Consider the following 70,257-nt stretch of genomic DNA (forward strand, 5'->3'; position numbering starts at 1 on the left):
TAGTTCAATGTTTGTTTTGTTCTGTTTTTATATTTTTTACATGATCGGTGAATACAAGTAAGAACAGCACAAAGTGTTTCAGGGATTTGTTTTGTTTTCTGAGAATGGTTTCTCCCAGGGAAGTATAGAGAGTCCACATTCTGATCTATCATTATTACTGGTAAGTTTGAACATTTGGAGAATGGATTGGGCTTTTCTGATGATGGCATAATCTGGAAGATTGGTAAAATGTAATGTTTGCTTTTAAAAAGATAAAAGAAGAATTTAATAATAATGAGGATCATCCATGTCAAGAGATTTTAAAACTACGTTGGGGAAAGGAAAAAGGATGCAATCAAGTCATTTTGGCTGCACAGTAGACAAGATTACAGGGGATTAATGTTAAGGGTCTGAACGGGATGATGGGAAGGGCCAAATGTACCACTGTCCAGTTGACTGTCTGTCCTTTGCCAATAATTTCAATAATTTTATACTCGTTTTGATGCTGCAGATTTTAAAGAAAGGACAATGGACTGTGATGGCTGACGTAGCCCAGAGCACTACAATTCATCTGTCTGAGGAAATGGTTGGCAAATGTTTGTCTATGATTGAGCCATATAAAGCATTTTGAAAGCTTGTTAAGCACAGTTGAAGGGGAACTTAGGATCTTGATCAAACTGTTTTGGTTTGTATTAAATACTTGAATAGTTCCTAGAATACGGAAGACTAGTGTAATTAAGAAATAATTAAGAAATAATTAAGCCACTTCTCAACAGGCCGGGTTCCAAAGCCCTTAGTGAGTTTCGTCCAGTGGCCCTGACCCCTGTGCTTAATGGATGGAGCAAGTGGTTAATAAATAGCTCACCTCTTCAAAAGTGGATCAGTGGGAAAAAGTCACAAAGGGCACAGGAGGTGCAATGTTGTTGATTTGACTTCTGCCTTCAATGCAATGAGGAAATACATTTTACTTCAGCGAGTATTTAACGTGTGTGTGTGTGGGGGGGGGGGGGGGGGGAATAATAACCTCATTTGTTGATTTATCTTTGCAAAAGAGAAAAGCTTGTCCCAAATGCACAGGCAAGAATGCACATCAAAAGAATCCATATAAAGAATCCTGCAATCCATGTTGCAGGAAAATGAACTTTTTTTTTCAAGAAGAGGCAGTATAACATTATTGTTCTTTACGAAATATGAGAGAACTGTTACATAATTTACAAAACAACAAATTGCAGCTGGACATAAAGATCTTTTGGACAAATTTCTAGTTCAGATGTTCTTTTTTGTTGAGTTAATAGAGAGAATATAGTTTATAATTTTATTATTATATATATTATAAATATATGGCTTGATGTATACTCAATCATCCAGGAAAGGAAATCCCAAAGGGTTGATTCTGTGTATCTGGATGGAGCATTTTCAGTGGGAAAAACGTTTCATCACTCATCCAAGTGACTTCAGTCTCAGCTGACTGCAGGTTTCCCTATAACCGTATCAACAGCACATTTACACATTGACTGAAACTACCACTGGCAAACAATAGGGTGTGAGGTCAGTCCTAGATATATATGTAGAAAGTTAGTATACCATTCACACTTCACTCCAGTTGGTGGAGGTACTGCACCAAAACGTTGCTTGCTAACCGCCAATAAGAAGCCGAAGAAGTCCGCTCCAGTGTATATTAAAAACTCAGTGTTCAGTTCTTTTTTTAATCAATTTAATCAAGGGACTCTGACACAGATAGTTGAGCATTGCTGAATTACTCTGAATTTATTTATTTTTTTAATCTGGCATTCGCAGAATCAGTTACAGATGTCATTCCCTCTTCACTCTTAAAAAATGGACAACCTATCTGTCTGGACCCTATAATGACATCAGTGTCCTCTTCATTAAAACAAAAATAATTGCAACATACAGTCTGTATCACCATATTTTCCAAAACAGAGGACACTTGACCCAGTTTTTAACATATTTAAACGATGCCTTCGTTTAAATATGTTAATTAAAAATGAAATTAAAAAATGGAATTAAATAATGGTACAGAAATAAGGCCTCATCTGTATAAGAAAAATACGACGGTACGAGGGAATTTTTTTTGCAGTTCGTCTGAAAAGCTGCAGTTGTGCTTTGGCATTTTTTAAACATCAATAGGCACTGATGCACGCAGTCTGTCCCGTCTGTGAGCGCAGAACAACCACAAAGCTGCTGCTCAGGGATGAAGTCACACATATGAGTCCTCTGTGGGAAAATCCGGACATTTTCATTAGTCTCGAAAATCCCCCCGGTTTTTTGCTGTTTCACCATTACACTGACATTTCCCAGTGCTGATATGTAAAACCATTAAAATACAAAATCTTAAAATACAAAAATACAAAATCACCAGACCTGGCATGTGTGCAAAATTTCATGAGTTTTTGAGCATGTTTAGGCCCTCAAAAAGGCCCTTGTTTTTCCTGAATAATAATAATAAGAAGAAGAAACGGAGCAGACACAATAGGGCCTTCGCACTCTCAGACACTCTCAGTGCTCGGGCCCTAATAATAATAATAATAATAATAATAATAATAATAATAATAATAATTATTATTATTATTATTATTATTATTATTATTATTATTATAAGAATCATCAGGGCGGACGCTACTCGACACGTCTGCACTAGGGGGCGGACCATCCCGCAGCTGCCCTGTTGTGATTGGTTGAGACACTCCAAACCGGGATATTTTGAAAACAGGGTGGCTGCTGCTAGTTTTGTGATTGTTTTCCGAAGAGACGTTAGTGGCTTTCAGCCTAAACGTGCAGAAGAAAAGATTTTACAAGTTCTTTATGGAGCAGGATTCGCGGGATGCTGCGTGTCCGGGGAACGACGCGTCAGACGTGGTCGTGGTTAATCTGGACTTGGGTAACGGAGACACGGACAACGGCCCGGCCGATAAAGGCTACGGCGGGGCGGATATAAATCGAGGTGAGGTCAACAGCAGTGATCGTCCACGTCCGCGTTGTAATCTTTTAAAACAGGAACCAGCTTGTAGGTTTCCTGCCGTGCATTTGACTGCTCTAGCACTGCTTAACTGACCCATGTGTGCTAATGACAGCGCATATGTGTTTGTAGCAGGCCTGTCACGTTAACGCTGTTAGCTTTCATGTTTCGCTCACGCGACGCGTCTACGCAGACGGTTCTGCAACAGTGATGCAGATAAACGTGCACACATCGTGCTGTAGGCTGAACCTTCAACACTACTGTGGCACTAAGCTATGCTTACATTTTGAATGGCTCTTTCAGCCCTCTGTGCAAATGTACCACATGCTAGTATACGCTCCAGCTGTTAGGTGTCGCAGATTAAGTGGTAACGCTCAAACAGATGTGTGGTAGACTTGCTTTTCAGGAGTCCCTACAAACCAGGAAATAAACGCTGAATATTTCATTTATGAGGTTAATTTAAACACAGTCCGTCAGTCTTATTGCTTTTGACCAGTAAAATAGTCCATGTGAACAAAGATTTTCCTCCATGGTGTTTCCGTCTTTAACAGCCTTGTTTAAAAACGAGGAGGAGAAGAAAGATGAAGATGGCAGTGATGACGACAGTGGAACATACTACTATAACACTGAAGCGTCGGGGACTGGGCTGCAGAGACGTGAGCCACCTTCGGGAGGAAGTTCAAGTCTTCCTGACACGTTCCAGACCAGCCACCTGTTGTTCTACGAGAGGTTCAAGGCCTACCAGGACTACATGCTCGGTAACCGACGCCTGCTAATATTAATAATCGTAACCCTGAGAAATTAGACTGCTGATCTCAGTCCTTGTGTTCTTGTGTGTGTAGGAGACTGTAAGCCTTCAGAGGTGAAGGACTTCACAGCAGACTACCTGGAGAAAACGGTGGAGCCATGTGACTGGTTGGCTCTTTGGTCTACTGATATCTTTGATGTTCTGGTGGAGGTAACGTAATGCTTTCATTAACCTGTGATCACACAGTCTAGTCATAACGACGCTGTAAGGACTGCTTTCCATCCCTCTCTGATGACACGTGTGAAAGCGGAGTCTGCAGGGTGATGGCTGTAGCTGTGTACTCCACTCTGCATCATGTTTAGCTGCGTGCAGCAGTGCAACAAGTGCAAACAAAAACCATCTCAGCTTTGTCAGCTTTATCAAACACCGATTGCATCTTGAACTTGTGACAGGAATGATGTTTGTGGCTCACACTGACTTGATGTCATTCATGACAGAATGTAGGCCAGCAAGTCCTTTACAGCAATTTAAATGCCTACAAACGATGCTGGCTGCCGTTCAGCTGTAGTGGTTGTAGGCTGTCAGTGCGCCGTCTACCTCAGCTGTCAAAATGTCTGTTGTCCACATCATTTACTCTGGAGGGAACTGTAAGTGTGAAAGGAGTCGAGATGCGTGGATCAGTCACTTTTGGCTCATGACAGAGATGTTGAGGATATTCTGAACTTTTCTGTCACTAAGTCTTGCCTGTTTTATTTTTGTGCAGTCTCTGTTAGGAGAAAAGTTGCTTAAAGTGGATCTAACGTTGCCAGACTCTGACATTTAGTGAAAAAACTTTTATATTGTTTAAGAATGTAATCTAAGTGTTTATCAGAGGGAAAGTGTGATTTGTAGGACACTAGAGCCTGACATGCTGGCATGATGTTAGCTTATGACCAGCTGGTCTTTATCTGGCTTGTAGTCAGCTGTCCTGAGACAGAAGGGCCAGATGTGTAATCTGCTGTGACAATTTCAGGAATAAACAAGCATGTTCATACATTGTCAAAGGAGCTTGCAAAGAAAAGCGTCTGGACTTGTTTAAGTTGCTTGAAGACGTTTCACCTCTCATCCGAGAAGCTTCTTCAGTTCTAAGGTCAAATGGTGGAGAGTCCCAGATTTAAACCCAGTGGGAGTTTCCCCCCACAGAGGGACAAAAGGACCCCTGATGATCCTCTAATCGCCTGAGCCAAGGTGTGAAACTGGGTGTGGGTCCCAATCAGCCAGAGTTTCGGGTGAGCTCATTGTGAAACCTGGCCCCACCCTATCATGTGATGTCCTGAGGTCAGATGGCCCTCACACCCACTCAGGGTGGGTCCTTGGTCCCTTTTTGGGGAGATACTCCCACTAGGTTTATATCTGGGACTCTCCACCATTTGACCTTAGAACTGAAGAAGCTTCTCGGATGAGAGGTGAAACGTCTTCAAGTAACTTAAAGAAGTCCAGACGCTTTCCTTTGCAAGCTCCTGAGGCTACGATGACCTGGATGACTGAGAACCTTCACAGACACGTGTTTATGCAAGTTTTTCTGTGTTGGAGCCCTGACTTCAGTTCAGGAGACAAGGCATGAGGTGAGGAGGAGGGGCAGAAGACAGAGGCCAGTGGTGAAGTCATGTAGGTTGAGAGTTAGGCATTTGTCATCTTTAAATTTAAAAAGTACGTATCTGGCGAGTCTCCAGTGACATACAGAGGTCCAACCTGAGCGCTGGATTCGAGGTGGCGGGCCAACATAGCCTGTGCTCCAACATTGCTCCTGTGAACTCTTAATGGATAAACGTTTTTAAGAACACATCAATTTGTTAGGAAATGTTATTGCACACTAATCAATGTATATTTATGAGTGCAGCAATCTTTTTTACTAAAAACATTACTTTCTCTACCTTTTTAAAATTTCTTTAGTTTTTCTGAAAGTGCTCAGTGGTTATTTTATAGTTTGGAAACACCACCCACAGTGCTATAGTGTTAGCTACACTATGTCACAACTATAGTGCACTGTAACGCTGTTGATGCCATCAGTGACTGTAGCTCACTGGAAAAGGACCAAAGAGGGGGCTGCACAGTGTCTGCTGCCTTTACAGAATGTAAATGCACATAATCAAAGGCGCAGCAAACAAACGTGCGTGCTAATGTAGAGCTTGGAGGACGTTGGTTTGTAATCCTTGGGTTGTGGCTGCTGGTGGTTTCAGGTGCGAGACGTGGAAGTGAAGGACCTGAAGGCACGTGTGAGGCTGGTGCTGCCTCTGCAGTGTGATACCAGAGGCGTTGAGCTCCATGAAGAGGCCATGACGTCTCTCCTGGAGGCCACTCAGCACAAAGTGCCCCTGCAGGAGCTGCAGGTGGTCTACGAGGAGTCTGGGGACATTGATCAGACTGCCCTTGCCCTTGAGCATGTAAGGTAGGACTTGGAGGCCACGGGGAGATTACATGTTGTTGTTTTGCCCTGACGTATATGTGACATCCTTTCCTTTCATCTGCAGGTTTTTCTATAAACACATCTGGAGGGAGTGGGATGAGGAAGAGGAGGATGATGACTTTGACTACTTTGTCCGCTGTGTGGAACCCCGGATACGACTGTGAGCACTCTAGGATGATCCTATATTAAGAAGTGTTGGTTTGTGCCCGTAGCCCTGACTAAAACATGTCTTATCGTAGCTACTACGACATGTTGGAGGACAGAGTCCCAGCAGGCCTGGTGGCAGAGTACCAGTCCTTACTGGAGAAGTGTTCCAAGTGCTTCCAGCAGTTCTCCGCGTTGCGCAGTGGCCTCAGTGCCGACTCGGACTCGGAGCTCGACAACGTGTCCATGGTAGAGGGCCTGAAGCTCTGTGACCAGCTGGAGACCTTCAAACGCAAGCTGCGCATCATTGAGAACCCCCTGCTGAGGTAGTGTGCATCAGGGCTGGGCATCGTCACTGATTTCTAGAATCGATTCGATTCAGTTCGATTTGAATCTGGGAAAATTGCCTCAGACAGTCAGAAATATTATAATTCAGATCAGTACATTTCCATATTTCTGTATCAATAAAAAGGAAACTGACACACGCAAGACTTTATCAAAGGTGTGAGCATCACAGCAGAGGCCTTTGTGTCAAAGTAGCTGAGCATAAAACACAGAAAAACATGAAGGAGATTTTCCTGGCCTGGATTTTATAAAAACATTCTGCAGTACATCAAAAACAAAAGAAAACCATTAATCAACATATGAACGTTAGCTCTGACGTTACAGCGGTTTTATTAGAGATACGGCTAACAGGCATTTTGTATAATTTTAAAGAGTTTAAATTTGTTCAGTAAGTAAGTTATTATTAATCCTTTATTTATCCAGGTAAAAAATCTCATTGAGATTAAAAATCTCATTTCCAAGAGAGTAAAGGGGGAAAAAAACAGCGTCCGACAGGCTGTAAACAACGGTAGACTTGTGTGTAACAAGCAAGCGAATAATGCAGAAAAGGTGAAGAGGTGAAGCGTAGTTTGGAGAGAGATCAAACTAACAGCGCAAAAAGGGCGTGAACACAAAGCGCCGACCCGCCGACGGATCAGAAACGGCGAGCTGTCCGCTTTCAGCCCCGACCGTGTCCGTGCTGTCGGGTGAGAAAGTCACATCTCACTGATTCTGATCCGTCGGCGGGTCGGCGCTGTGTGTTCACGTCTCTGTGCAGAAGCCGTGTTCCTGCTCTCAGTTACTGTCTTAGCTGTTTGGTGGTTGTTGAAATTTTGAGGTTTAACCTGAGATTCTGGCATTTCGGGCAAAATAAATTTATATTAAAAAATCGATTCAGGATTTTAATGAATCGATTTCACATTATCCAAGCCAGAATCGATTTTAATCGATTATTAAAACCCTCGTGTGCATGTCCTTCATTGTTCCTTCTCACGCCCAGTGTTCTACACCCCTCCTCTCATGTAGATACGTGCTGGCCTATAAAGGAAATACGAGGCAGCAGTGTGTGCAGAGCAGAGGACCTCGAGCATCAGGCGCAAAGGTGGTTCATGTGGTTACTGCGTCCTGCAGCACCGTCCAGCTGCAGTCTCTGCTTAGTGCCAGACTCATTCCTCTATGCTCATCTGAAGACACTGAAATTCAGGTTAGTTGCATCACGTCAGCGAATCGGCTAATCGAGACGCATACATTTGGAGTTTGGACCGGATTGTTTCTTCTTCTTTTCTACTCTACCTGAACTCAAAGCGCTTTTTACAACATGCCTCACACCCACAAGCACTTCTTTCTATCCTTTCTTTCCTTCTTTTTAACGTTCACACTCCGATTGATGCATCAGAGAACAACTTGGGGTTAGTACCTTGCTTAAAGGTATTTGGCATGCAGACTGGAGCAGACGGGGATTGAACCACCAACCTTCCAGTTAGCAGATGACATGCTCAAACCCCTGAGCTACAGCCACCCAAACCTTCACCTTAACCCCTCGCACTGACAGCATTCATGCTCTAATATACACCAAATTTTAATGTTGTTGTCTTGTAACCATAGTGAGGCGACTGTAAGCTGCTAATGGTGACTGTGTCATGTACGTAGTTCCACAGAGAGCCGGTATCAGCTGTGGATTCGTGCTATCAGGGCGACTTGGTGATTGTTCTCCCAGGAATGTACAGTGTCAGCAGCTCCATCTTCATACCAGACTCCATCACCATAGAAGGTAGGACACTCACGCCATGCTTGTGTAGAAGTGATGCTAATACATGGAAACCAAAGATGTCAATTCAGATGTTTTATGCATGATGTGCCGTTCCTCTTGAAGAGCCCTGTTTGTGTGTCCATCAAATTAAGAAGTACATGCAAGCTCGCCATGGTTGAAATGAAGGGGCCACTATGTTTTACGCAAACGTTGGTTATAAGTTATTAACCTGGGAGCTTCACAGTGCACTTCATAGTTGTATGTACAGGTAGACTGATCTGTGATGGTCACATGCAGCTACACTTCAGGACCCCTCGAACATTGACACCATCAGCGGAGCTCCTGAGCTGCAGCTGAGCCCAAACGTTCGCAGGTTGATATATTACAAAAAAAGACAGCACATACGCTGGTGCTGTGATATCATATCACCTGTGATAGCACTCGTACATTAATACAAACATTATTATTGCTATAGCAACACCATTCAGGGAGACGAGATGGACATCAGTTATGAAGGTGCTGACGTGGAGCTGGGTGTAAATGCCTGCACCTGCTGACACGTCTGAGGGTGGATCGCACACATTTCCATCTTTGTCACATTTTCTTCATCCTGAATGCCGCGGTCTGTTTGCCAACTCAGCTGAGATCTCCTCTGATCATGGTTACAGTTACATGCAGCCACCATTGAATGGAAAGTGTGTGAAATGCAGAGCCCCTTTGTGTGGTTTCAGGGGCTTCTTTAACTGTGTGTGTGTGTGTGTGTGTGTGTGTGTGTGTGTGTGTGTGTGTGTGTGTGTCAGGCTTTGGGTTTCCTGATGAAGTGGTGATTGAGAAGAAAAGCAAAGGTGACTCATTTGTGGAGTCTACAGGCGCTGATGTCAGACTCTCCAACATCAAGTTCATCCAGCATGATGCCATTGAAGGCATTCTGTGTGAGTATTACGTGCTCTGAGCTGCCATCACACTAACGCATTGTGTCATATTCAAACAGGCAGGGACACAGGAGCTAACCTTTACTCTTTAAAAACCCAGCCGCAAACACTAAGACAAGTGCAGACGTAGGCTGATTACTTCATTTTGGGTGTTGTAGCTTTCCTGAACAAAGTGTCAGATCAGAAGAACAGTAAATGGTAAATGGCCTGTATTTGTATAGCGCTTTTCTAGTCCCTAAGGACCCCAAAGCGCTTCACACTACATTCAGTCATTCACACACTGGTGATGGCAGCTACATTGTAGCCACAGCCACCCTGGGGCGCACTGACAGAGGCGAGGCTGCCGGACACTGGCGCCATCGGGCCCTCTGACCACCACCAGTAGGCAACGGGTGAAGTGTCTTGCCCAAGGACACAACGACCGGGACTGTCGGAGCCGGGGCTCGAACCGGCAACCATCCGATTACAAGACGAACGCCCAACTCTTGAGCCACGCCCAGTATTCTGTATAACTTTCAAAGGCACACCTTAAACAGATAATTCTGAGGAAATGATATCTCGCTAATTTAGAAGATCATCATTTAGCCCGGAAAGCCAGTTTGCTGCGTTATAAAAAAAGCTCTCCTTAAAGCTACAACATCTGACTGATTTTCATGACTAATTGAAGAAAATATAAGCAGCCCTAGGTTTGTCTCTAGCACTGTAGCCAGGCTGACAAAAAGTCTGTACCACAGGCCTTCAGGCTGGCAGTAGTTAAACCGTTACTTCACTCAAGCCATCACCTGACCCGGCGGTCTTAGCTAATTATAGGCCAATCTCCAACCTTCCTTTCATATCAAACATCCTTGAAAGAGTAGTTGTCAAACAGCTAACAGATCATCTGCAGAGGCTTATTGAAGAGTTTCAGTCAGGTTTCAGAGCTCATCACAGCACAGAAACAGCTTTAGTGAAGGTTACAAATGATCTTCTTATGGCCTCTGACAGTGGGCTCATCTCTGTGCTTGTCCTGCTAGACCTCAGTGCAGCGTTCGATACTGCCGTGTGTGTGTATATATGTATAAAAGCTGCTGCTGGTAATCAGAAGTATAAGAATATTTTGTAGATATTTCTGTATATTTTTGAATTGTGGTGTAGGACGAAGAAGAAAATAATCCTATAAAAGTAACAACAACTTAAAACAAAAACTATCATTACTCTTCAATGTTCCTTTTAGCTTGTTAATTTTCACAAATACTGTAAAGGTGTTTAAAAATAAGCAACTTTTGATGTTTTCAGTTTAGTGAGGAAAAATCCAGTCTGTCTTCAGCTTGAACAAGTGTATTGAAATCTGGCTGAATGTCTAAGGTGGCTATTCAAAGTACAGCTAAGAGGTGATCATCAGTGATAGAGGATCTGGATTTGTTGAACTTCATCACTGAGAATGTGTGTTCACATACGTAGGTAGATCCTAAGTGGAGTAGAATCCTCTGGGCTTGTGTGGAAAGTCTTTGAGTGGAGAGTGAAACTCGGGCAGTGGGACTGACCTAAACTGCTCTGCCAGTAGTGTGTCAGACTAGGGAGAAGAAACTGTGTGCATTTCACTCTTGGCTGTGTTGAAGTCTTGAAATTGGCTTGAAAACTCACCATGCAATGCTTCCAACATGGATGAGTACCTGTGGAGGTGATCAGCTGGTGGTGTGGCTTCCTTGAGTGTTGGCACGTGAGTGAGAATATTGTCCCACATTTGGCTTAAGAGAAGCTGCAACTTTCTCTTGAAAGCCCTCACTGCTCTGTACGTTGCATGCACAAAAAGGCCCTTGCTTTGCAGTTTTCCCACACCGAGCCTCCTGACAGCTGTGTGGTAGCTTACGTTTTCCTCCAAAAGTGCAACAAACTGTCTGTGATTCAGTGCTCTGCTCTGATGAAGTCCAACATTTTTAGCTGTCAGACTTGGTCAACCATCTGTTCTCACACCTATCGCTTTGTCCCATTTCACGCCCAGCTTCTCCAAGCATGCATTTAACTTTGTGAAGAAATGACTCCCTGTCCCTTTCATTGACTGCATGGCTGCCAGCTCCTCCGTGATTTTGAAGTCTGCAGTGATCCCACGTAAAAAGACGCATAGCTGGGCAGTGTCACGTACACCGCAGCTCTCATCCACAGCCTGGGAAAAGTAGTCAAAGTCAAACATGACCGAGGGGGCCAGGGGTAGCTGGCATCACCTGACGCTGTGCAGACAGAAGCAGATAATACGTCGAGGGTTTTCAAAATAAAAGCAACACAGTTGTATTGCATGCACAGCATAAACACTTGTTAATTTGTGCTTACAACATACCGTATGTGGCCCGTGTAAAATGCCCAGGTCTGTTTTAGGTCGTGTGGTCAGTTGGACTGGAGGTTGTGTTTATCTTAGGTGCGTGGTGTTGTGTTGAGGTGTGTAGTAATGATGCCTTTCTTCTCGTTCCGGTTTGACTGCCAGGTGTGCGTCAGGGGACTCTGAATATGGAGAACTGTGTGCTACAGTGTGACACCACTGGAGTCATCGTGAGAACATCTGCCCGTCTCACCATGAACATGTGCGACCTGTATGGCTCCAAGGTGAGACCTGAACTCCACCCATCACATGGTTTTCTGGAAACAAAAGATATGGCCAGTTCCTCCATGCTGTGAAGTAGGGCTGCCACGATTAGTCGACTAGTCACGATTACGTCGACTATCAAAATCGTCGACGACTGATTTAATAGTCGACGCGTCGTTTGAAGCTTTGTTAGATCCCAAAAGACGCAGGAATAAGTAGCAGGATTTAAGAGTGTAATAACGGACTGAAACAGAAGATGGCAGCACTGCATGTACAAGGATGCCAGCTGCCGTTAAACCCCGAAGAAGAAGAAGAAGCTGTGACCCAGAATTCATAGCGCGGCCCAGCTCAGTTTCCAACAATGGCGGCAGCTAGTTAGTTTTAATATTACTCTTATTATTCTTTCTGGGTCACAAAATAAACGTTTAACATATTTTCAGGCGAGAATGTAGCCGTGTAAACCTCAAATATCTGCTCAGTTTATCAAGACACCACATATTTTCAAAAGCGCTCCGACGTTTTCGGAGACGTCTGTTACCCACTAGCTCGATAGCTAGCCGGGGGCTAGGTCACTAGAGCCGTGAGAACACCGGACTCCCGGCAGATCATTTTCAAACCCACCGCCGTCTTTCGCTACTCAGGTTAAACATGATATATGAGTCACTTAGATAACTTAAAAATGTTATTGTTTGGCTTTTTTCAGTATTTTATTTGTTCCTGAGTAAATCGGTTTGGCTGAGATTAAAGTTTTTACACAGCTGAATAAACGTCAAGCAGACAGCTGATCATCAGAAGTGTGAGATGCTCGAGAATTTACTCCGGTGTCCTGTTATATTTTAGATAGCAAGGAGTTTATTAAACTTCACCGAAACAATCTGCAAATTTCATTAAAATTTAATAAACTATCATCTTGTCTTTATTGTTAGTTAGCACAGACCTTAAACACTTAAAGCTGTAAGCTAATGATAGTTATATAAGAGCAGATGCTGCTGGTGCAATAAGCTGTACGTTTTACGTCCAATGGATGATGCTCTAAGTAGTCGACTAATCGCAGAAATAATCGGTGACTAGTCGACTATCAAAATAATTATTTGTGGCGGCCCTACTGTGAAGTATGTGTTACACTGGAAACTATGCTGACCTGCCAGCTAATGACCTGACACAAGATCAGTAAAGCTTTGTGTAAAAAAACAAAACAACCCTATGTCCCAGTGTTCTTGTTGTGTGTGACGGTTCTCTGATCAGCTGACTGGTTATGCTGCTCCTTGTCTGTGTGCAGGGGGCAGGTGTGGAGATTTACCCCGGCAGCGTTTGCAGTCTTGTTGGTAACGGCATCCATCATTGTAAGGATGGGATCCTCATCAAGGTGAGATGAGATTCATCTTGCCAATATTCATATTTCTGCCAACTCCATCGTCCTGACTTTGTAAAGCTGTTATCACTGATGCTGTATTGTTAGTAGGCCTTTTACCCCCATTGTGGACACAGTAGTGCTTGTGCTTTGAGTGGCAGTGATGCAGTGGTTAGCACTGCTGCATTGCAACAAACAGGCTGCAGGTGTGATGCCCAGCATGTGCGTGTGCGTGTAGGACTTTGCTGATCAGATGGATGCAATGCCTTCCATCACCATGGAGAACAATGTGATCCACAACAATGAAGGCTATGGGGTGATTCTGGTGAAACCCAACAGTGGGGAAGAGCCCAGCATCCCTGTGGGCAGAAGTGAAGGTGGGTAAGGTGGTAATGTGAGGCAGCTTTGATAGCCCAGTGCACAATCTATAATCAGCTGCCCCTTTCCTCGCAGAGCACCCTGATGCACACACACAAGAGGAAAAGCAGGGAGGATCTTTAGACCATCACTTGATCTCCACCTCATTTTCAACACCACCTGTCAGCACCACGTCCAGCAGCAGCCCCTCGCTACCTCTTTTGGCTGGGTCTGCTAAGAACAGCTCAGACGGTGATGCGGCTGCGTCTACAGGCAGGAAGTGGCAGTTTAGCCGTCAGCTAAGCAGGAACGTGGAGATGTCCAGCCAAGCTGTTGAGGATCTGAAAGACCACCAAATCTTTGTGTCCTTTCAAGGAAACCAGTTCAAGCGCAACGGCATGGGCGATTTTGGCACCTTCTGCTACTAACACTGTGACCTAACATTGCCACGCACCCCTCGGCATTTCTGCCCAGTGTGTATGATGACACTAATCTTTTTGCCATAAAATAAATGTTGCAGGAATGTGTTGTTCTGATTCACGTGTGTGGAGCTGTGCACAGGCAGGTCTAAATATCAGCTCTGATGTTAACGTCCAGTGGCTGTGGATCAACCCTTCCTGTGGAATTTGCACAAATTCTTTTATCCGTTTTATTCCTCTGAGCTTTTTAAAAAAGAATTTAAATCCACGTTTGGTTTCTGTTTTATTCTGAGGTGGTGGCTTGCAGAGTGCTGAGGTTCACACAGATGCTTTTTAGAACAATGAGTTCAGATTTTTCAGACGTGTATGACAAAGTTAACAGTTTAGAAAAGTTTTATTTGCCATGTTCTGAAAACAGAATAAAAATTAACTCTACAGTTTAATATTTAGAAAGAACCAAGTGTGGTTGATGATGCATTTTGTGAAATGGATGAATAAAATACATTTTAAAGTCATATTTCCATCCTCTTCTGTCTGGATGTGCACCTCACCTGGGACAAAGAACACATGTCGGACGGGTCTTTGCTGGCAAACTTGTGTGGCCGTCCTTGACCAGTTCTGTGCAATTCCATTAATGAAGAACAAAAACAAAACGTACAACTCCTTTTTAAATGCCATGGTTTATGTAGTTAGGTCCTTATATATGTTTAGACACTGACAGGGGGGGGGGGTTAACCTCTTTACTGAAACACTCCAAATATAGTTACATAATTATAGTTACATAACAGACATGTTTTTGAGTCTCAGCTTTCAGTGTATTCTTTCAGGATATGTTCTGTCATCAATGTCATAAAAGAGCTGGAGCTGATGTGAGGTGTGGTGCTTTCATGTGACAAATTTTGCTGTGAACAGGCAACAAGAGGTCAAAGTAGATCTCCATGCAGGTGAAACAAGCCATCTGTTATGTTGTGGGTAAGATTGACCCAGAACAGAAGTGATGTCACATGTCATCTGCATCACTACAGAAAACGGAAAAAAAATCAAAATTATAAAAGAAAATAGTAAAATAATCAATGCCAGTGTTTCTGACACTTTTAAATGAGTAAACATGCCCAGGGAACATAATTGGTGTTCCTTGAAACCAACATAACAGAGAAAGTCAGAGTGCTGGTGAACATCCACAGGAGACAGCAGTGGTAGATGATCATTTCCATGGTCAAGAGAAACCCCTTGACAACAACCAAGTGAACAAAACTCTCCAGGAGGAATAACAATATCCAAGTGTACCATAAAGACGAGACTTCCAGCTCTGGAAAAACATCCTTTGGCAGATGAAGACAAGATCAATCTACCCGAGTGATGGTGTGGAAAACCTCATGATCCAGAACATGCCACAGCCCCTTTAAACACAGTTCAGGCAGTGTGATGGCTTGGGCATGCATGGTAGTGAGTGGCACTGGCACACTGGTGTTTATTGATAATGTGACAGAATTCTGAGGCGTCAATTGCCTGATCTTCACTTATTGAAAGGAAAGGCCCACAAAAGAGCAACTGGAACTGCAGTAAAGGCCTGGCAGAGCACAAAAGAGGACACCCAGCATCTGCTGATGTCCATGAATCAAAAACTTCAAGGGTTTTCTACCAAGTATTAGAAATTTCCATTTTCTGTCATATAATTTGTCCGATTACTTTTGAGCGCCTAAAACGAAGCGATTGGGTTACAAAGAAATGTTTTAGCTCCACAATTTAAAATTCATCATGTACAGAACCCAAATTAGAAAAATGTCCGTCTAAATATTTCTGGACCCAACTGTATTTACAGCATCTAGACAGCTGACACTTTGACTTCACAGCCTCACCTGAAGTGGCTGTAGTTGCCAATGTCACTGAAACGTGCTTATTTCAAAGTGTAATCGTCTCCAGGGATGCGTCTCCTGCTACAGTGACTGTAGCACCACTACTCCCAGCACTTACTGTGTCGCAGGCCTTTTAGAAGAAAATCCCGCCACGTCGCTTCATGACATTTTTCAGGCAGTTACTTTGAAAAACAGATTGAAGTAGAGGTGGGGGGCAGGATAAACTTCAACCCTGACCAGTGGGACATGAAACTGGTCAGCCACCTGTCAGATCTGATAAAAACCAACTAAATGTGCTTTTCCCTGCAGGTCTACTTACAGCACCATGAGTGTTTGCACAGATTTCAGTGTAGAAGTATGTCTGGTTTATAAAAATGCTATAAGGCACTGTTAGGCAGAGGGCAGGCCTCAGGTTGCTCCACACCAGATGCTGCTGGACTGCACCACAGATGACTGTTCAGACCTGCACGGGGATGGATTCCTGACTCGGCATGTGCCCAGGCTGAGAAGCACTGCGTCATCCTCGGGTGATTTCAGAGTCCACATGATAACGTTTTCATGGCTTGGGATGAGCTAGAAAAGCTTTGCGCATTAGTGACGCCTGAAGTTGTCCACAACATTTGTGTCACTTAAGAGTCCAACTGCTCACATTGTACAGAAACCATGTAAAGTGTATTTTCACGTCCATGAGACAAACAAACAAACAGCTGCACATGTGACAAAGACACTGGACAAAAACGTCATTTTATCTTAAGGAGTTATACAAACATTTCATGAATCCTTCTGTTCATCTTGCTATTAACATGACACCAGTTTACTGCTGGTGGTGTTAACTTTATCCTCCGTCCCAAACAGGCGTGAACACAGTCCAGGCAGTACAAGTGACACAGAATCATTCCACATAAGGCAGAGTGTTAGATGTTTTTAAGCAAAGCGCAGTGCAAAAGTCCCATTTGTGTCCAGGTCTTCTTTAATCAAAATATTGCTTCATGTGTTCAATAAAAAATAATCTCAGGTTACGTGCTGGTTAGCTGTTGAACTCCACAGAAAATCTGCCAGCGTCCTGTGAAACCTGCTCAGAAAGACCCGAGCTGTGGATGCCAGCTCACTGGTAGTCTTCAGAGTCCTGGTTACTGCTCATCTCCAGCTCCTCAGCGCTCACCATGGCAGGGTTTATAGCAGCGTACCTTGTCCCGTGAAACTGGCGCATATGAATCTGTAGACAAGTTAAAACAACGTCAGCTGACAGCGTACGACACACAACGACATGATCAGTGAGCGAGCACAGCTCATCCAACATGAAAATCATCCTCCGTCATCTAAAGCTGCAACAGACTATCCTGCCTGCAGAAGACGAGTTCGGCTAGAATGTGTTTGTGGAGAAGTGCTACACAGGAAACAGACCTGGAAGAAACAGCCTACCTGTATGTAGAGGTTGACCTCAGCGCTCCTGCACAGGTACGGGAAGTTTCCTCCCGTTTTCAGGTGCGCTCTTCTGGCGTTAGGATACAGCTTATACATCTCCTCTTTGGCTTCCAGTGACAGAGCGCTCTGATCAAACACCTCAACATCCAGAGGAAACACCACATCAGGTGACAGGAGCAGCTGAATGGGTTCTGCTATACTTCATGACAACTCTGCTTTAACACTTACATCTATGATGGTCACAGCAACGTCCTTTATCTTGTGTGGCTCCACATACGAGTTCTGACAGTTGAGCGTTAGTCGCGATGCTAACTCACTTTGGTTCAAACTCTCCAGCTGCGGGACCAGGAGGGGAGACAGGAGAGAGGTGCACAAGGTTACACTGCTGTGTTCACAGTGGGCAGTCGGAGGGTCACCCACCCACCTCTGGCTCTATTCAGACACGGCTGATGGAGCACAAGGATGTCACTGCACTGGTTTAAAGAAAGCTGTCGGCAGCAGTTCAGGCTGTGTCGATAAATAAAAGGTGTTCAAATCAAATATTGAGGTTTAAGAATTGTATACACTGAGTTTCAGCCTCATATACTGGGTTTCCGTATATATTTGTATAATTGTTGCACCCATTTTCCAATTTCTTAATTAAATGGTCCTGTTCTTCAGCCTGAAAGAACACCGTGTTTAGCAAAGTGAAATATCTCTGCCTTGGAAAAGCTGATCGAGCAGTAAGGTATTCTGTGGTAACAACACTGTACAAGTAACAGACGCGCACACACTTACCCTGTCTACCATGAAATCAATTGCATCTGCCATTTTAGGGTCCACAGGTCCTTTTGCAAAGTTTCCCAGAACAATCTTCTTCAGCAGGAACGCTGGCATCAACCAGAAACTGAGGGACAACACAACACACATGAAATTGACCAAACACTTTGATCCATCCACCATCCATCCATCCATCAAAAGCACCTGTTTGCAGTCCATGTCTGGTTAAAGATGGAGGTGTCGCTGAATGAGTTGCAGAGGATGAGCGAGTGCACTCGGGGAGACTTGTGTGTATACTCAGCAAACTTCTGAGCCAAGAATCCTCCTAGAGATGCTCCAAACAGATGTACCTGAAGAGTCACAGCAACACCGTCACACACTCGAGGCACACCTCGAACCGGCCATGAGCTCTGCACCTTAATACACGTTCAGTTAAAAACAACATGTGAACGGTAACCAGCAGGAGTGAGTGAAAGTTGTCCTAGTTTTGGGTAAACATCTGTTCATACTGTGGCCATGATGGCGAGTGCCAGCGGTGTCCAACAGCAGGTTTCACGAGGTCGCAGTTCCAGCCATTCAGATGTAGCTCTGCATCCATATTCATGTCATGATTACATCCACACGCCTGCCACTGTCAGCAGTTCTGCTCTGGTGTGAATGGACTCCGCTACACACACTTTCTATCACAGTATCTGCAGAGTGCAGGAACTGCTTTCCCCACAAGGGGGCACTGTGGTGGTTCCTGAAGCACACTGCTCATTAGCCTAACCTGTGTTTTAGACCCTGGCAGAGTTCTGCATGACCTCCGTTTCTGCTCTCAGCTCACGGTCAGGGTGGTCGCACTCATAAGCTGCGGTTCTAGTGCTTTGGCCAAATCCACTGAGCGGGATCAAAGCCGACTGAAGCCTGACTGACACCAGCATGTAGGGATTTCAAAACCCGACAGCCTTCCATAATATTGTTTGTGTGTAGGCATTTATGAGTTCTTACTGAGATAAGGTGACAGCGCAGTTTAAAAACAATGATTATTACAGAGCCCAGTGCAGTCAGAGCCCTCTCTTTCTTGACCACGGTTGAGGTAAAGTTGTCAGCAGGAGGTGGGAGGACTGTTTGATCACAACTAGGGCTGCCACGATTAGTCGACCAGTCACGATCACGTTGACTATCAAAATCGTCGACGACTAATTTAATAGTCGCTAACTTGAAGCTTTGTAAGATCCTGAAAGACGCAGGAATAAGTAGCAGGATTTAAGAGTGTAATAACGGACTGAAACAGGAGATGGCAGCACTGCATGTACAAGGATGCCAGCTGTCGTCTAATGCCAAAGAAGAAGAAGCTGTATTGTAGCTGTGTCCAAATTTAAGGGCCGCATCTTTTGGAGGCCGTTACGTTACAGCAGGGGTCTCCAATCCCAGTCCACGAGGGCCGATGTCCCTGCAGGTTTTAGATGTGTCCTTGATCCACCACAGCTGATTTAAATGGCTAAATTAGCTCCTCAACATGTCTTGAAGTTCTCCAGAGGCCTGGTAATGAACTAATCATGTGATTCAGGTGTGCTGACCCAGGGTGAGATCCAAAACCTGCAGGGACACCGGCCCTCGCGGACTGGGATTGGGGACCCCTGCGTTACAGTGACGTGACAAAGGCCATCCAAGTTCAAAGACTCATCCAAATGCGTCCTCCTTTCCCCCAGATTGGAAGGATGGCTCAGGTGTGTCCTTTGTGGCCCAACCTATCCCACAATTCATAGCACGGCCCAGCCAATTCCAGTTTCCCACAATGGTGGCAGCTACTTAGTTTTAATATTACTCTTTCTGGGTCATGAAATAAACTTAAGATATTTTGCAATATCTTAAATATCTTTCTAACATCTTAAATATGTAGCAGTGTAAAATTAAAATATCTACCCGGTTTATCAAGACATCACATGTTTGCAAAAGCGCTCCGATGTTTTCGGAGACGTCTGTTACCCACCAGCTCGATAGTGAGCCGGGGTTCAAGGCTCCTTAGAGCCGGCAAGAACAGTGAACTCCCAGCACATCGTTTTCAGACTGTGCGCAGTCTTTAGCTACTCAGATTAAACTTGATATAGAAGTCATTTAGATAACTTAAAATGTTATTGTTTGGCTTTTTCAGTGTTTTATTTGTTCCTGAATAACTCTGTTTGGCTGAGATTAAAGTTTAAACACAGCTGAATAAACGTCAAACAGAAAACTGATTAAACTGAAGTGTGAGATGGTCGAGAGTTTACTTCAGTGTCCTGTTATATTTTAGATAGCAAGGAGCAGACGGCCGAGTTTATTAACCTCCAGAGAGACAATCTGCAAATTTCATTAAAGTTTAATAAACTATCATCTTGTCTTTATTGTTAGTTAGCACACACCTTACACACTTAAAGCTGTAAGCTAAGGATAGTTATATAAGAGCAGATGCTGCTGGCGCAATAAGCTGTACGTCCAATGGATGATGATCTGATTAGTCGATTCATCGCAAAAATAATCATTGACTAGTTGACTGTCAAAATAACCGTTTGTAGCATAATCACAACTCTGGTCTACATACAGATCAGTCACCGTCAACACAAAGTACGGCCTTACTTTATCCAGTTGCAGATGATCCAGAAGCTTCCTGAAGCCATCGCAGAACTCCATGAGATCCCAGTAGACGGGATACTGCAGCTGCAAATCACAGCACCAAAACAACGCCATCACATTCAGTTAGTGGTGTCAGGCATATTCCATTATCTGGTTAGTAAGTTTGTACTTGGAACAAACTGTGTGGGGTTAGCAATGAACATTTCAAGCAGGTCCATCATGTCCCCGACTCAGCGGCAGACACTCCCACAGTTTCACAACTTCCTGACTCGGGCTGGGTATCGTCACTGATTTCTAGAATTGATTTGATCCCGATTCACAAGGTCCCGATTCGATCCACGACTCAATTAGATCCAATTTTAACTCAGACATTCAGAAATATGATGATTCTGATCATTTATCAGTACTGACACTTGTGAGACTTCATCAGAGGTGTGAGCATCACAGCAGAGGCCTTGTGTCAAAGTAACTGAGGATAAAACAGAAAAACATGAAGGAGATTTTCCTGGCCTGGCTTTTTATAACAGATAACCTTAAAAACATTCTGCAGTAGAACAAAAATGAAAGAAAACCATGAATCAACATCTGAATATTACCTGATGCTGCTGAAGTGAAGCAGAGCAAAGTTACAGAGGTTTGATTAGAAACACAGCTGAGCGTTTTGCAATTTGGCATAATTTTAAAAAGTTTGTATTTCTTCAGTATGACACAGCAGAAATGAGGCTTTGTTGTTGGAAGTCATTAAAAAAAACAAAAAAAACAGCGGTGGACAGCGATGTTTGACTGGTGGGTAATTAGCAAGTAAATAATGCAGAAAACAGGAAACTGAGCTGTTCAGGGATTTTACCGTGGTGGCAGCAAAGCAGCAGAAGTCAGAGGGAATTCATGACGATGTTATCAAACATGAAGTGTAGTTTGAATCTTTTGGTTTCGTGAATGTTGGTCGGAAAGTGAGAAAACCTGCAGCATCAGAATCTGTGAGCTGTCGGCTCACAGATGCACCTGATGCGTCAGGTCCACGCTTTGTGTTTGTGCTGAATCCGCTCACCTGCTCTCATTTACTGTTTTAGCGGTTTGCTGGTTGATGAAATGGTTTTGTGAGGTTTAACCTAGGGCTGGGCGATAGGACCTAAAATCCATTTCACGTTATAATTTGAAGCATGTGCGGTAACGACTTACATCGTGATATATTCTGTTCTTCTGTATAACGTGTTTTCCACACTACAAGGGGCAAAAGCCTTTAATTTTCTCAAAGATCGACAGTGCGCCTCATGTATGAATTCTGGTTGTGCTCACTGACCTCGAACCGATTTTATGCGGTACCCGCTAGCTTCCACCTAAACATGACATAGCATGTTCTGACTGAGAGATTTCTGAAGCATTCAAACGTTCGGCTCTGCTATCACTTCCAACATAAATGAAGACAGGAAACTAAACAGCAGTGGCGTTTGCAGGGTTACTGAAGTTGGGCTAGCTGCTATATAATGATGTGCTACGTGATCGCTAGCTACACAGCTATGTTAGCATAATATAAACAGTGAAGCTGGAGGATGAACGCTAACTTTTTTTCCCCCACTCGATAAAATTTAACGTGGGGGTCTGATGGTCAGGGACAAATGTAATCGCATGGCAGGATGCTGTAAACGGACCAAACTTCAGTCAGGAGAACAACTGAGATGATCCATCCACAATACGAGGTTAGTCATTAATATACTGCAACAACATGGGAATAGAGAGGAGAATTCAGCATTAATGAATCGATGGTACGGAACTGGAGGAAGCGCAGTTTTTGGCTTTCCCCATATTTCAAAAGTACTTCATCTCTTTGCTATGACTGTCGCCCGGCATAATTTGCAGATGATACTGCTTGCAGCCGCTCCCATGCTTTCGTCCAAAACAGGCACAGCTTAATGACACCATCAACATGCGTTATCGCGGTAGAGCGGTATAGTCAAAATCCGTGGGCCAGATTTATATAGTTTCTGCCGCCCACCTGTAGTTTAACCTGAGATTCTGGTGTTTCTGGCAAAATACATTTATATTTAAAAATCGATTCAGGATTGAATGAATCGATATTGCTTTATCCAAGGTAAAATTGATTTTAATCGGAAAATCAATTATCAAAACCCACTCCTAATCCCGACTGAGGCTTTGTGCTACTGTGGCAGAGCGTCTCATCTTCCAGTAGCAACTGGACTTAATATGTTATTCAAAGAACTGCCAAAGAAATTTGAGGCAGACTATCCTGTGCAGAGTTACTGCACACAATAGTCCACCGGGATCGCTCACCGAGATGACTCTGTAGCCCCAGCCCGTCAGAGCCAGCACCTGCTGGAAGAACACCTCCGCTGTGCCGCTGACTGGAGGGAGGAAGATGATGGGACAGCGGACACTCTTTGGCCCAGCGTCGTACAGTGACCACACCTTACTGTCATCGTCATCAACAATAATCTGAGGAGAGAAACACATGACAGAGACCAGCTGCCTATTTAAAACAACATGTCAACAGAAAGACTGCAGCTCTTAAAGGTTGTGATGGAGACTAGGGCTGGGCGATATGACCCAAAATTCATATCTCGATTTTTTTTTTTTAAGTTTTAAGTTAAGAACAAAAAGAGAGTTCTAGTCACACTGTGTCCCAGATGTCACACGGGCACTTTTATTTACATACAGCGTAGATGTACATGAAGAAATTACTCAAAAATAAATTATCAGCATTTATTAAATAATCATGGTCCATAAATAAAAGAAAACAATGTTGTTTTTGTGCATAACAAAAAGCTCACAATTATGCAGTCAAAATGTAAACTAATAGACGCTGAGCGTAATAACAAAGAGACAGATTTCACAGCTGCACCACGTCTCTGAACAGGTGCCATTTGTGGTCCTTATACACACACAGTACGGTAATATTACGTTGAAGCACAGAACGTATCACTCCGCGAGGCTCCTCCTCGGTAGCTGTAATCCTCCGACAATCCATCAAGCGGTGCAGCTCCATAGCTTAGCAAAGTCATATTAAAACATTTTTTGACAGATTGCTGAGCGCTGTGTACCACATAAAATCGGTTCGCGGTCAGTAAGCACAACCAGAATTCATACATAAAGCGCGCTGTCGATTTGAGAAAATGAAAGGATTTTAGGCCGTGCAGCCCCTCCGGGCTGCATGTCGTTAGCGCGGTTAGCTCGCTAACACGTTGACGCCGTCCAGCCCCACGCACGGGGCGATCCGCGGTAACTCGCTAACGGAGATTTTCCTCTTTCATCTTGTCATTGCCTGCAGGTGAAGCTATGGGGGAGGGGGAGTTGTGTTCAGTGAAGGAGAGGCGAGGCCGAGTAACGTTGCGTAGAGACAAAAGTGGATGAAAGAGGCAAACCTGCGGCTCCACAAGTATAATTATAACGTAACATAGACTATATCGATATAAACGATATTATCACATCTTATATCTCGTATGAAAATATATCGATATTTTTAAAAAAAACTCGATATATCGCCTAGCCCTAATGGAGACCAAACATTTTACAGTTGCCGTTTCCTGAGCCCATTCAGTCACATCTCTGTTTTTCAAAAGCATTCATTATATGTTCTGATTTTTGTACATTTTATATTCATTTCATCATTCAGCGTGAATGTGATGCCAGGTTCTTTGTTGGCCATTCTACGTGCCGCCCATCTGTGACTAAATGCTCACTACATGTATCCATGTTGGAGTTTTATTACAGCGTTCACTAAATACAGAATGATGAGTGCTGCAGGCCTGGCTCATGTTACATATATGCTGCGGTAAACGGACTGCTTCTACTCTACCCAAACATTTTTCTATGCATGTGCTTTCTATCCAGCATTCATTCTGTTGGATGCCTCAGTATATGCTGTTATTTTTGGGCCTCTATTCTGAGTGCGCCTACATAATTTTTGCAAATACAAATGTTGCATTTTGAGGAGAAAATTATTTTGAGTGAAGAAAATTCATTGCTGCTTGCAAGAAATGTATTTCAGTGTTTGCTATTATCCACACACACACACACACACACACACACACACAAATTCTGATTGGCTGTTTTGGTGTCCAATCAGCTCGCTAGCTACTGCATTCCAGAAACACTGTCCAAAGTGTAGCTGAATCCAGTGGAGTGGTTTGGTTTAAACTAGATTAAAACCCATTTTTGGGTAGTGTCTTTAATTATTTTAATTTAAAATATATAATTTTTAAGACCATTGTTGGTTTTATTCTAGTTTAAACCAAACCACTCCACTGGATTTGGCTAGTAGCTAAATCTTTATCTAATATCTTTTATCCTGTCTTTCTCTTCTCACCCCAACCAATCACAGCAGATGGCCCCGCCCCTCCCTGAGCCTGGTTCTACAGGAGGTTTCCTCCTGTTAAGAGGGAGTTTTTCCTTCCCACTGTCGCCAAAGTGATTGCAATAAGTTTCTTAATTATTTTGTGGAAAAGGTTGCTAGTTTGAGACCTCCGACTCTACCTATTGCTGACCCAGCCATGCATGGTTCTTGCTCAAGTCTGTTCTCTGCTTTTCTACCAATTGTTTTATCTGATTTAGAGAAACTTGTGTTGAATGCTAAACCGTGTGGCTCTCCAAATGACGTTGTTCCTCCCCGTTTTCTTAAAAAGGTATTTCCTATCATCGGACCACATATTCTGAACATTATTAATACTAGTCTTTTGTCTGGTCAAGTACCTAGGGAATTTAAGCATGCAGTCATACATCCTTTACTTAAGAAACCAGGATTAGACAGTTCAGTCATATCAAATTTTAGACCCATCTCTAAGCTTCCCTTTCTTAGTAAGATTCTGGAAAGGATTGTTTATACTCAGTTGATGGACTACTTGAATGACTCTAAATTGTCAGAAATCTTTCCGTGCTGTGGAATGGCTTAAAGCCGGACTGAGACAGCCCTCGTAAAAGTTATGAATGACATCCTGATAGCGACAGACCGTGGTAAATATGCAGTGCTGGTCTTGTTGGACATGACAGCTGCATTTGACACTGTGGATCACGATTTGCTGATCTCCCGCTTACAGCACTGTGTGGGAATTACTGGTTCGGCACTTTTGTGGTTAAAGTCCTATCTTTTAAATAGGACATTTTGTGTTAAGTTGGGGTCGGCCTCATCCTCTGTGGCCCCTCTGCTTTGGGGTGTTCCACAGGGATCTATTCTTGGGCCGTTATTGTTTTCATTGTACCTCTTGCCTCTTGGCGCGATTTTCCGAAAGCATAAAGTGCCATTCCATCTATACACAGATGACTGCCAGCTCTACTTACCTTTTAGTCATTCTGATAGTCTCCCAACTGGACCTCTGCTTGACTGCCTTACTGATGTCAAAGCATGGATGGCAAAAAACTTTTTAAATTTTAATGATCGGAAGACAGAAGCAATTTTATTTGGCCCAAATCGTTCTTCTCATACTCTGGATGTTGATCTTGCAGCTTTGACTTCCCAACTAAAGAGTTCGATCACAAATCTCGGAGTTAAAATTGATTCTGCACTCACCTTTGATGACCATGTAAACGGGGTGGTAAAATCAGCATTTTATCACCTCAGACGTTTATCAAAGGTTAAGCCCTTTCTTTCCAAGCGTGACTTGGAAAGCGTTATTCATGCCTTTATTACCTCACGTTTAGATTATTGTAATTCTCTTTTAACAGGGGTTGGGCAGGGCACTTTGTCACGCTTGCAATTAGTGCAAAATGCTGCGGCACGATTTTTAACTGGTAGAAGAAAATTTGATCACATCACTCCGATTTTGGCCTCTTTACACTGGCTTCCAATTGAATTCAGGATCCGTTTTAAAGTCCTTTTATTGGCTTTTAAATCCCTAATGGTCTGGCACCTGTTTATTTGTCTGATTTGTTGAAGCCCCACGTCCCCACTCGTTCCCTTCGGTCAGCTGAGCAGTTGCTGCTTTCAGTCCCAAAGTCACGGCTGAAACTTAGAGGAGACCGAGCGTTCTCTGTTGCCGCGCCGATGCTTTGGAATAACCTTCCTCTCCATATTAGACAGGCTGCATCAGTGCCAGTTTTTAAGTCTTTATTAAAAACCTATTTTTATTCCCTGGCTTTTAACTCTGTGGGTAACTGACATTTTTATTTTATTTTTTTTATTTTTTATTGTTTTTTAACTTTATTGCTATGTCTGGTTTTATTACTATGTGCATATTAGTATTGTACAGCACTTTGGTCTACCAGGTGTGTTTTTAAAGTGCTATATAAATAAATAAATAAATAAATAAATAAATAAATAAATGATGATGATGATGATGATGGCTTATGGGGGAGGTCATATGATTTTTGGGGTTTTCTCTGCATGTACTATTGTAGGGTCTACCTTATAATATAAAGCACCTTGAGGCGACTGTTGCTGTGATTTGGCACTGTGCAAATAAAATTGAATTGAAATTGAACACTTTTTACTCTCTACTGCACAAATATGGGCACTGCACAGCTGTGGATTAAATGAAGCTTGGAAACAAAAGATTTTTTATCGTCCATGCCGCCCTAGTTTAGCTGTCCGAGCACGTGATGCTGAAAGCAGCGGCCCTGTGACTACTGCACACAACATCAGTATAAATGTGACCATGTGACAGATGGCTGACTGACCAACATGTGTTAAGGACAGAAGCCTTCAGTGCTCACATGACAACAAAGCAGGAAGTCTGCAGTGGCAGAAAGCCTCATGCACACCAGATCTGAGGACAGCCAGGCATTCAGTAGCTCACAGACTAACCACTTGGAGCCTAACTATTTCCTGGCACGGCGACAGAGTGAACCCATGTTCAGACAGCACCACCAACAGCAGTGTGTTAGTGTGAGCAGAACTAAGCTGCTGTGACTCTCCCTGGAGGAGTGTCACTGGAACTAAAGAGAAGATATCGTGATGAAGAGCAGCTCTAACACATGGACGGGGGAAACGTGGTACATACTAGCACATAGTAGTACTAATGTACTAAAGTACTAATGTAGTAAAACTAGTTTGTGGTGCAACTCAAATGCGGCTGCACCAAAATCCTGTGGATCATATGAGATGTTGTCATGTTCAGTGCCAAAGGTCACACCGAGCACACGACTGGTGAGAATGCTTGTGCATCCACGTGTAACCCTCCATGTATTCATGTGCACTGTCACAATCACTATGACATTTCAAAATGAAATACACTGCCATGTCAGAAACACACGTATAACAACATAAACAACTCCAAACAACGTTTTTAGAGCGTTTCCTGCTCAGTCATCTCTGAAAACTCAGACATGGATGATGATGATTCTGAAATTATACCTTCATATATCACATACATTAACTTTTAAAGTCCTATCCACCCACCTTTCCCCACTTTAAAGTCCGAGGCCAAATTTGAACATGAGCATTTAAAAACTATTAAAGAAAAAAGTCTAAATTGTCTTACATCAAAATCAGGGTCTGTAATTTAGAACAGACGTTAAAAAAACCTCAAAGTTGTGTTTCTAATGCCACTTCCTGTAAACTCTCCCCGACTCCTCCAGGGTATGCTCGCAAAAATATTTAACAATCATTTTGTAATTAGTCGAACTACATGTGCAAACTCTAGACTGCCTACTGACATTTTTGTTTTCATACTGCTCAATCCAGCACGAAAGTTAAATAAAAATGGCTTTTTCTTCATGTTGTGGTTCAGTGGAGCAGAAGGCCTCGGTGAGCTCGGATCATAGTTTCGGTTCCAGCCCGCCTCCGCCATGCACCTGTACTAAACAGTAACCTGGCTTCTAACCGCAAGCGAGTTTGTTTTTCCTCGCAGGCACAGAGAGGACATAACAAGTGTGTACTTCCTTAATGACGCAGTGGGCCGAGCAGCTCTGTGTACTCACTCTCTTCAGTGGCACCGTGCTTCTGAACCAGTTGTAGTCCGGAGACACTTTAATCTCGTCCATCTGTGGACACACAAAGTAGCAGTCACAGGATGGCGGCGTGCTTCGGCCGGGGGAGGTTCGGGGAGAAAACACCACCCGCCGCGGCTACCTGCTGTTAGCTCCGCGGCTAACTGCACGAGAGCACCGGCTAAATGACTTACCACAGATGTTCACCGCGGCCCGAGACGCCGTGACGCTGCTGTTCCCGTGCTACCCGTGGACGTCAGTCACCGTATTCGAGACTCCAGGTCCATGTCGGGGTACCGTTTCTTAAGCGGCCGCCTGCTCATGTGACTCTGCTTTCACACACTTCCGTAAAAGCTCCTGGCTGCCGCGTTCACCTCCGTGCCACTTCTTCTATTGGTTTAATGAAGAATGAATCGAAAGCTTCCAGCGCAGCGCCCCCTGCTGTTTCCTTTCAAGCTAATAATCTAATTTATCTAACGCAAATATGGCGTAACTGCTCCAGGTTTGTATTATCTGCAGTGATGAGGATAAAACACAGAAAAACATGAAGGAGATTGTCTTGGCCTGTTTTTATAGCAGCCAACCGCCTTAAAAGTATTCTGCAGTAGAGCGATAAGTAAGCAAATCATGCAGAAAACAGATTTTTGATGGTAAACTGTTCTTGGAGCACAACGAGAGAGAGAGAGAGAGAGAGAGAGAGCTGTGCAGGAAGCGTGATATTATTGCGGTGGAAGCAAAACAGCAAGAGTGAATCTGTGACGATGTTTTTCAAACATGAAGTGTAGTGTCGTCTCCCAATTCAGGGGGTGAATCTTTCGGACCGATTTGAAAGCTGATTATGTCACAACGAAGGCTGCTGCAGAAGCAGATGAAGAATATCGAAAAACTAAATGTTAACCCTTTGCACATTTCATGTAATTTTGCTTGGCAGTTTACTTATTTTTACTGTTTGTCCTTTTTTGTGCTCCTTTATTTCATCTGCACTTGTCTGTTTGTGACGTCTGCACTGTGCCGTGTTTTTGTTATTCAATAAATGCATTGCAAAAAACAACAACAACAAAAACAAATGCGTCCTCCGGATTTGAAGATGGGTCGGGGGTATCCTTCGTTGTCCACGCTATCCCAGGATTCATAGCATGGCAGAAGAGTAAGCTTTTAATAGTAAGTACTCAGTTTTATGTCACTCATTTATGCGGCGAAACAAACGTTTTAAGAAGCCTTGCACTTCCGGCCTGCGAAGGCCATGTACGTCGAAGGATGCCCCAAGAGCACCTGGCTGCAGCCACTGTGGAGCTCCACAGTACAGTGTACCTTCTCAAGGATGCGGCCCCTGAGTGGCTGAGTTCCACATTTCCGCCTGTAGGTGGCGATGATGCAGCCGCAAGTTGGTTACTACACAAACATCAAGAACTAAAGAAGAAAGTCGCCGCGTACTGTTCTGTTTCAGCGGTGTGGTTCCGAGTTTTCTTCAAGGATACGGTGACTGTTACCAGGCCATGGATAGCTCGTACCGCTCAGACACTTCGGGCTATAACAGCAGCTATGTGCACTCGCAGTACAGTCACCCCGGGCTTCACGAAGCGCGGGAGCCGGACCTCACGGCTCCACAGTGGACGCCTCCGCCGGCTTACGACGCTCGTCCCTTCGGTGTGGGTTTCACGGGGCCACCTTTTGCCCAGCCTTATGGATTTGACCCCTCTGTGCCCCCGCCTGGTTTCGGCTGCCCACCCCCCGGACACCTCCTGAACGTGCCACTCCCAAGCATCCCCGGAGCCCCCCAGCAACTCCAAACACGGCCTCACGCTCCTCGCTGTGACCGTGAGCTAGCGTCAAACCGCAGCCACACGGAGCACCGCGGCCCGGTAGCGACACGGGATCCGGACGATGATGTGACCCGGCAGAGGAAGCAGGACACGAAATGGGTCAGACAGTTCTTACAGGCCACAGGGAAGAAGAGCTGCGGGAGGCTACAGAGCCAGCACTCGCCGCAACTGAGCTCCATCTCCTCCCTCAGACAGGCTCTGTACGGGGCAGCTCAGCTCATTTCACGGCTGGAAGACCTTTGTCACACTCTGACTCACTCTCTGCACGGTGACGGTGAGTGGACGCACTCATACTTAAGGGCTTTAGGCATCAAGGCAGAGCTGGCGGACAAAGCCAGACTTCTCGCCGACACCTCACGGTTAGGTGAGCTGAAGGCTCAAGTGTCCCGGGCTGCTTGCAGGAGGCTCCGCAGACTCAGAGCCAGGAGAGAAGCAAAGACGGAGGAGAAAGACGCGGAAGAGCGCAGGTCTCTCAAAGAGACCGCTGTAGACAAATGGAGGATGAAACTGATGCAGGAAGTGGAGGAGAAGAAAAAGGTATGAACGATTTTGTCAGCCACGTGTTTAAAGAGTTAACTGTTACACTTCCCGTGGCTGTAATCATGGCCAGGGTTTCATATTATGAAGCCAACTGCATGTTTGGGACAGTTTGTTCCACTTTTGGCTCAGATCATAGTGCTGCAAAGACTGTGTTTATGAGCGGCAGCCAATCAGACTGCAGCAAGCTTAAAGAGCGGTTGGTACTGAAACAAGAGGTGCTCCAACGCGCTTGTGTCAGGGCTGCATCAAGTATGGAGAATGAAACGCTCTGAAGAGGGCTCATTATGGCCACAGCTTGTTCCGGTCATAGCGCCTGTCGTCCTGTGTGGTGTTGTTCCAAATGCTAACATCAGTGTTTGTGTTGCAGGAGAAGGAACTGAAGATGGCTGCAGACTCTGTCCTTTGTGAAGTTAGGAAGAAGCAGGCGGATGTGAAGAGGATGCAGGACATCCTGAGATCCCTGGAGAAGCTGCGTAGGCTGAGGAGAGAAGCGGTATCCAAGAAAGGTGGGAGTAGGTGTTGTATCGAGCTGGATGCACTCTCAGAGTGGACTCTCCCCCTGTCTATCAGGTTGCAGCAAACCTGAATCTTTCTTATTAATTTATGCTGGAGTCTTTAATGCTTTAGTATTGAATGGGCTTTGCAGACTTCACCATGGTTACAGTTGGACAATTTTTCCGAGCCTTAAAAACATTTGACAGACCCCCAAAAGTCGTTGGTGGCGTTTGAATGTGTTCTTACTTAAAGACATGTTATTTGCTATAATGATTAGGGGTGACATACATTTTTTTTCTGAGATGACACAAAAATGGGTGTCTGGTGGGATGCTACGAAAGAATATTTGAGGACGAGGATTATTTCCTTAGCTTCCTTTTATGAAGAAGACAGCTAATGAAAATATCACCACACAGGAATCTCAGCTAAAAGGAGGCTTTACATTCTTATACTAAGAACAAGGCTATGTTAGATAGCCTTTGATTGTGCTGAATGGGATTATTTGTTTAAGACATTAGAAAAAGTTGGCTTTGGCCTTCGTTTTGACACATGGGTTTATATTGGACGCATTTGATTCACAAAGGTCCATGAGACAAGGTTCCCCCCTCAGCCCTGGGTTGTTCACAACTGCCATAGAACATTTGGCACAAAAGTTGAGAAACAACATGAAAGTTGCTGTGGACAGCAATCATCATAAACGTATTTTATATGCAAATTCATAACATGACATGGGCAGAATAATGCCCATGTTAGGACAGTCCCCTTATACTTTATTCAAACAGTGGCAATTTTGGTGGTCCTCAAATGGTCTCAGATACTCCTGTATACAAATTGCCTCCGACTATACTGATATGGTCAAAGCAAACATGAGACCAATGCTGGAAAAAATTGGTAGATTGTTTAGAATAAACCTTACACAATGATGACTGCACATGTGATTTATTATATAATATCTAGTATCCCACTTATATATTCAAGATTCTTACTTTAAAGAACTGGATAGTTTGATTCAGCAGTTTCTCTCGGGCAGGTCAAGTCAAGTGGCCTTGTTGTCAGAAAGTTCCTCCGAGACCTGGTGCTACATATTACATATAACAGGCAATCAACAAAAGACTATATAAAGTACAAGTGTGCCAAAATTGCAAAACAAACAGTGCAACACCAGAACTATACAGACACAGGACAGTGCAGTCACAACACTGCAACAATGACAGAGGGTTGTGCAAAAAGTGTGTGTATGAGGAAAAAAAAGTGCTTGTGGTAGGTGTGTGTCAGTCCACTCATTGAGTGTTCAGGAGTTTGATGGCTTGGGGTTTGGTTCCCAAACTTTTTTTGCTGGCCCCCCTTTGTTTTGCAAGAAAAATGTTCGCCGCGCGCGCACACACACACACACACGCACGCACACACACGCACACGCACGCACACGCACGCACGCACGCACGCACGCACGCACGCACACACACACACACACACACACACACGCACACACACACACACACACACACACACACACACACGCCCATATTTTGGTTTATTTCACACCTCAAACATTTAGTAAACAGTTAAGCAAATACAAGTAAACAGCAATAAATTACAGGTAGTAATAAAATAAACTACTAACTCTTTCACGCTGCGTCCGCACCTACACGGGTGATTTTGAACACGCAGCTGTTTCGTCCACGTAAACGACGTTTCGAATCAAAACTGAAATTTTTTTTAAACTCTTTTGCTGTAACTGCTGTCCTGTTGTAACTTTACTGTATAAAGAGCAAACATCTCCAACATGTCAGGAGTATTTAGTCATTATGAGAAGTGTTTGTGAACTAAAAATCAAGAATGTGGGATCCTGTTTGTCTGTGATTTAAACAGCTCAGCGCTGCTCCTGACGCAGGGAAAAGCAACCCTGCAGGGAGACCTACCTCAGCACCTGTGCAGGTGAAGCCAAAGGGAAGATTTGCTTCACCATATTTTCTAGTCTTTGGCTTAGAATGAAGTTGGTTTGGAAACATATTCAGTGACGCTTCATCTCCTGCTTTGCGTTTGTGTGGTGCCCCGTGCTAGCAGTGTCCAAGCGTTTTGTTTTTGTTTTTTTTCCCCTTTTCATACTGCACCCCCCTGCAATGGCTTTAAACTCGCACATAGATTCAGACATGAGACATGTGACTCCATTTATGCCAGGTGTCGTGGAAGTTTAACACTGAAAAGTACAGCACTTCTTTAAATACAGGTCATCCTTGACCCCTCAGAGAAAGAGAGAGTGTCACCTAAAGACTGTTTCCTGCCTCATCCCACCACTTCCTGAGAGATATTAGAACAAAAATCTCCACCTGTCGAATCCCCCCACACGGCCCCTGGGTGTCTCCAATGTCCTCACGAAGCCTAGTTGAGCGTGCAATAAAGTTGAAACTAAATGCTGTCCCGCATGAATTCAACTGAGTGACACAGAAGCGAAACGTGTGATAAATAATAAAATACATTTCCATCACACAGGCATTGTGACTGAGTTGCAAAACGATGAGGTGTTCAGCAGCACCCTGGAGCAGCTGAGACTGGTGATAAAGAGGAGGACTGTAGTTTACTCGGCAGAGGAGAAGGCCCTGATGGTGATGCTGGAAGGAGAGCAAGAGGAGGAGAGGAGGAGAGAGTGGGAGCGCCGAGTGAGGAAGGAGAGAGAGCGACAACTGCAGAGGAAGCACAGAGTAGACTCCATGCTGTTTGGGGGTATGGCTGTGCACGTGTGTGTGTGCGTGTGTGTGCGTGCACAGGATATGACTGTGTTGTCATCCACTCCTGTTGTGTTTGTTTGATAGTGGAGTTCCCAGGCAGCTGTGCCCTGCAGCCCTTCAGAGACTATTACAGCCAGGCGGAGCACTCGCTGCCTGCGCTCATCCACGTCAGGTCAGTCTGCTCGTCACACATCTTTGTACACTTTGCTTTCTCTGTTGGGCTCTTTGTGAGGAAAGTGTAGAAAATATGAATAATAATATAATAATAAATTTTATTTATAGGCGCCTTTCAGACCCTCAAGGTCACCTCACAGTAGCACGTAAACAATACCATAAAAAACATAAGAAAAATGTACATATAGCAAACATGGTAGATAAAATTTAGACATAAACAGTCATAAAAGTATAAAAGCAAATATAAAAACTGAGCAGGTAAAAATGGCCTAAGACAGATCAGGTGTATGCAGTTCCAAACAGATGGGTTTTGAGACGTGATTTAAAAGTGGTGAGACAGTGTGTGGTCCGGAGAGCAAGTGGGAGTGCATCCAAAGTCTCGGGGCAGAACAACTAAAGGCTCTGAGTCCAATGGTAGTCAGGCGAGCAGGTGGAACTGACAGAAGGGAAGCTGAGGAAGAGCGGAGTGTACGGAGGGGTGAGTATGGAGAAGATCGGATAGATATGGAGGAGCGAGGTTATGAAGCCCTTTGAAAGTGAGAAGCAGGATCTTGACACGGAGGTGAACTGGGAGCCAATGGAGCTGTTTAAGAACAGCTGTTATATGTTCAGTGGATCTAGTTCTGGAAATAATACGAGCAGCTGTATTTTGAAACAACTGCAATTTATGGATGATTTATGAGGTAAACCATAGAGAAGAGAATCACAATAATCCTGACGAGATGTGAAAAGAGCATTGACAAGTATGGCGGTACTGTGTGGTGTGAGTGAGGGACGAAGACGGTTAATATTACGGAGATGAAAGTAGGAAGACCGAGTGATATTATTTATATGTGCTGTGAAGGACAGAGTGCTGTCGAGGATGACACCAAGACTCTTAACCTGAGGGGAGGGTGTGACATCAGAGTTATCAATGGATAACGAAAGACTGGTTGGAACTGGAGTCAGTTTTGATCTGGAGCCTATTAAAATTCTGTTTTATTGCCATTAAGTTTAAGAAAGTTGTGAGTAAACCAGAACTTGATTTCACTTAAACAGTCAGAAATGGATGTGGGTGGGAGAGTAGCTCTGGGTTTGGAGGACAGGTAGAGCTGGGTGTCATCTGCATAGCAGTGAAACTGGATGTTATGCTTCCTAAAAATATTACCTCGGGGTAGGAGGTAGATGATAAAAAGTAAAGGACTCAGGACAGAGCCTTGGGGTTCACCGGAATTAACTGGAGTAGATACTGATCTGTGACGGAGTAATTGAACAAACTGTGAGCGGCCAGAGAGATAAGAGGTAAACCAGGCGAGTGCTGAACCATTGATGCCAATAGATGCTAATCTGTGAAGGAGGATGCGGTGGGAGATGAGTCCAGAGTCAGCTGCAAGCAGAAGATCATTGGAGATTTTTACCAGAGATGTTTCTGTGCTGTGACATGAACTGAAGCCAGACTGAAACTGTTCGTACCGGTTATTGACAGTGGTTAAACTGGCATCTTATGAAAACATGGCTCGTGATCTATTAGATAAATATTATCAGTATAACTGTATTTGGTCTTCTTTCACCAGTTGGCTCTTTGCCACTTGATGTACATGTAGGTAAGTGAGTAGTGGTTGGTGTGTGCAGAACAGAGTACAACAGTGTCCCAGCCTGAGTTGGCTGGGACGTCCACTCTGGGGAAGCGTGGCAGCGGTGTTGAATGTGGATGATCCTTCTCGCTGCAGAATGAAGGGCTTGGGAATGACAGCAGCTGCTGACATCCTCTTCCTCGGCACTGTGTTCAACATACCTGAGTGCTGCAGACCTTCAAACTTCTGCTTTCCTCGAGGTGTTCACACTGATGATGATGAGCTAACTAAGTGTGTGTTACTCCCACTCTTCATTCCAGTGGCAGCAGCAAGGCTCGTGTGGGGACGTAACAGCTGCAGTTGCGTCTGGTGTTTGCATTTATCATAGTTTTGAATGTTCCCACATGTATAATGTTAGAAGTGACAGAGAGAGGACTCGTATGGCAAAAACAGCTGTTCAGTAAGAGAACGAGCTATGATTCGTATACCAGCAGTTTGACTAATAACATGAGTTCTGCCACCCACGTATTTGTGTTTCAGAAAAGAATGGGACACATGTTTGGTGGCAGTAGATCATCCTGGTAGTTCATCCGTTCCTCAGAGCTGGGTCCTGCCGAACCCCCCATCAGACCAGGCCTGGGCCTCCGCCCTGCAGACGAGTGACACGGACTGTGAGAACCTCTGACTGGTCCTCGGCTGCACAGTGCAACAACCAGGTGACGGTGACAAAGATGGCCGCAGCTTACCTGGAGCTTTCAACGCGCTTCCATCGACGCTTAGACGAGAGGAGCAGCAGTCTCTGCATTTGAAACGGATGTAAGCCTTCTTGGGACAACAGGAAGTGTTTTATCTGTGAGGTGCAGCGTGGAACAGCCCACAGTATGGACTTATGCCTGTTTTCTTTACTCAGTAACAGTTTGTATTTTACTCTGATGAATTTTCTAAAGACAAAATAAAATGAACAATATGAAGTTGTCACGCAGTTTATTATCCACAGCAACATATTACTCATGGTTCAGTGCCCATGTGTTTAGGAGAAAGTGTCACCTGTAGCCCGACTCACATGAGAGGGGTAAACGCTGCTCGATCACAGAGGAGTGGGCACAGCAGGACGGTGTCTGCGTCCTCTGATCGTGGCTTTTCTCAGCTCTGTGGTGTGCAGCAGCTTCATTTCTATTCAAAGACTTTACACTATATTGTTAGCTACAAATACTACAGCCCCCCTTTAAGACGTCTGGTCTTCTGATTAGCTGCCCTGTATAAACATCGGAGCCAAGAGCTGAAAAGGTGTTGATCTCACAGGGATCACGTGTACTTTCTTTGACCTCTTCGGTCATGTTGCCATGTTTAATGATTGTCCTCCACTGTGAAAACACGTAATGCACTTAATAAAGTGACCGGGAGGTAAGTGTGGCCACTATGTTGTTAGGTATAATTAGTGTGTGTTAAGTCCTTATTGACTTCAGAACAGCCTTAGTTGTCACGCTCAAGAACTCAGTCTGACATTATTTGGGCTTTACCTCACAACGGCTTATCCTAAAGAAGATGCCTGCGCATCAGCAACAATACTTGGGTAGACTGGCGTTCAACAGTGCTGAGGAGGCACTAAGGAGCTCTTCTGCAGACAGTTTAAAGCAGTCTGGTCGTTCTCCCCTTATTGCTGCCGCAGCTGCTGCCACCAAGCTGCTCAGTGTGTGTGTGTTAAAGATGCCATCAGATCATCAGTTTCTGAAATACTCGGGTCAGCCTGGCACCAAGTCCCTTCAATCACCTTTTTTCTTTGTGCATTCTGATATTTAAACTTCAGTAGTGCGTCTTGATTGGGTCTAGATAGCTAAAGGGATTAAGTTGCTGCCGTGTCATTGGCTGATTATATACTTGAACACCTAATAAAATGGTCTGTGTATATACACATATACGTTCAGACTCAGACAGGTGCCCTGGAGTCTAACATTTGTGTGACTTCACACAAATATTAGGGACATGTGGGTGTCCTCGCGACTGCAGGCACCATCTGATGTCCTTACTTGCTTCTCTTGAGCTGTCAACTGTGTACACAGTAAGTCAGCTGATGAGGGTTACTGGAGATCAGTGGATTAGTGTCCCAGGTGGTTCTCTAAGTGATGAATGATACATCACAAACTAAGTGACTGCAGCTCTGACCACACAAAGACACAAGGGTAAGCTTGTTTTCTATTTTAAACAGTGTATTTCATTAGATCTCTCCCTGTGTGTATATACGTGTGTGTGTGTGTGTGTGTGTGTGTGTGTGTGTGTGTGTGTGTGTAGGGAGAGTGGGGGATTTAGAGCACATTTTATTGTATTTATGAAAGGCACATAGTCTGCTATGTGACTTAAAGAGTAGTGAGTGTGCAGCATCAGATAATTATACTTGTCTTAACAAGTCTTGCACAGCTTTTGAACTTAGAAATAGTCATATACACATTTGTTCTTATTCAGCAGCAGAAAGCGTCAGAGGTGACACACAAAGCCTTCAGCATCTGTGGTCTTTGGTGTTGCGAGTCCTCGGCCATCTGTCTGCTGGCTGTGTCTTCATGCTGCACAAACCTGATTAGTGCTGAGTGCACAGTTGTGTGTACCATCTCTCTCACACACACACACATTAACACCTAGAGACAAACTGTAGGTTTGTTTGTTTGTGAAAGAGGCCGTCCATTCTCTAATCTGAGCTCGAGATGACAGAAAGGAAAAGCTCATGATGACGGTTTTCTAGGAAAATCCTTTGTCGTGGTACCTGTGTGCTGATGACTGAGAAATGGATTGAGCGTTGTTGGCAGTCTGACATCTTTATTCAAGCCTGACTGAGCATGGAGAACACAACCGTACCTTACAACAAAAATTGTACTGTTTGACAAAAAGAGTAGTTGAGAGAAGATTTATGGATTGATTGTGCTGATGAGGACAACCTGTACTCACTGAACCGCTTCGACGTCTGATGTGCATCACCTTTATGAAGATGAAAATCGCCTGCTGAAGTTGAGTGGAATCCCTTCTGAGGAAGACCGGTGGAAGACTGGACTTGGACTTTGTAGCACAGACTTATTACTGTAGAATCTAAACATTCGACAGTTGTTGATCCAAAGTAACACTCAAAGCAGTGATGCTCTTACCTTTCTTCACATGCTGGAAAAAGTAAATACAAAAAGCATTAAAAGAAATTATAATAACCCTGTTATCACATAATGTTAATTGTTTTTATAACTTTATTGAATATATTAGCAATAACAATAATGTTTGACAGATTACAGAGAGAAAAAAGAGACGGTGTTCTATTTGGCCTAATGGAAATCTTCAGGCTTCTCGTGGGAGGAATCATCAGGGACTCTAATATAAAAGCAGAAAATATTGAAAGGCCAGCAGAAGTGGAGTGCACACTTCTGCAGTTAGAGCGGAGGGGTTAGAACAGGGCCACTGCCTGAACGCTGCAGCTCTCAGCTTGTGGAAATACAGATTGTTGTGTTTCCTTTCAGGGAGCACGGCGGTCCACATTACAGATCCACAACTGGAGGGATTGTGTGAGTTGTTCTATGGCTGACTTATCTTTGTTTTCTCAGTGGACTGAGCAGTATGGATGGTGTACCTCTGAGGGTGCCTCAGAGTGCTTCCTTTCAGGAACTAAAATATTCTGTCAGTACGACTGTCCCTGACTACTTCAACATCCTGCAGGAGACAGAGGTGAGTGTGTTTCTCTCTCTTGTGTTTCCCTGTTTGTTCCTCCTCCTTGCTGTTCTGTCTGTTGTGCAGTGTACCTTCTTTGCTGCACTGCTTTGAGCTGTCACCATTATTTCACTCCTTTAAAGGGTTAAAAACACCAAAACAAACAAACCCTATCACACTGACAGGTGATAAGTTACAGGAAGAACCATGGCTCAATATCTGACTTTTTATGTTTTTTGTATGTATGTGATTAGTACACACTTACTAGCACTGCCAAATAAAAGACAACATTGCTCTTTACAGCTTTATGAGTATATGAAAGATGAAGGTCGATCTCGGACAAGAATGTTACAGCTGATCAGATTCCATACACAACATCACAGGTCTCTGTGCAGAAGAGTGCAGTCCTAGGATCAGCTGAGATACTGCACAGAACCCTCAAACTCGCAGGTAGAGGGCCTTGCACATACCACTAAAGGATGTACGCTTTAACAGGTAGCACTGGTATGGATCTGTCTTAGATTCAACCAGGTGCTGGAAACATTTCGTAGATTTTGGTCCATATTGACATGACGTCAGAACCCTGCACAGGAGGGTAAGCCACAGAAGATCACAGAAAAGGCTGGATGCTTGCTGAGTGCTACATCTAATCACTTTAATAGAAAGTAGATTAAATGGGAATGGGATAGAAAAGGTGGTCGTGACAATACAGAACATAGTCTGTCTGTTATTTTTATTTATTTATTTTTTTCATTTATTTGTATACCACTTTGGTCTACCAGGTGTGTTTTTAAAGTGCTGTACAATACAAATTTAAATATAATAGTAAAATAGCAAAAACCAGACATTGCAAAAAAAAAAGAAGTCAGTCACCCACAGAGTTAAAGGCCAGGATGGAAGATAAGAAACATCTGACCCCAAAATAAAAACTGTCATCAAAGCAACCTGGGCTTCAAATCACCTCCAAAGGGCTACGAGGGGATTGTCTCCATGCCACATTAATGCAATAATTAATGGGAGAGCATCCCTATCAAAGTATTTTTCATCCTCATTACTGAGTACAAATCAACATACTTTCCAGATGTTAGACATTTCTGTATTGTAAATGGTTTTTAGAGTAGTCATTGGTAATAATGTGAGATGCTAGATGCTATGTTTCACAAGCCTTACATTAGCCAGTCAAGTGTTGTTTACACTCAACTGGCTAATGTTAGCAATCCAAAAGACTAAACAATAAAATAATGAAAAGCCTGTCATCATTGAGTTGAATTTAAAAATGTAGCTTCAGACCTACAGAAGGACTTACACGATGTTTGCATGTTTGACAGTATGGATTCAGTCTGGAGAACTGGGTGCTAACTGGGCTGCAAAGTGGCTTTGCCACCCAGCACCAGCTTAACCCCTCTTCCTCTTCATCAAGCCTGCTGTCATCTTGTCCACCATACTGGATGCTGTTTAGCAGCCCTCGACAGCGGTCCCACAGCCTCAACTCCTCCATCCTGCGTACCAAGGCTACCATCTCACCTTCAGATGACGAAGAGGGCACTACACAGAAAGCCAGGACGAGTTCCATAGTGACAGTGAGTCCGGGGGAACAGCGTCCTTCTGCAAACTGTCAGCGTGGTCAGAGGAAAGCACAGAAGGCCTTTGTCCCTGACCTGCTGAACCCCCCGGCCTGTCTGAGCAGCCTGCCCCACCAGCGCAGAAAGAACCTGCGTCAGTGTTCACTGTCAGTGCTCGACACGCCCACACAACAAGATCCCAACACAGAGACTTATCCCCAGAGCACTTCATCACACACAGCCTCGGACACGAGGATCCCTCCCAGCAGAACCAGCACAGCCAGCATGGTAAGAGGAACACGTGAGCTGTGTGTTTATGTGTGCGTGTGCTTTTGAAACTTTTACTGCAGAATGTAATACACAGTACAATACAGCTGATGACTGTGATACAGCATCACTGTCCAGGGAAAAAACACTAAATTCATACAGCCGTCTTCCAGCTTTACTTTGTGTTTATTGTCATAATTTCAGTATGTGGCTGTTCATTCACGAGGCCATGTGAGTCGGCAGTGTGGCGAAGTCTCAGTAGTCTAGACTATTGATAGTTCTATTTCCTGTCTAAATATAGCTTGAAGCTCATGGCAGTACCATCACCTGAGCTGCACGGTCAATCTCGAGTATAACTAGAACCAGACAGGCTCAGCATGATAACAGGTTCACTCTGTTTATGGTCAGGATTGTGACTATTGAGATGTGTCAGATATTCTCATGGGATTACATTTCTTTTAATGTCAGCACTATTAACTATGAAAGGAAATAAGGTCTTCCTATCCAGCTTTTCTCCATTTTGCATTTTCAAAATGTTTTTCATGGATTTACACTCTAAAAATAATCTGCGTAAAGTATGCTCTCTGAATGCAGCCAAGGTGCAAGAGCTTCACGAGGATTAGCTAGTGTGAATTCTCACTAAAGCTGCATGTCAGGTCTACCATGCCCTGTTCTTTCTCAGCCACTCGCTACATTCACTGCAGTCTGCCATTTCTTAGATATTCAGACCAGACACCTGTAGAAACCCCCCTGTCATGTCAGGCCCCAGGGGTTTGTCCTCCTCTGCTTTGGACTCTACAGCAGAACTCCTGTCAGCTCTAAACCCAGCGGAGAGAGAGTTGCTGGAGGCCATCACTGCAAGGGGCTACTCTCTTCATACTGCCATCACTGCCCTTCAGAGGACAGGACAGCAGACCCCAGATGAGGTCAGTGTTATATCCAACAACAAGGCAGTGCTGCTCGAAAACACTTGGTCAACTTTTGGCTCCAGCTGTCGGGATCATGCAGTCTGTTCTATAAACACTGATGCAGTACAAATACAGCTACTATAAGTCAGTGTGAAAATAGTGGTCACACTTGGACCTACAGCATTATGGGTCCATGAACCAAACAGAATAAATCTGAAAGGACAAGAAAGGATAGGTGAGAAACCAGGATCAGCCTTAACTGTGCATGGATTAAATAGCTTTAAAGAAACAAACTTAGTCCTTCAGCAACATTTGTTAGTTCTGATGCTGGAAGATTAAAGACTAGTGTATTTCATGATTTCACAGAGCTCACACTCTGATCTGAACTCTGTGCCTCAGTCAGTATGAGGTTCTCTATCATTGGCTTCGTCTGCTCACCCCTAACTTGTCGTGGCAGATGGTTGCCTTCCCCAGCCTGGTTCTGCTGGAGGCTCTTCCTGTTAAAAGGGAGTTTATATTTCCCACTTTCACCAAATTTCTTGCTCATAGAGGGTCACATGATTGTTGTTGTTTTTTTCTGTTTTCTCTGTATTAATGATTGGTCTTTACTAGAGATGATGCGATACCATTTTTTTTATGTCCGATACCGATATCATAAATTTGGATATCTGCCGATACTGATATGAATCCATATAGTGTGTTTTTTAATCAATATTTTATTTTTTTAATATTTTAATCAATCAATTTTAATATCTTGCTGCTTTTTGTATAAGTTCATACTCTGTTATACCTGTATGCAAAAAATACACTGCACCCAAAATATTTCATAGTTCAGCAAAATGGATCAATCTAATAAACTTAAACCTGCAGCATCCTCCCTATTCTGGTATTTTAAAGAGTAAGCAACCTAACTAATAGGGTTGCAAACTCCCAGCAAAAAAAAAAAAAAAAAAAAAAAAAATAGGGAACCACCCCTCACGCTCCACCTCATGATGCTTAATCGACGTAATCAACTTTAATTTGATGCAGTGTGAAAAAAATGCACAGAAATAAATTATTTTCCAAGAAATATTAAATAGATTCAACATCTTTCCTGCAGACTGCACAGATGGTACCTTCCCAAAGGAAAAAGTACTACAGCTTACTAGGGTATATTAGACTTAACAGTTACTATATACAGTAATGGACTTCTATGTATTTTACATAAGATTAAAACTTTGGGTGTCAGATTCAGACAATTAATTATTAAAAGCTCGACATTTTAAATGAGAATAAGAAAGAAAAGTATGTCTTTGTGCCCCCTTTTCCCTGTTCATGCCCTATCGGCCCCCCTGGCTAAACTTTGCTAGATCCGCCCCTGCACAGTTACCAGCGTCAGCTGCGTAGAAAAAGATCCTCGAGTAGAAAGTAATATTAAATAAATTCTAACAGCAGCTTATCAAGCTTAAACGTGCTGCTGTCGTGCTGCTCTATTACATTTTTTATTTCTCTCCGATATCCGATCTAGTAATTTACGTCAGTATCAGACCGATACCGATACATAATATCGGATCGGTCCATCTCTAGTCTTTACATAACAATATAAAGCACCTCAGGGTGGCTGTTGTTCTGATTTTGCACTATAAATGAAATTGAATTAAATTGTTATCTTCTTAATCACAGTAATAAGAAATGACTGCCTTACAGAGCATATTATTGTGTTCCTGTTTGGTCTGGACACTGTGCTTTGTGTATGTTAGAGCAGAAACAGGTTGCAGTAATGTGTGGATGGTGGATTAGTGTTAGTCAGAGCATTACTAAAGTTTATATACGTTGTAGAGGAACATCCACAGTTTCAAAGGCCTGTAACAGAAAAGATGACACATACGTTTTAACGAAATGGTTGGTTTGGAAAGTAAGTTGTTGAGAAAGTTCTACAGGAAAGTTAATTTTTTTTCCCCAAATCACTTTAAACTTACTCTCAACTTCACTGAATATTGAAAACAACAACTGGCCCTAATATAATCCTCATCTGTCGCACTCATGCACCAGGGTTGTGTTTTTGCTTTTATTTATCACCCATCTGTAAACAAATGGAAAATATAAAATTACATTTTACAAATTAAACTACACATATTCATACTACTTTTTAATTTATTACATAAACCTTACCCAATGAATCAATCAACTGACTAACAAAAAATTATTTGGCCGTTATTTTGGTTAATAATGGAGTTCCACCGGGTTCTGTGCTAGGACTAGTTCACCCAGATACCCAACTTTATCTATCCGTAAACCCAGATAATGCGCAACAATTAGTTAAACTGCAGGAATGTCTTAAAGATGTAAACATATGGACTACTCAAAATTTCTTGTTTCTAAATGCAGATAAAACTGAGGTTATTGTATTAATTGAATCTGATTGGAAACAGTCAATAACTTTTTCCATGTGACAGCTCTTCTCTTGTATGAATGAATATTTGGCAGATCTTGAGTTATCTGGTGGCGTGTGACCACTTGTGTCAGCTGGGTTATGACATGTCCCAGGTGGAAGAGGCCTTGGAGATGTTTCAAAACTGTGAAACAAAGGTAAGTTTTTAAAGTTATCGGAGACAACAAAGCTTGGCACTTTTTGTCTGATGAAGTCAGTTCGATTAGAAACTTTAAAGAAAGTAAATGTTTTCTTTCTCGAGGCAAAGGAGTTCCTACACCTGCTGAATCAGTTCAATGAGATGGGCTTTCAGAAGAATGCCATCAAAGAAGTGCTGCTGGTTCATGAAAACCACCGAGATCGGGCCCTGGAGGAGCTGATGATGCGTGTGTCCTGATAAAACACACACACTTTTCACATTGATATCTTGCAGACAATCATCTGTATTCTAAAAATTGCAGTCATATCTGACCTTGTGCTGGTATGAAACAACTGCACACATATAGTTGATGCTGACACTGCATTGTTAGATGATCTATTCATATTTCTGAATTAACCCATATCTTCTTTACCACTTTGTTAGATTTGTTTTGGAACAAAAATACTCTGATTAAAGTCCTGCTGTGTCTAAATTTTGAAGTGACGTAAATATTTGTAGTAATTGTGAACAAACTTATTAAAAGTGTGAAATTAATTTACACCATGACCATCTGTTTTCTTCAAGGACTGTGCAATAAAAAGTGTATATTACAGGGTGGGTCCCACAAACAAACACGATAAAAAGCTACATTAGTGCTAGCTTTGCAGCTTCATCCATCAATCCTGCTTTGATTCCTCCGTAGACAGTCTGAACAGTAAACAGTCTGAAATAATAGTTTGGGCAGACTAAACCAATTCTTTAGAGGTGCGATTGAAACAGCTGCAGTGTGGGCTGTAATCCTTTGCCACATATTATTAGAATAGAAATCAGAATGATGATCACCAGCTTTTAAATGTGCTGAAAGCATCCCAGGGGACATCTGTGACAGACATCAGTGTCTCTCAGGTTCTGGCTTGGGCAATTTCCTAAAAGGGAGGGAGTGGGTTTAGGAAGCCTCATCAAAAATGTATATATGGATCCAATCCTGCCAAAACCTTTCATCTCACGCCGGAGCCTCCATTTGTTCTCCTCTATGGTGTACTCTGTGGTCACGTGTCTGCTGAGCGTGAACACAGAATCTCCTCTGACCGCTGCCGTGAACAGAGAGCTCTTGCTGTTCCCGTACTGACCGGACATCACTGTCCACTGATCTGAAGTCAGGTTGTAACAGTCCATCACACATTGTAAGAAGTCTTCACATGGTCCATTCCGCATCACATAGAGGTTATCCCTGTGGGCCACCATATGAAGACCATAACTGTGCTGGCGGATGAGTGTAGTGACCAGATTCCACCGATTGTGTTCAGGTACGTACTCATGGATGTCTGTGGCCCCTTTCCCTTTCCAAAGACAGATATAGATCCTCTTCATGGCTACAGTGGACACCACTGAGGCTGCAGGGCACGGGAGGGAGGAAACAAAACTCCAGTTCTGATCAGACAGCCCATATCTCTCCACTGATGACAGAGCCTTCTTGTTATACTCCCCTCCTATAGCATAGAGACATCCCTCATGACCTATCAGAGAGAAGTTGTAGCGTAGCTGCTGAGGTCCACAAATCACTGACCATGAATTGGCCACGGGATCGTAGCAGAATCCAGTCTCCACCACCTTCTTGCTTAAATCATACAATCCTCCGATTATGTACAGTTTGTCGTCGAGGACTGCCACGCCTGCCATGATGGTGCTGGTGCTCATAGGAAGATGTGTGAGGATTCGCCACTCTTTTTGCTCTTCATCCAGATGACACACTGTCCTCTGGGCATCCTGGAGCAGCTCAGTGGATGGAGAGTGACTGCACACTGCCATGTAGCTACTTGGGAGAAGAGACTCAATGTACTCCAGCAGCTTACTGGGTAAGCTACGAACCTCCTCCCCTAGGTCAGCGTACATGTCTCTGATGAATAAAGCTGCTCTGTGGAACAACTCCCACTCTCCGTAGGTTGCAGCTGTATGAAACATGAGCAAGCAGTTTTGGGAATTTATAATATTGATCAAATGCTTGGTGAGAGCTGGCACCTGGAGAAAAGCCGTACACTCTATTGCTTCGACGATCTCGTCACTGTTGAGGATGGGTCGCTTCCCATCCAGCACCTGCAGCAGAACTTGAAATCCCAGATTCCCCACACATTTCAGCTGGACCTCCTCCTGTTTAGACTCTCTCATTCCTGACTGGAACAATGCTCTGAAGTACTCACAGTTTTTGACTACAGTGGGTTTATCCACAGTGAAAACACAGTCTTTAATGCTGACTCGCAGGCTGTCTGCTCCCTTATATTGTCCTGACTGTTGGCTCAAGTGTGGGCAGCTGCTGGACTCCATGACATCTGTTCCATAAATCTTCATTTCATCTCCGGTGGAACTGGAAACGACGAGAAAAGTTTGAATCACGCCAAACTACAGCACGTAGACTGCGTCGTACCACAAGCTTGAGCGAATCCCTCTGATCCAGACCAAGGGTATCTGACACTGTATAAACTATTTGTTTGCAGAGCTCTGACAACAGACTCTATACATAGCAGCTAGAGGTGTGTCACAGTTCAAGTACATTATGAGGACATGCAGCCAGAGCAGAAAGAGGAGCTGGATAGTAGCTGTCAGTGTGCTGATGATTCACCCTTCATTTGTGGCTGACAGTTCTGGAACAGCTGAAGCTTTGTCCTTGATCGACATAAGCAAGAAAACTAAAACAATGGGCTTTTCCCCAGGGGCAGGACCTCCACTGGTATCTTTATCTTATGTTTATTGTGTCTTTTTCCAACGTGTTTCCAACACTACAGTCGACATAAAGGCAAATGTACAGGTCTACACAGGTTATAGTAAGATTCTGCTCATAATTTCAAAATTAGAGTGAAGTTACTCACCCCGGTTCTGTTAGCCGTCAGGGCTGGGGGGCTGGGAGGAGGTGCTGGCCGTCAGACTGGGGTCTGGGATGCGGGGCCTCCCTGGTGGTGTGTTGGTGGTCCTTGTCGTCTGGGGCTGGGCGCTCATGTATGTACCGGCTCACTCCTGGTGGCCGATTGGTGGGGCCGGGCACCTGTGGCCCGGCTGGGCTCCTTCCGGGGGGTGGGATGCCCTCAGGCCTCTGGTCTCAGGGCCTGAATCTCGGTCCTCTCTGGGTTAGGGTTAGGGTTGGGGTCCCCTGACACGCTTTTGGCAAAGTGTGTTTTGAGGTTTCAAAGCCACAGGGACATGGTGTTTAGAAAAAATGTGTCTCAACTGTTCCAATATTCCTGACACATACAGGATCTCTAACTGTTTTTACTTGGGCAGCAGTTGTCCATCTCTCCTGGATCAGCTGGAGCTTTCTTTGTGTGCCTTCTCAGCTTTGACAAATGACAAAAACTCAGGGCCTCCTTGATGTGCTGTTCTTCTGCTTCCCTGGCTGCTGTGCCTGTGGGGAAGGTGTTTGCTCTGTGTTGTAGCGTCCTGATGACACTCAGTTTGTGCTCCAGTGGATGATTTCCACTTCTTCCATGAACAAGTTGGCCACAGTGGGTGAAACTGGGGAACCCATGGCACACCCATATAGTACTGACCCTTGTATGTCAAATAGGTGGAATTAAGACACAGTTCTAAAAGCAAACACACTTGAGAGTGGTCCTGTTGCTGAGGTGGGGGTCATCCTGTAATATCTTAAAAGCTACCTCCAACACTTCAGACAGAAACGTGTGTTCCAGTCGACCACAGCATGTCTGTCTGAAGAGCTGCCACTCGGACAACATCCAGCACAGGGACGCCACAGGGGACGGTCCTATCACCCTTCCTCTTCACCCTCTACATGTCTGACTTCAGGTACAAGTCTCAGTCATGTCATCTGCAGAAATTCTCTGATGACTCTGCCATTGTGGGCTGTATCAGGGATGGACAGGAAGAGGAATACAGGAGTGTGGTGGACAGCTTTGTTGAGTGGTGGGAGCTAAACCATTTACAACTTAACATCACAAAGACAAAGGAACCTGGACTTTAGGAAGCATGCTCCTCCTCCTATCTGTCACCATCAGAGGGGCTGACGTGGAGGTAGTTGAGGACTACCGGTACCTGAGGGTACACAATGATCAAATGCTTCGATCGGTGGATCTGGATGTCACTGCCGTGGAGGTCTCCGAACCAGCTCCCCTCAGGTTGGGTTTAATAAATGCCAGATCGGTGGCGAATAAGACCTTCATCCTGAAGGATTTCTTTTCTTCCCATGCATTGGATTTCCTCTGTTTGACTGAAACACCCGGTGAGTTAAGCATCTTTTCTGAACTGCTGAACTGCTGGCTGTGCTTATTTTAGCACTCCGAGAGCTACTGGTCGTGGCGGGGGGTTAGCTGTTGTTTTTAAAGCACACTTTGAGTTTAAGCAACTATCCTCATGGACACGCCACACAAGCTTTGAACTTTGCCTGTGTGAACTTGGCCACTCGCCTTCATTGCTGTGTGCAATAGTTTATCGGCCTCCTAAATATAACAAGGAGTTTTTATCTGAGTTTTCGGAGTTTCTCGCTGACTGTGCATCCCGGTGTTCCAGATCTACTGCCGTTTAGATCAACTGCTGTTGGTCGAACAGATGTGTGGCAGTCTTGCGTTTCAGGAGTTGCTACCGACAAACCAGCATGCAAATAAACCTTTGAAATGAATGAAATGACACTAATATTTCACTAGTGTTGTAACATCACATGTCGTTAGAGTAGTCTGCCTGTTTCTTTTCTCTGCGAACAAACATTTTAGAGTTGGTAGTTATATACAGTCTGTATAAGTGTGGTTAATCTAATAAACATTTGTAAGGAGATGGCAGTTACTGTGAATTCACAGCAGTTACACAGTGATTAGTAATAAACAGAGTGAGTGGATTTAAGAAAGTCAGTGACTCAGGTGTGGAGATTGGTTGCCTCAGGGCTGTGTTTTAAGCCCCCTGCTGTACTCACTATACACATTGCAGTTATCCTTCTATCTTCTAGTCTCCCTCAGCATGTATCACCTGGAAAGTTACGCCAGTGAAGCTTAAGACCCTTAATGAACCGAACATCAACTCAAAATAAGCACAGATATGCAATGTGTGTAAAATACTTCTAACCGTACTTGTAATAAAAGTTAACATAATGGAAGGATCCTCAAATGGACATCTTCAATCAACAACTGTAATGCAGTATCAATACTGTGAGAAATATTATTAGATGAAATAATGCTGTAAAGAATGTTATTAATGCAGTTATAATGATGCAGATTATATGGCAGCAATAAAAGAATTTCTGTATCTCCACACTGTGTAGCCACATCAGACACCACCTCCATTGTCAAGTTTGCTGACGACACTGCTGTTGTGGGCCTGATCTCCGACAACATCGAGACGGCCAACCTGGAGGAGATTAGGAACCTGGAGACCTGGTGCAGGGAGAATAACCTCCTCCTAAACATCAGCAAGACTAAGGAGCTGATCGTGGACTTCACTAAAAAGCAGGCGAGGAATTACAAACCCCTCATCATCAGTGGCACGCCAGTGGAGAGAGTGGACAGTTTCCTATACCTGGGTGTCCACATCACTCAGGACCTGTCATGGTCCTGTCACATCAACACTCTGGTTAAGAAAGCCCATCAGCGTCTGTTCTTCCTCAGAAGACTTAGAGACTTCCATCTGCCACTGAAGGTGCTCAAGAACTTCTAAATGGTAAATGGCCTGCATTTGCATAGCGCTTTTCTAGTCCCTAAGGACCCCAAAGCACTTTACACATTGTTACGAAATCAGTTTTACCCTGGTTCTTTTTATTCCTCGAGCATTCAGAGATGGCACCGGACTCAGTAGTCATTTTCACAAAACTTTATTCATCTTTACTCATCTTCATTTAAGGGAAGACTGGCAAGGGAAGACTTGCCAGGCCGGTGCCCCTCAGCAAAATCTACACTCCTTTGTCTGTGAAACACAGTTTTGTAGGGGCGACCCTATCATAAAACCCCCCACGGTGTGCTGCAAACTCTGTGTCTGTGTGCACGAGCACATGAATGCCTACATGTGCGCGTTCCCGCGTGTCTATGTGAGTGCTCGTGTGTGACCGTGTACGCATACCTGTGTGTATGTGTGAGTGCGCGTGTGTTTTTGAGACTGGAGGAGACGTAGAAATCTTTTGTTTTAAATCGTAGTTAGGAAGATTCCTGTTTGAAAACAAGCACTTTTTGTGAGAAATGCAAGAAGTACATCTGCAGAAAGCACACAGTTACATTGTAAAGCCTGTCAGCAAGTAAGAGGGGTTGAATTGTATTAAATGCAGATGAAAAGTCAGCAAATAATAATCTTGCATGGGTGTGGGGGGCCTCAAGATGCTTATACAAGAGATGCAGGAGTGTGACAGCAGCATCCTCCACACCTCTCCCTGCTCTATAGGCAAACTGGAAGGGGTCAAGATGGTGTTCAACATGCATTAAAATCTCCTTCTTAATTATCTTCTCAAATGTCTTCATCACTAAAGAAGACAGAGCCACAGGCCTAAAATCATTCAGTGCCTTAGGAGAACTGCCCTTAGCAACAGGAACAATGATCGCATGTTTCCAAATCTTAGGTACCATCTGTAGCTCTAAAGAAAGTGAGAAGATATAGTGAAAAATCCCACTCAGCTGATCAGCACAAGTTCTCAGTACCTGTCCACAGATGTTATCAGGTCCAGGACTCTTGCTTTTGGTGTGTCTGAAAAGATTAGCTACCCCTGTCTCATCAATACAAATAGATGGGGGAGTGATAGTCCTTTCCCTCAGTGTGCTGGTCTGCCTAGAGCAGTCAAAGTTCTCAAAACGAAGGTAAAAACTGTTAAGATCGTCTGCCAGATGTTTGTCAGAGGTAAACCCTTCTAGGGTAATGCTGCTTTTACCTTTCGTCTGTAACCCTGCCATTGTTTTCATACCAAGCCAAGCTCTTTTGAGGTTGTTACTACTGAGTTCTGCCTCAATCTTATTTCTATACCTCATCTTGGCAATCTTTATTGCAGCCCTCACCTCCTTCCTCAATATTCTCACAGTGGGAGCGTCTCCCTCGTTAAAAGCAATTTTCCTTTTAAGAATCAGATCCTTAATATCTTTAGAGAGCCACGGTTTGTTATTAGGGAAAGTCTTAAATTCTCTGACTGGAACCACAGAGTCTTTGCAAAAAGAGATGTAGCTACACACCACATCGGTGAGTTCATCCAAATCAGAAGTGCTCTCTTGAAACAAGGAGCAGTCAGTGCAATCAAAACACCCCTGAAGGGCAACACAACTGTCTTCTGTCCAGACATTAGTCCGCTTCACACAGGCCTTCTGTGGTGGGGCGTGGTCTGCGGGGCCGTGCGGACGCACCTGCACGGCATCCGCAATCACGCCCGCCGTGTTAAAACACGGGGACTCAGGGGTTGGTGTTGTGGTGTGACGTGAATCAAATAAAGTTGGCTCTGAACGTCGCTCCGTGGTCCCGCCGTGCCTTATTCATGCCACATTGGTGCCGAAACCCAGGAGGCGGCATGGCGGGTACCTACCAGAGCCAGGAAAGGAAAGAGCTGGCCGAGAGGGTGGCCGAAATAGCGGCCACCCAGCGGAAGCAGGCGGCGGAGGTGCGTCGCCAACAGGAAGAGCTGCGGAAGGAGAGCGAACGCCACCTGGGGAAGATGGCAGAGCTGGCAGCGCTGCTCTGGGCCTGGGCGCCACCCCCACAAGTGTGTCCCGAGGACAGTGAAGCGGTGGAGGAGCCGTGTGGGTCACCTCGGCAGCCGGAGGTGGTGGACGAGCCACGCGGGGGTCCGAGCCTGCCGGAGGAGGAGCAGCAGCCGGGTGAAGGGCTGCTCCTGCCGGGAGCGGTGGAAGAGCCGCTCCAATCGGAGGCCGAGGACGAGGCGGGCGAGGGTCTACACCTGCCGGAGGCAGAGGAGTCGCTCCACCCAGAGGTGGGCGAGGGGCTGTGCCTGCTGGGGGCGGAGGCGCAGTGCGGGGAGACGGAGGTCCCTGCTCCAGGGCAGCCTGTGCAGCCGGAGTTGGAGGCAGAGGAGCGGGACAGCCCCGCTAGGCCGGGGATCGGCGGGCTGGCTAGTCCAGCCTCGCTGCCACCAGTCGATTCTGCGCGCCTGACGTCTGCCCAGCCGCCTGTTTCCGCTGGGTGGCCGCTATTTCGGCCACCCTCTCGGCCAGCTCTTTCCTTTCCTGGCTCTGGTAGGTACCCGCCATGCCGCCTCCTGGGTTTCGGCACCAATGTGGCATGAATAAGGCACGGCGGGACCACGGAGCGACGTTCAGAGCCAACTTTATTTGATTCACGTCACACCACACCACAACACCAACCCCTGAGTCCCCGTGTTTTAACACGGCGGGCGTGATTGCGGATGCCGTGCAGGTGCGTCCGCACTGCCCCGCAGACCACGCCCCACCACACCTTCTCCCTCCTAACCACAGATCTGTAGACAGGGAGGAGGTGAATAACATTGTGATCCGAAGAACCTAGCGCAGGTCCGGCCACAGACTTGTATGCCCCCTTAATTGGTCCATAACACAAATCCAGCGTTTTGTTATTCCTTGTAGGACAAGTGACATATTGAAAGAAATTGTTCAGTGATTTCATAAGATTACAATTGTTAAAATCACCGAGAATAAAATTTGGAGCATCCGGTGAGAGAGTCTGCAGATTGTGTACCACTTTAAAAATGGCATCGGCAGCAACTTTAACGTCAGCCTTAGGATGAATGTAAACAACAGTGACAAAAATTTGAGGGAACTCCCTCGGTAAGTAAAAAGGCCTGACAGATACTGAAAGGAGCTCGATGTCAGAAAGACACAACCGCTCCCGCACAGTAAAATTATTACACCAGCCCTGGTTGATATATAAACAAACCCCTCCTCCGTGAGATTTGCGTGTTACTCCACAGTTCCGATCCAGCCTGACAGGGGTCCCAAAGCCGCTGATTCGCAGTGAAGTGTCACTGTCCATATCGGTCAGCCATGTCTCGGTAAGCGCCATCAGACAAGCCTCCCTGTATTCCCGTAGATGAAGCACATTCCCTTGTAATTCATCCGTTTTGTTCCTAAGAGATTGGACATTGGCCAGAATCATAGAAGGCAGAGGAACACGATTCCTCCTCCGAAGTTTTCTTACACGCTGACGCACACCGCCTTTCTTTCCGCGTTTTCTCAAGCGGCGGGGCTTTCCAAAATTAGTCTTTGACCGGGGAAATAAATCCTCACCAAGAATCACATCTGTCCGAGCATTAGAAGAGTCGTGCATAGACAAACAGGACCACCGTAATCCAAGGAGTTCCTCGCGTGTATAAGTGATTGTCAGTGAGAGTGAATGACTCCAGGTGAATATCGCCAACAACAATAAAACTAAGGTGTAGAAGATCTCCATCTCGGCAAAAAGTTAAAACCACGGTTAAGAACAGAGTTAAAAACAAAGGTTAAAAACAAAAAGAGAAAGTAAATGCCAATAAACACCTGCTGCAGGTCGCCACAAGAGCAGCGCCCGTCTCACAGCTGGTCGCCGCAGGCAGACTACGCTAACAACATGTGATGTTACAACACTAGTGAAATATTAGTGTCATTTCATTCTTTTCAAAGGTTTATTTGCATGCCGCACAAACTGACAAGTTTGAAAGGTACAAATGTGTTGTGCATGAAACGAATTCAAACGTGGTGCAGATGTGTGTCACAGGCTGATCTGGCTGTAGGCTGTGGCACTTGGCCAGAGGTGGCGCTGGTTGATTCGAGTCCATGTTAGTGCACAAAGTAAACTGCTCGCTTTAGTTGTGAAGCAAAAACGCTGAAACCGGAGAAATAAAACGTAGGAGAGGAACGATAACGACGACGATTCTCACTCCCTTAGCTCCTCCGCTTGATAAAATGACATCCATCAGTTTTGGAGTGCAATGGTCAAGTGTAGCCATTCAAGACTTGCAGTGGTTATTCTCTTGAACTCCTCCTTTATCTGTAGACCACACAAACAGAAGAATTAAACCTTGCAGACTATTAGCTATACCGCATTAATGAATGCTCTAATACATTGCGCAACGAAGTACTGGGAAACTCACAGAAAACCTCCGCCTACCCCACTCCTGCTTTACAGGTGACAATAGAGCAACAGGACCGCTGAGTCTTTGACTTTATTTATTTTCTGCTGTGTTTTACTTGCATCTATTTGAAAGACTGAGTGTAAACACAAAAATATTTTATTTTATGAGCTGGAATGTGTAGAAAATAGGTTTAAATGTTAAACTAATTTATTCAAGTCAGAGAATGTTGCATATAATTAAATGTTTGCTTGATGCATGAAGTTAAAAGATTAAAACTAATAAAACAAGTTAAAAAAAGAGACTTTTCCATTTGATTACATTTTGTATGATGGATTATGCAGAAAAAGTAGAATTGGGCTGTCACGGTCTCGCTGGCAGACCGTGGGGATGTGGGGAAAGGAGGACCCAAAATGCAGGACTCTACAGTGCAACAGTGTTTATTTACAGTGGTGACAATCCGAACAACAATAAATCCCCCCGTGCGATCCCAACTCCCGTTCCGTGTCTTCTCCTTTATCCCGTGCTCCGTGCTCTGTCTCCGTTCCCTGTGTACTCTCCGTGTGCTGCCTCCTGGTCGCCACAATTCCTCCTGAGGAAACACGCATACCAAAGGCAGCCGTGAGTACAAAACCTAACAGTAGACTTGCACTAACCTTGCACAATACACTTAAGACTGACGGGAAGTCACTCAACGATCCAGCGTCGAGGAGCTCTCAGCCACACTGTTTTGAAGCTCCTCTGACGAGGCTTGATCGGCGCCAGGTGTGTGTGGATTCCTGGGTGGGACCGGTCAGCTGGCAGGGCCACACCCACCAGGCCTAAAAGTGCCTGCCACGACCGCACCCTCACATACACAAGCACACACCCCTAAACACCTGACAGTACACCAACACGGAAAAACAGGACAGCAGACACAACCATAATAACAACAACCACAATAATGATAATAATAATAATAATAATAATAATAATAATAATAATAATAATAATAATAATAATAACTACAATAGTAGTCCACACTGCTCACGGACCCCGAATCCCTGGAACTGGGTCCGTGACATGGGCTGAAAAATCTATCGCTTTATCACCTACTCAGGTTGTAAATCGTGTTTTTAAAAAGTAACTAAGTAACTAAGTAATTAATTACTTTTGAAAATAAGTAATCAGTAAAGTAACGGGATTACTTTTTTGGGGAAGTAATCAGTAATTAGTTACTGATTACTTTTTTCAAGTAACTTGACCAACACTGACTATCAGTAACATCATAGCACCACCCAGCTGTATAGAAACTCCGTCATGCTAGCTCACGCAGTACGAGTTATTGTAACTGACTGTAAAAAGTCAGCACAACGAAAATAAACTCCACCTAAACTTGGTTTATATCTGACCCAGATAGACTGCAGGTCATAACTGAGAAACACCAAACACTCTTCATGTTATCATTCATATTTCATCCACACAAATATTTTATTTCTTTTTGTCCACTGGGCAGGTGACCTGCAGAATCATGTCTGCCCCAGCTGGATACCTTTTCACACACACCGTGACGTCAGACACACTCACTTCTGCTTAGCGCACAATTTCACTTCATTCGTCAACCATCCACACACCACGTACTGCCCAATAAATACTTTGCAGTGTATTTCACCCTTGGACTTCTTTTACGTTTGCGGCAGGAAACGCGACTTACTCCAAAACCCAGGCTACGTGTACACAACAGATCACAGAATTCTAGTTTCTAGGTATGTGTGTGCATGTGAGTGTGTGCATGTGTGTGCATGTGTCTGTGTGTGTGTGTATGCGTGTCCATGTGTGTGTGTTTTTGGGGATGCATTTGTGTGACCTCCTGCTCACCAAAAGGGTCATAAAGGCAGGACGTTTACTAAAGAAGAAAACAGAACCCTCACATAGGCTGTGCCTATAATAAAAGACTACAGCCTCCCCCCACCATTCAACAGGCTGGGGAGGGGGTCACAAACACAGGAATGTGCTTTTTTTCATGTATTCATGTCCAGGTTTGTTCATGTTCATGTCAGGGTTCTTCATGTTGTGTTTTAGTTCACCCAGTTTAGGTTAAAGTTTAGTTTTGCATCAGTTTGCCTTGCCCCTTTCTTTGTACCCTTCGATCAGCCTTATTGAACTGCTGGAGTGATGATGTCCTATGACAATGAGATTATCACATGACATTTTTGAATGGGGATATTTCTTTTGAACTGTTTTCAATTTAACGTAATATTTAAGTGTTTCTTAGTTTCAGACTAGTTGGTTAGTCTATTTCAATGTTTTAAACCATATCCCAGGGTTTTTACTTCACCATTGATGGGGTTTTAACAAGCAAATAAAAGACAGAGCTTAATTCTGTAAAGATTAGATGAAAAATACTCAAAGGATAAATTCAATTGGTTTATTATTTTGTTACATAAGTTGAAAAAAGTAAAACAAGTAACTACAGAAACAACAAAAGAAAAGTTAAACAAGTAAATGAAGGGGGGAAAGGAGGAGGGGAGAAAACCCCAACAATCCCCTCTGAGCAAGCACGAGGCGACAGTGGTGAGGAAAAACTGCCTTTTGACGGGCAGAAACCTCCAGCAGAACCAGGCTCAGGAGGGGACAGTCAACTGCTGGGACTGGTTGGGGGGGGGGGAGGGTGAAAAAAGATGAAGAAGGTGGAGAATATGTGTTGGGGGGACAGGAGAGGTGCAAAGTAAGATGGGGCACAGGTGGAGGAGGACGAGGCTAAATCATCTGAATAAGCGGCAGAACCAGCCTTTTTTCTTCTTTTTCAGGTATTTTTCCATGAGCTCGTTCTCCAGGATAAGGGTTCTCAACTGATCGTTTGTTTCTGCATTCTGCTGCTCGAGTTGCTGGCATCTTTGCTCCATTTCTTTTAAGGTTGCTTGTTTTTTTCTAAGCTTTTCTTGCTTTTTGTTGTGCATCTCTTCTAACAGCTCGTTTTTTCTCTGGATTTCTTGACTCGTACGCTGCAGGTCTTCATGCATTTTCTCCTGTTGTTGCTTTTGTGCCTGCATTTCAATTATTTGGCTCTTCAAGTCACTGGACTTCAACAACATCTCCTTAATGACCTTTGAGTGTTTTCTCTTCATTCCATCAATCCTACACTGCATCTCTGAACATCGTTTTTCCAGTATTTCCTTTTCTCTTTGCAGTTCAGGAGTTTCATCACAAAGTTCTAGCAATGCTAGATTTCTTCTCTCAAAGTCCTGGATAATACGTTTTTCTTCTTCCTGTTGCTTTTTTTCTTCAAGAAGCTCTTTATTTTTGCGCTTTATTTGACCAAACCTGACTATCAGATTGTTGTACAATTTCCGTGTGGCTTTGAGTTTGTCCTTCATTTGTATTTCCTTTTCTCTTTTCAGTTTAAGTGTTTCCTCATTTTTTTTATTGCAAAATTCTTGCAATTCTAGATGCCTTCTCTCAAAGTCCTGGATAATACGTTTTTCTTCTTCCTGTTGCTTTTTTTCTTCAAGAAGCTCTTTATTTTTGCGCTTTGTTTCACCACACTTGACTTTCAGATCGTTGTACAATTTCTGCATGGCTTTGAGTTTGTCCTGCATTTGTATTTCCTGTTCAGTCTTCTGTTGGTGGATTTTTTCAATTGTTTTCTCCGCTGCATTGAGCTTTCCTCGAAGCACCTGATTCTGTTTCTCAATGTTTTGGAGATCCCACTGTATCTCCTCAATAGTAGCTTTCTTTCCTTGAAGCTGGGCAGATGTTTCTTTTAATTCAGCACTCTGTGTTCCTGATGAAAGAAAACGAGAAAAAATCTCCTCTCGTCCTTCACCAAACTTCACTCCCGAGCCCTCATTGATCATTTTTATATCAGGCTGGCGTTGCTGTTTTTCTTCCAGGTCTTTATTTCGTGCTTCCAGTTGTCTGCACTTTTCCACTAGTTGAAGCTTCTCTTCTTCAATTTGTTTAATTTTGTAATGTAGGTCAGATTTTTCCTTCTGACTTTCCTGTAATGTTCTTAGGACTGATAAGACACCATCCGTGGTAATTTCTCCTGAAGAGATTGGCCGCACAATTTCTCCTGGAGAGATTGGCCGCACAATTTCTCCTGGAGAGATTGGCCGCACAATTTCTCCTGGAGAGATTGGCCGGCCAGAACACAAAGGACAGGCAGCATAATCTTTTTGTCTTTGTTGGCCTTTTCGTGGAGGCATGTTGGAGCCTGTGCACAGTGACTCTGAAAAGGCTTAGAAATATTTCCAAATGGATCTCTGGTCGAACGTTTGAAGGCTGTGAACAAACTGATAAATTGCTGCTTCTGACCCCTATTTATAGACTTCAGATCAAAGGCAACATAGTCCTTGTGACATCATCACTCCGTAAGCCAATCAGATTGTCACATGACATTTTAGAATGGGGATGTTTTGTTTTAAATTGTTTTCAAATTTAACTTTAGTGTTTCTTAGTTTAAGACCAGTTGGGCCAACACTTTCAGGCTGCTCACAAGGTGCAAAATGGCGGTACCTGCTCCACGTCATGGGTTCTATTTATGGACTCACCTGGCAACTTTAGTGATGTCACTGCTGATGTCACTGTTGGTGTGACCTCATGACTCATTCATGCTATCTGAACTGTGGTGTAATTATGAGGTCACAGGGGGACGTGAATTTATTCACAAAGTTGATAGAGAGTTTGGGTCATAACTCAAAGACGCAATGATGCAGTCAAATCATTTGGAATTAAATATCTCTGTCAGTGCGCCCCAGGGTGGCAGTGGCTACAATGTAGCTTGCCGTCACCGGTGTGTGAATGGGTGGATGACTGGATGTGTAAGGTGCTTTGGGGTCCTTAGGGACTAGTAAAGCGCTATACAAATACAGGCCATTTACCATCTGTAAATTACAACATTTAGAGGGTTTTGACATCACAGTCATCTTTCTGACATCACATCCAGTCTCTCTGCTGTGATGTCAAATATCAATGCCAGACTTGCTTCTCTGTTGTGATGTCAAATATCAATGCCAGACTTGCTTCTCTGCTGTGATGTCAAATATCAATGCCAGACTTGCTTCTCTGCTGTGATGTCAAATATCAATGCCAGACTTGCTTCTCTGTTGTGATGTCAAATATCAAGCTGAAGTCTATGTATCACGTGTCTCTCCCATTTTGTAGAATTTGCGACCACAAAGTCTGGGTTCTTTTCTAGGTCAGCTCTTACTCGTTCTGGTAGACCTGCCAGATTCATCTCTCTGTTGTGATGTCAAATATCAATGTTTGACACAATTTCGGACCATCTGCTCAAGCCCAACAATAACAAGCATTGCCCTGGTGATTGAGGATCAGATTGTCCTCAATGACGTCTGTGATTTCCCTAATGCAGTTGCACTTTTTCTTGGACTCATCTATGCACTTAACCTGGACTATCTAAAGGACTTAAGGTACACTTTTGAAGTAATTCAAAAGGTGTTCGTGGGTCTTGGTACTCAGTGCTCTGCCTGGGGTTCATGCTTTAAAGAATAATTTGCTGAAACGGTGGGCAGAAAAGTGTTCGTGATAACAAAATCTGTTCTCATGCTGGTTTTTTTTTTAAGTAACCCAGTGCTATGATTTGACCATGATTTGGTCAATAAAGTCATCTTAAAAGTCACTGCATACACTTCAGTAATTATTTAATTTATTTCTTTTTATATTCATACTAGAAAAAAAAGCAATATCTGACTAATATTTCATATTATCAGTTCCATTGATATCGTACAGATAAAAATATTGGTAACAGCATTGTTTGTTTCTGTGGGTATGTTCTTGGTATCTTAGCAGTTCTTGTCATTACCGCTTGATTATAGTACACCTGAACTATCCAGTGCTGGCTCTGCACTTAGGATGTATCATGATTTAATAGTTAGTTAGTTTTTATTTTCATGTGCTATGAAACAAGTGTGTGTTTCACTTTACATGTTTGAACCTTAGGGGTGACACAGGACTTTGTATTGCTAGAAAAACTTAAAGAAACAGAATAAAACATTTTCCCATCGTAAAGAAAACTCCCTTAAAATATGGACAATAACAAATCTCTGTGTAAAAGAACAGTACCAAAAAAGATGTGTCACAGTTTCTGGATGATCCCCACAGAAAGTACAATTAGTATTTATGTCCCTTTTAAATTTGACCATGTAGTGACTGGCTGGATAACATTTATGTAGAATTTTAAAAGAGACTTCTTTCACCTTATTTATGTAGCCCTGTCTGCAATTATTCGGGCTTGCAGTATAAAGAAAAAGTCTACTGTTATAAAAAGTGGTTAAAATATAAATAGTTGATAAAAGGTTTAAAAATCAAATGCAAGTACAAATGTATTTCATTTACAGTTAAGAGTCCAATAAATAAAAGGGTTTCATGATTTAGAGTTCATTTTCTGTGCACACTAAATATGTTGGGGTGTAACCTAAGCTTATTTACCCATCTAATGTCAGTTATCTCAATATTGTATTGTCATTGGTTGTTGTGCTGACGAGCCAGTCAATGTCACTCTTCTCTGTTATGGGGGCGGGACGAGTGGTAACAGTTTGTGTGAATCTGTGGGAGCGGACACAGAAGCTAAGTCCGAAGAGAGAGATGTCGTAAGGCAAACGTGGTGTGGATTTTGCATCTAAGTGTATCATTGAGGTCGACTACCCGTGGTCCTGATATTACTTATTTGTGATCTGCAAGAGGTAAATGAGACTGTGTGCCTTGACATTTGTACTGTAACTATTCGTTATAGTGATGCTAACTAGCGACTTGCTAATTAGCGCAGCTTACCGCGTTATGTGCTGTGATGCCATGCTGTATGTTTAGCTCTGTGATTTTCAGTCAAAGCATGCTAATGCTAAATCGTTATGTGATAGCATTTGGTATTGTTAGCTCAAGTGTTTTAATATGTTTAGAAGCCGAGGGACGCTCTGAAAGGAGAGGGAGAGAGAGGTTTCTGCCCGGATGGACCCTGCTATTTCCTCGCCCCTGACTGTTTTCTTACCCCTGAATGTCTTCACTACTGGTGAACTAACTGCTAACTGCCCGTTTCTGATTGCCCCACTAACAAACTCATTGGACTTGTGAGTACTAACTGGAACTAAAGTGCACGTATTTTGTTTATTGCTCAGTTTGAGTGAAGCGGCCATCAGTTTTAGGCCTCACCGCACCCGAACTTCGAATCAGGCCTGCAACAAGCACTGTGCTACCGGTGTAGTGTGGACAGGTTAAAGTGTTTGTGTGTGGGGGCCCACTGTTACAAATTTAGTTTAAATTGAGTAAGTGTTGTAGTTTTAATCAAAGTTATTATCAAAGGTTGAAATTCATCCCTTTTAAAGGTGTGAGCTGTTGTAACTGAAATAACAGTTGGCACTAAAGAAAGAGGTATTTTGTGTTGATAATCTTTTATTGAAAATCCATGTAGTCACATTTACAGTATTTTTGTTTGTTCATTTGAATTCAATTCATTTTATAAAAGTAACTGTTTATTTTATTCATTTCTTTTTGTCTAAACAAATACCCGGTGAGGGATAAATTTGTGTAAAATACAGTTGTGGTGGTCCTTATTAGTTAAATTAGAGGGTATCAGGTATCATTACTAGTAGCACTACGAACCCAGGCCCAGTCTCATTGTACTACATACTCTAGCTTTACCATAGCTACGTGGGACCTGGGTTACATTTACAATCAAATATTTATGGGGGACCATCCAGACTGTCTTCCACTTGATATCTGTTTGCACTATAATATAATATAATACATCATGTTGCTATTTAATGTTTTTTGTTCGTGTTGCAGCTGCTCTGTGAGCCAAGCTTTCGTTGTCTAAATTCAATGGCAATATATCTCTGCACCACACGATAGCGATAGACACAGTCTGTGCTCTGCTTCCGCCACCAGTCATCTTTAAATCTTTTTTTATTCAATGAAACCTTTATTTAACTGTCCATCTCGCAGCATTACTTAAAAAAATCATATTTAAATACAAAAATTAAATACATGAACGACAGTAGTAGAAAATTGATAAAATAACAGCAAATAAATATATTTACAAATGATAGCAACATCAATGGAATAAAACCATGAACACCAGCAGCAGGAGAAAGAGGCCTGTATCTACATTATTACTCTGGCAGCTCAGTCTCCATACAGACAGGACACGTTGCAGCGTAATTGCAGACAGGTGCGTGGGCCTGAGCTCCGCCCCGGCAGAATGACGAGTGGAAGAAAGCAGCAACACAATAAACATATGTAGCCTTGCGGAGCCGGCCGGGCAGACACCGAGACCGTGACGGAGTGCAAAGATTTTATATGTGACAACACACAAAAAAACACAACAAAAATCAGAATGTGTTTGTGATTTGGATTTTTATTTAAAGGTGGAAGCTTTTTTCTTTTCTTTTTTTGCCAGATTAGACATTGTGATTCATTTCATTGAAGTATACTTTAGTTTTTTTGTTTTACTTTGATGCTATAATAGATGTGCATCAATTTGCATCATGGCAAAACAACAGTCTCCTCAAGCTGCTTTATACTGTAAGGTGAAAACACTACAGTAAAAGCCAGAAAACCCCAACAATCCAATGATCCCCTTTTGAGCAAGCACTGGGCGACAGTGGAGAGGAAAAACTCCCTTTAGGAAGAAACCTCCGGCAGAACCAGGCTCAAGAAGGGACGGCCATCTGCTGCGACCGGTTGGGGGTGGCTGGGCAATCTCAGTCCACGAGGGCCGGGGACACCGGCCCTCGTGGACTGAGAATGCCCAGCCATGATATAGGGAGACAAGATGAAGTATACTTCTAATGGCCTATTTTAGCAGTTAATTTTTAACAATCAACTGGTGGTAATCCATCATCAGAATTGAGGAAAGGTGGTGTTGATGGAGACTCTACAGGAGGATTCACTGGGGAAGCCATACCTGCACTTCTGCCAGGGTGTCTTGGACGTACCTGAATAAATGTAGTTTTCCCTGGAAGTGGACGAGGATTAATCTGAGACGGAGTCTCCTCATAACATCTCCCCATCATGCTTCTATGGTCCAACGATGCCAGAGAGATTGGCCGCACAATTTCTCCTGGAGAGATTGGCCGCACAATTTCTCCTGGAGAGATTGGCCGCACAATTTCTCCAGGAGAGATTGGCCGCACAATTTCTCCTGGAGAGATTGGCCGCACAATTTCTCCTGGAGAGATTGGCCGCACAATTTCTCCTGGAGAGATTGGCCGCACAATTTCTCCTGGAGAGATTGGCCGCACAATTTCTCCTGGAGAGAGTGGCCGCACAATTTCTCCTGGAGAGAGTGGCCGCACAATTTCTCCTGGAGAGAGTGGCCGCACAATTTCTCCTGGAGAGAGTGGCCGCACAATTTCTCCTGGAGAGAGTGGCCGCACAATTTCTCCTGGAGAGAGTGGCCGCACAATTTCTCCTGGAGAGAGTGGCCGGCCAGAACACAAAGGACAGGCAGCATAATCTTTTTGTCTTTGTTGGCCTTTTCGTGGAGGCATGTTGGAGCCTGTGCACAGTGACTCTGAAAAGGCTTAGAAATATTTCCAAATGGATCTCTGGTCGAACGTTTGAAGGCTGTGAACAAACTGATAAATTGCTGCTTCTGACCCCTATTTATAGACTTCAGATCAAAGGCAACATAGTCCTTGTGACATCATCACTCCGTAAGCCAATCAGATTGTCACATGACATTTTAGAATGGGGATGTTTTGTTTTAAATTGTTTTCAAATTTAACTTTAGTGTTTCTTAGTTTAAGACCAGTTGGGCCAACACCCCCCTCCCCCCCGCCCCATTTAGTTGATTCACATATTTATTGCCACAAACATGTGTCAATAATAAATTTTATGATAAATGTTTTTTCATTATCCTACTTTTATAAAAGTAAACATTATTTAAAGCAGCGGTCCCCAACCTTTTTTGCGCCACGGACCGGTTTATACCCGACAATATTTTCACGGACCGGCCTTTAAGGTGTCGCGGATACATACAACAAAATAAAACCAGTACCGGTACCAAAAAACAGATTTATTCATAACACACGTGAAAAGACCAGGAAAACCGAGTTAACGATAAAAACGATAACAAAATAACGCTGAAAACCGATGTGGAGCAGGGAAATTTTACTGCTATTGTTAAATAATTATCATCATTACCATTGCATTAATAATATAATCTTCGGTGGTAAAATTCGGTGGTCTGAGGTGGTCTGACGGGCAGACATGAATTCCAGTAGTCGAAGTGAGTGGGCATAAGCCGGCTTATCCAAAGGTAAGGCACTACCTGTTGAATTATTTCCAAAGTGTGCCAAATTGGACATGATAACATTTAAGTCTACTCACTGAAATTACTGGTGGATGTCTGTTTTGATTTTGATGAAAAATCTCATGCGTAGAAGCAGTAGAGTCTGCTAAGAAGAAAGAAATGAAAGCAGTTATATGGAACGCCAGGACTGCCATAATGAATTAATTAAATACACCATTAAATAATTAATTAAATGTGGCAATAATTAATTAAAATTGGAATTAATTAATTAAATAAATAGTTATGACACATGTAATTAATTAATTATTGACACATTTAATTAATTATTTATGTATTTCACATTTTAATTAATTATTGACACATTTAATTAATTAATTATTGACACATTTAATTAATTATTTATGTCTTTCACATTCTAATTAATTATTGACACATTTAATTAATTATTGACACATTTAATTAATTATTTAATGATATATTTATTTATTTCATTTTGGCAGTCCTGGCGCCTGGCTCTCGTCATGAAATAATTTTATCTGTCAGCCTCACCCATCAAACTCAGGGGGCGGGGTTAACGCTGCCCATGCAGCTTCTCTAACATTTGATTGGTTGCCGTGCAAAGTAAGTCAAAACAGGTCGATCCTAGATAATCGATTGCTTGTGTAGACTTGGGGCAGCCAGGTATCCCAGAATGCAGATCAAATCACAGGCAGCAATGGTGGTGGTGTAGTTTTAAAATACCCCGTTTTTCTGTCACCAGCTACACTTTTAACAGTGTTTTAGCCGCGAATGTCGCGCCGTATGTCTGGTCAGGTTGTCAACATAGAACATGTTTGCAAAAGTGCTCAGATGTTTTCAGAGATTTCACTAGCTCTGCTAACAGTTAGCATGCAGAGTGCACCGAGGGGGTTACGTTAACCGGTTTGTTTACATATTCCACTCTCCGTGTTCCACATGTTGCATTCGCAGATTCTCATTTTCACCGAACGATCGTCTCTTTCCGCCTGGTCTTGTGTCTCTGTGCTTCTGTAACATAAAGAACGAGCTGACATTTTTCTCACGAAACCAGCGATCAGCTCAGCAGACCCTCAGTTTACCTGCATGCATCCTCCTCCTCACCTGTCAGCTGTTTAACACCTGCTGCTAATTCAAGAAACACGCCTACATTACCTGGTGATAGTCACAGTTTAACTGGGCAGCCGGTGCTCGATATAACGCAATGTCAGCGCATTTTTCTGCACAAGATAAGTAAATATAGTGTTTTCCCCGAGCGCAGAGCTGCTGGAGCTCGTTTCCTTACAGAGCACTTTATAGGCGAACAGCTTTATCAGCGGCTGATGTCCAATCACCGGCACACAGCTTTCAAACCTCAGCTGAGTTTTAGCTCTCAGTGGTTAAACGCTGGACTTCATTCACTCAGGTTCTGTCTGTCGGGTCACGTTTACTTCGCTGTTTTATTTACAACTGAGCAAATCGGTTTGGCTGAGGTTAAAGTTACGTTTCATAACTGCATAGTTTCACAGACGTTTAATGGTTCACTGGCACATGTGTTAGACTGAACTATCATCTAAATATCATCTGTTTTTTAATAGTTATTCAACTGTATTCTAAGCACCAGCTGTCTGTTAGAATGTGATTTTTTTTCTCTCTCTGTTGGCAGAGGTATAAAAATGCGCAGGAAAATCTGACGTGCATGGCGAACTTCACCGACGATATTTAGGGAGGAATAAACACACATCAAACATAAATGAACCATTTGCCTGTCTCCATAATTGAGAGAATTTTCTCTTCTTATGTCAACACTCTCTCTCTCGCTCTCTCTCTCTCTTTTTTTTTTTTTTTTTTTTTTTTTTGCTTTTTCGGTCATGTTATGTTTACCTGTCAAAGGCTTGTTACAAACTATGAAACACATTGTGCAGACTTCTGGATGTTAGAAGAAAACTAATACTGCTCATGAATGAGACTAAAGGCAGGAAGGTGTCCTTTAAAACTAAACATGTTAATAGGACCTCCCTGTTTATATCATAGTTTATGATATAGCACGTGTATTTCAGTAATAGCCTGCTGAGGCCACTATACGTGCTGGCCTCATATCAAATGTGAAGGCAGACTGAGTCTATGTTTGACGTTTTTTATATCTAATCTTCCTTTTCAAACATTTAAACAGCAGCGAGTCTGCAGCTGAGGGAATACAAATTCAAATTGTCGGAACAGGTTTGCTCGTTTCTTGGATTCATTTGGTGATTTATTAAATGTATAACTGTTATTCTAATCTGCTGCTGAGTCTCTTACACTTTTCTTGATGCTGTATATTTTCACGTCTCTGGAATAGTTGGCAGTTAGATAGTCAGCTGGGAAACTTTGTGTTAACTCATGGAGCTGAGGATATCGTGGATATGCTGACCTCGCTGCGTGGTGTACAGAGCGAGGTCAGCATGATTAATATTCACAATAAAAATATTAGCCGAACATCATGAAGTCTGTATGTGTTTCATAGTGTCGAACAACCTTTGTACAGTTAAAGCCAGCAGTTACTACATGACGGAAACACCAACGTTATCTCTTTTATGTGTTTATACACAGGTCACGCTGATTACTGAACAAAAACCCAAAGATCAGATGTTAAACAGATTTATTTGCTCTCTCTCCTCCTTAAACATGTTTTTAATGTTAGTTATAATTCAGAATTGGCGACTGAAACACGTAGGACACATAAGAACATCAGGAAATAAAACACCGATAAATATAACCTCAGTAAAAGAAGTCAGCGGGGGTTACTACAGCTGTGTACCGGGGCCTGCGCTTTGTCGGTGGGATTGCTTGCGAGGCGAGCGGGTCTATCCCACGCTTTGCCGTGAGACTGGGCAGACATCTCCGAAATCATCAAAACACTTTTGCAAAGAGGCTGTATCTTGACAAACCGACCAGACACATGAAGATTAAACCACTACATTCTCGGCTAAAAAAATATTAAAACGGTATTTGGTAACACACAAACAGGGTTTTTCAAAGCTCAGTTCTGTTAGCTTCCACATGCCGGTTGTTGTGTGCTAGAAACAATGGCCACCAGGCCAAAGCAATGGTTTTGACTCGATCAGCGTTAACCCCGCCCCCTGAGTTTGATGGGTGAGGCTGACAGATAAAATTATTTCATGATGAGAGCCAGGCGTCAGGACTGCCAAAATGAAATAAATAAATATATCATTAAATAATTAATTAAATGTGTCAATAATTAATTAAATGTGTCAATAATTAATTAAAATGTGAAATACACAAATAATTAATTAAATATGTCAATAATTAATTAATTAAATGTGTCAATAATTAATTAAAACGTGAAATACATAAATAATTAATTAAATGTGTCAATAATTAATTAATTACATATATCATAACTATTTATTTAATTAATTAATTCCAATTTTAATTAATTATTGCCACATTTAATTAATTATTTAATGGTGTATTTAATTAATTCATTATGGCAGTCCTGGCATTCCATACAGTTAGAGTCTGCTAGGAAAAGTTTAAATACTGGGTTAAAGTATTGGTCATTAGGTCAGACCTTTGTTGGTCATTTTGTGGGTTAGAGTCCCCATTGTCCATCAGGGTAGATCTGCCTCAGTTACACTGCAATCTTACCAAGTATATTTGTCTTATTTCAAGTCAAAATATCTAATCACACTTAAAATAAGCCATAATCAGCTAAAGAGTAACGTTTCAGTGAGATATAGGAACTTGTTTTTAGACAGTGCATCTTGGATATCTTGTTAAGTGAAAAACTCTTGAAAACATATTGTTTTGAGTCATATCTCACACGAAACAAGCTTTTTTTGGCATTTCATAAACGTTTTAAGCTGCTGTGTTATTTGTAAAAGATTTATCATCTTGTTTCAAGAAATAGACCTAACTTGAATCAGGACATCAAATCTACTTTATTGAGAACTGCAGGTTAATATCATGCCCAACATTACATTATTATGAGTCTTAGTATCTTAAGCACAGTGTATTTATCAGTCAAACCATATCAATGTGACATTGAAAAAGAGGCAAAACACTGAAATTGTTTCCCTCTCAGTTGTGTTGCACTGAACAGATTGCGCCAAAAGTAAAATAAAAAGTAAATAGAACAATTTTTTTGCCAGTCTTTAAAAACCTTATTTCAGCCCACATATTCACAAAAGACTCAAGAATAATGTTTGATGATGTCAGTTAGATCATACTTCACTGGAATGTACTTGCTGTTATTAAAGTTTACATAGTGGTACGCTGTATAATCAACAAGATTTCCAGCATCCACAAAAATATTTCAATGGAATAAAACCATGAACACCAGCAGCAGGAGAAAGAGGCCTGTATCTACATTATTACTCTGGCAGCTCAGTCTCCATACAGACAGGACACGTTGCAGCGTAATTGCAGACAGGTGCGTGGGCCTGAGCTCCGCCCCGGCAGAATGACGAGTGGAAGAAAGCAGCAACACAATAAACATATGTAGCCTTGCGGAGCCGGCCGGGCAGACACCGAGACCGTGACGGAGTGCAAAGATTTTATATGTGACAACACACAAAAAAAACACAACAAAAATCAGAATGTGTTTGTGATTTGGATTTTTATTTAAAGGTGGAAGCTTTTTTCTTTTCTTTTTTTGCCAGATTAGACATTGTGATTCATTTCATTGAAGTATACTTTAGTTTTTTTGTTTTACTTTGATGCTATAATAGATGTGCATCAATTTGCATCATGGCAAAACAACAGTCTCCTCAAGCTGCTTTATACTGTAAGGTGAAAACACTACAGTAAAAGCCAGAAAACCCCAACAATCCAATGATCCCCTTTTGAGCAAGCACTGGGCGACAGTGGAGAGGAAAAACTCCCTTTAGGAAGAAACCTCCGGCAGAACCAGGCTCAAGAAGGGACGGCCATCTGCTGCGACCGGTTGGGGGTGGCTGGGCAATCTCAGTCCACGAGGGCCGGGGACACCGGCCCTCGTGGACTGAGAATGCCCAGCCATGATATAGGGAGACAAGATGAAGTATACTTCTAATGGCCTATTTTAGCAGTTAATTTTTAACAATCAACTGGTGGTAATCCATCATCAGAATTGAGGAAAGGTGGTGTTGATGGAGACTCTACAGGAGGATTCACTGGTACAATTCCTCTTGGAAGTGGCGCTCTTTCTTCTCCAGCCAATTCACTTTGGATATAAATCTTTCCCGTTGCTTTTTTGTGGAGTGCAGTT

General features: G+C 43.4%; 5 protein-coding genes across 7 annotated transcripts; 3 read left to right on the forward strand and 2 right to left on the reverse strand.

The window, feature by feature from the left end:
• Positions 1–2,674: 2,674 nt before the first annotated feature.
• On the forward strand, positions 2,675–14,499 carry shcbp1 (SHC SH2-domain binding protein 1). The gene is made up of 13 exons (XM_085410101.1): positions 2,675–2,941; positions 3,508–3,714; positions 3,799–3,914; positions 5,924–6,132; positions 6,215–6,310; positions 6,390–6,620; positions 7,645–7,822; positions 8,269–8,389; positions 9,169–9,300; positions 11,759–11,877; positions 13,137–13,223; positions 13,447–13,585; positions 13,662–14,499. The coding sequence occupies exons 1-13, from the start codon at positions 2,803–2,805 to the stop codon at positions 13,991–13,993; spliced, it is 2,106 nt and encodes a 701-aa protein (XP_085266227.1). The 5' UTR covers positions 2,675–2,802; the 3' UTR covers positions 13,994–14,499.
• Positions 14,500–16,567: 2,068 nt separating this feature from the next.
• On the reverse strand, positions 16,568–28,891 carry spg21 (SPG21 abhydrolase domain containing, maspardin). Of its 2 annotated transcripts, XM_085410124.1 has the most exons (9): positions 28,689–28,890; positions 28,486–28,548; positions 22,909–23,070; positions 20,623–20,703; positions 18,229–18,374; positions 18,043–18,151; positions 17,494–17,601; positions 17,263–17,403; positions 16,568–17,056 (listed from the first exon to the last, which is right to left on the reverse strand). In XM_085410124.1, the coding sequence occupies exons 2-9, from the start codon at positions 28,546–28,548 to the stop codon at positions 16,946–16,948; spliced, it is 921 nt and encodes a 306-aa protein (XP_085266250.1). In that variant the 5' UTR covers positions 28,689–28,890; the 3' UTR covers positions 16,568–16,945. The 2 variants fall into 2 exon arrangements, with proteins under 2 accessions (XP_085266250.1, XP_085266258.1); XM_085410132.1 differs by lacking the exon at positions 22,909–23,070 and having other exon boundaries at positions 28,689–28,891.
• A 790-nt stretch (positions 28,892–29,681) lies between these two features.
• On the forward strand, positions 29,682–36,776 carry pdcd7 (programmed cell death 7). The gene is made up of 5 exons (XM_085410113.1): positions 29,682–30,854; positions 31,225–31,363; positions 33,843–34,073; positions 34,163–34,250; positions 36,346–36,776. Exons 1-5 carry the CDS (start codon positions 29,991–29,993, stop codon positions 36,488–36,490), a joined length of 1,467 nt encoding a protein of 488 aa, XP_085266239.1. The 5' UTR covers positions 29,682–29,990; the 3' UTR covers positions 36,491–36,776.
• Positions 36,777–37,702: 926 nt separating this feature from the next.
• ubap1lb (ubiquitin associated protein 1-like b) lies at positions 37,703–45,268 on the forward strand. 2 transcript variants are annotated; one of them, XM_085413053.1, is made up of 6 exons: positions 37,703–37,985; positions 39,381–39,501; positions 40,812–41,333; positions 42,032–42,238; positions 44,687–44,788; positions 44,893–45,268. In XM_085413053.1, exons 1-6 carry the CDS (start codon positions 37,933–37,935, stop codon positions 45,025–45,027), a joined length of 1,140 nt encoding a protein of 379 aa, XP_085269179.1. In that variant the 5' UTR covers positions 37,703–37,932; the 3' UTR covers positions 45,028–45,268. The 2 variants fall into 2 exon arrangements, with proteins under 2 accessions (XP_085269179.1, XP_085269167.1); XM_085413041.1 differs by lacking the exon at positions 37,703–37,985 and having other exon boundaries at positions 38,109–39,501.
• Positions 45,269–45,618: 350 nt separating this feature from the next.
• kbtbd13a (kelch repeat and BTB domain containing 13a) lies at positions 45,619–47,115 on the reverse strand. Its single transcript, XM_085407032.1, has one exon. It carries the CDS (start codon positions 47,113–47,115, stop codon positions 45,619–45,621), a length of 1,497 nt encoding a protein of 498 aa, XP_085263158.1.
• Between the last annotated feature and the right edge of the window lie 23,142 nt (positions 47,116–70,257).

Source organism: Rhamphochromis longiceps, linkage group LG1 (assembly GCF_057381845.1).
Source record: "Rhamphochromis longiceps isolate RC_006_pf linkage group LG1, R_longiceps_female_GT1.1, whole genome shotgun sequence".
Lineage (NCBI taxonomy): Eukaryota > Metazoa > Chordata > Actinopteri > Cichliformes > Cichlidae > Rhamphochromis > Rhamphochromis longiceps.

What these genes read in the sequence shown, in the direction of transcription:
- shcbp1 (XM_085410101.1), top strand. Translation starts at nt 2,803, where the DNA reads ATGGAGCAGGATTCGCGGGATGCTGCGTGTCCGGGGAACGACGCGTCA. An exon ending in CGGGGCGGATATAAATCGAG is followed by an intron (nt 2,942 to 3,507) that starts GTGAGGTCAACA and finishes CGTCTTTAACAG; the next exon opens with CCTTGTTTAAAAACGAGGAG. An exon ending in CTACCAGGACTACATGCTCG is followed by an intron (nt 3,715 to 3,798) that starts GTAACCGACGCC and finishes TTGTGTGTGTAG; the next exon opens with GAGACTGTAAGCCTTCAGAG.
- spg21 (XM_085410124.1), bottom strand. Translation starts at nt 28,548, where the DNA reads ATGGACGAGATTAAAGTGTCTCCGGACTACAACTGGTTCAGAAGCACG. An exon ending in CAGACATGGACTGCAAACAG is followed by an intron (nt 18,152 to 18,228) that starts GTGCTTTTGATG and finishes GTTGTCCCTCAG; the next exon opens with TTTCTGGTTGATGCCAGCGT. An exon ending in TTGCTGTGACCATCATAGAT is followed by an intron (nt 17,404 to 17,493) that starts GTAAGTGTTAAA and finishes CTGGATGTTGAG; the next exon opens with GTGTTTGATCAGAGCGCTCT.
- pdcd7 (XM_085410113.1), top strand. Translation starts at nt 29,991, where the DNA reads ATGGATAGCTCGTACCGCTCAGACACTTCGGGCTATAACAGCAGCTAT. An exon ending in AAGTGGAGGAGAAGAAAAAG is followed by an intron (nt 30,855 to 31,224) that starts GTATGAACGATT and finishes TTTGTGTTGCAG; the next exon opens with GAGAAGGAACTGAAGATGGC. An exon ending in AGACTCCATGCTGTTTGGGG is followed by an intron (nt 34,074 to 34,162) that starts GTATGGCTGTGC and finishes TTTGTTTGATAG; the next exon opens with TGGAGTTCCCAGGCAGCTGT.
- ubap1lb (XM_085413053.1), top strand. Translation starts at nt 37,933, where the DNA reads ATGATACATCACAAACTAAGTGACTGCAGCTCTGACCACACAAAGACA. An exon ending in ACATCCTGCAGGAGACAGAG is followed by an intron (nt 39,502 to 40,811) that starts GTGAGTGTGTTT and finishes CATGTTTGACAG; the next exon opens with TATGGATTCAGTCTGGAGAA. An exon ending in TTCAAAACTGTGAAACAAAG is followed by an intron (nt 44,789 to 44,892) that starts GTAAGTTTTTAA and finishes TTCTTTCTCGAG; the next exon opens with GCAAAGGAGTTCCTACACCT.
- kbtbd13a (XM_085407032.1), bottom strand. Translation starts at nt 47,115, where the DNA reads ATGAAGATTTATGGAACAGATGTCATGGAGTCCAGCAGCTGCCCACAC.